Below are 72,089 nucleotides of genomic sequence, written 5' to 3' on the forward strand. Positions count from 1 at the left end.
GTCCAAAAAAATGAGGTGGGCTTCATAGATAATTGGCAAACCTTCTGGGGAAAACCTGGTCTTGTTAGGAGAGACGGCATCCATCCCACTTTAGATGGAGCAACTCTCATTTCTAGAAATCTGGCCAATTTTCTTAAATCCTCCAAACCGTGACTATCCAGGGTTGGGAGCAGGAAGCAGAGTTGTAGTCTTACACACCTCTCTGCAGCTTCTCTCCCCCTGCCATCCCCTCATTACCCCATCCCCGTAGAGACGGTGCCTGCTCCCAGACCACCAATAACCAGCAAAAATCTATTTAAGCATAAAAATTCAAAAAGAAAAAATAATATAGCACCTTCAACTGCACCACAGACTAAAACAGTTAAATGTGGTCTATTAAACATTAGGTCTCTCTCTTCTAAGTCCCTGTTAGTAAATGATATAATAATTGATCAACATATTGATTTATTCTGCCTTACAGAAACCTGGTTACAGCAGGATGAATATGTTAGTTTAAATGAGTTAACACCCCCGAGTCACACTAACTGCCAGAACGCTCATAGCACGGGCCGAGGCGGAGGATTAGCAGCAATCTTCCGTTCCAGCTTATTAATTAATCAAAAACCCAGACAGAGCTTTAATTCATTTGAAAGCTTGACTCTTAGTCTTGTCCATCCAAATTGGAAGTCCCAAAAACCAGTTTTATTTGTTGTTATCTATCGTCCTCCTGGTCGTTACTGTGAGTTTCTCTGTGAATTTTCAGACCTTTTGTCTGACTTAGTGCTTAGCTCAGATAAGATAATTATAGTGGGCGATTTTAACATCCACACAGATGCTGAGAATGACAGCCTCAACACTGCATTTAATCTATTATTAGACTCAATTGGCTTTGCTCAAAATGTAAATGAGTCCACCCACCACTTTAATCATATCTTAGATCTTGTTCTGACTTATGGTATGGAAATTGAAGACTTAACAGTATTCCCTGAAAACTCCCTTCTGTGTGATCATTTCTTAATAACATTTACATTTACTCTGATGGACTACCCAGCAGTGGGGAATAAGTAAGTTTCATTACACTAGAATTCTTTCAGAAAGCACTGTAACTAGGTTTAAGGATATGATTCCTTTATGTTCTCTAATGCCATATACCAACACAGTGCAGAGTAGCTACCTAAACTCTGTAAGTGAGATTGAGATAGAGTATCTCGTCAATAGTTTTACATCCTCATTGAAGACAACTTTAGATGCTGTAGCTCCTCTGAAAAAGAGAGCTTTAAATCAGAAGTGCCTGACTCCGTGGTATAGCTCACAAACTCGCATCTTAAAGCAGATAACCCATAAGTTGGAGAGGAAATGGCGTCTCACTAATTTAGAAGATCTTCACTTAGCCTGGAAAAAGAGTCTGTTGCTCTATAAAAAAGCCCTCCGTAAAGCTAGGACATCTTACTACTCATCACTAATTGAAGAAAATAAGAACAACCCCAGGTTTCTTTTCAGCACTGTAGCCAGGCTGACAGAGTCAGAGCTCTATTGAGCCGAGTATTCCTTTAACTTTAACTAGTAATGACTTCATGACTTTCTTTGCTAATAAAATTCTAACTATTAAAGAAAAAAATTACTCATAACCATCCCAAAGACACATCGTTATCTTTGGCTGCTTTCAGTGATGCCGGTATTTGGTTAGACTCTTTCTCTCTGAGTTATTTTCATTAGTTACTTCCTCCAAACCATCAACATGTCTATTAGACCCCATTCCTACCAGGCTGCTCAAGGAAGCCCTACCATTAGTTAATGCTTCGATCTTAAATATGATCAATCTATCTTTATTAGTTGGCTATGTACCACAGGCTTTTAAGGTGGCAGTAATTAAACCATTACTTAAAAAGCCATCACTTGACCCAGCTATCTTAGCTAATTATAACCTTCCTTTTCTCTCAAAAATTCTTGAAAGGGTAGTTGTAAAACAGCTAACTGATCATCTGCAGAAGAATGGTCTATTTGAAGAGTTTCAGTCAGGTTTTAGAATCCATCATAGTACAGAAACAGCATTAGTGAAGGTTACAAATGATCTTCTTATGGCCTCAGACAGTGGACTCATCTCTGTGCTTGTTCTGTTAGACCTCAGTGCTGCTTTTGATACTGTTGACCATAAAATTTTATTACAGAGATTAGAGCATGCCATAGGTATTAAAGGCACTGCGCTGCAGTTGTTTGAATCATATTTATCTAATAGATTACAATTTGTTCATGTAAATGGGGAATCTTCTTCACAGACTAAGGTTAATTATGGAGTTCCACAAGGTTCTGTGCTAGGACCAATTTTATTTACTTTATACATGTTTCCCTTAGGCAGTATTATTAGTCAGCATTGCTTAAATTTTCATTGTTACGCAGATGATACCCAGCTTTATCTATCCATGAAGCCAGAGGACACACACCAATTAGCTAAACTGCAGGATTGTCTTACAGACATAAAGACATGGATGACCTCTAATTTCCTGCTTTAAACTCAGATAAAACTGAAGTTATTGTACTCGGCCCCACAAATCTTAGAAACATGGTGTCTAACCAGATCCTTACTCTGGATGGCATTACCCTGACCTCTAGTAATACTGTGAGAAATCTTGGAGTCATTTTTGATCAGGATATGTCATTCAATGCGCATATTAAACAAATATGTAGGACTGCTTTTTTGCATTTGCACAATATCTCTAAAATTAGAAAGGCCTCGTCTCAGAGTGATGCTGAAAAACTAATTCATGCATTTATTTCCTCTAAGCTGGACTATTGTAATTCATTATTATCAGGTTGTCCTAAAAGTTCCCTGAAAAGCCTTCAGTTAATTCAAAATGCTGCAGCTAGAGTACTGACAGGGACTAGAAGGAGAGAGCATATCTCACCCATACTGGCCTCTCTTCATTGGCTTCCTGTTAATTCTAGAATAGAATTTAAAATTCTTCTTCTTATTTATAAGGTTTTGAATAATCAGGTCCCATCTTATCTTAGGGACCTCATAGTACCATATCACCCCAATAGAGCGCTTCGCTCTCAGACTGCAGGCTTACTTGTAGTTCCTAGGGTTTGTAAGAGTAGAATGGGAGGCAGAGCCTTCAGCTTTCAGGCTCCTCTCCTCTGGAACCAGCTCCCAATTCAGATCAGGGAGACAGACACCCTCTCTATTTTTAAGATTTGGCTTAAAACTTTCCTTTTTGCTAAAGCTTATAGTTAGGGCTGGATCAGGTGACCCTGAACCATCCCTTAGTTATGCTGCTATAGACTTGATTTGATTTGATTTAGTCTTCGAGTCAGTGAAGGGAAGCCAGAGTGTCTGTGATCAAACCTCCTGGATTTCATCAAAACTCGAGCAACAGTAATTCTGTACCATCTGTAGACATCCAACACTATTTTCTAGAAAATAAAACACTGCAATAGTCAGTTGTGGAAGACAATGATGTGAATTATAATTTGTGAAATTTAAAACATGCTGATGTACATTTCCACTTTATCAGTTCCATCACTGCAATAACTTACTGTCATCATGTCAAACTCACCACTGCTACTTTATTTTAACGAGTGTTGTTCTAACATTTATTGTTAATTTGTTTCTTTTCAGACATGCAGCCGTCGTTGGTGGTTAAAGAAGAAATTCTCCCTGAATACCAGGAATGGAATCTGAGTGTTGACCAGGAGGACATTAAAGAAGAAGAGAAGCTGTGGATAACTCAGCAGGGAGAGCAGTTTCAGCAGATGGAGGAGGCAGATCTCACCAGGTTTGGTTTCACTGCCGTCCCTGTGAAGAGTGAAAATGATGATGAAAAACTAGAGTTATCACAGCTTCATCAAAGCCAAAGTGATGAGAGCACAGAGGCTGAGCCTGTAGCCAGCAGCTCATCTGTACACAGAACACTGACAACAGAAGCTGATGCAGAGGATGATGGAGGACCACAACCAGCCAGCAACTCAGGTCCAAACAGTCATTTACAACCGGATACCAGTGGCGGGAGTTCAGACAGTTCTGGAAGTGAGACTGATGACAGTTATGACTGGAAACAGACCAGAGAACTTCAGTCAAGTTTTAACTGTCGGAAAAATACCAATATTGTTCGTTCGGACAACAATGATGAAAAACAATTTAAAGGCTCTAAATATGGAAAAGCATCTGGTCACATGAACAACTTAGAGCAACAAAAGGAGAGGCAAGCAAGCGGAAAACCATTTATCTGTTCTGATGGGAGTAAAGTACAGAAAAAGAACACTCTGAACAAACACATTAGAATTCAGACAGGACAAAAAACATTTGTCTGTTCTGAGTGTGGTCGAAGATTTGGACGAAAGGGCCACCTGAAAACACACATGATAATTCATAAAGGACAAAAAGCATTTGTCTGTTCTGAGTGTGGTCAAAGGTTTGGACTAAAGGGCCACCTGAAAACACACATGATAATTCATACAGGACAAAAAGCATTTGTCTGTTCTGAGTGTGGTCAAAGATTTGGACTAAAGAGCAACCTGAACAGACATATGATAATTCATACAGGGCAAAAAGCATTTGTCTGTTCTGAGTGTGGTCAAAGGTTTGGACAAAATGGCACACTGAAAACACACATGATAATTCATACAGGACAAAAAGCATTTGTCTGTTCTGAGTGTGGTCAAAGATTTGGAGAAAAGGGCACCCTGAACAGACACATGATAATTCATACAGGGCAAAAAGCATTTGTCTGTTCTGAGTGTGGTCAAAGGTTTGGACGAAAGGGCACCCTGACAACACACATGGTAATTCATACAGGACAAAAACCATTTGTCTGTTCTGAGTGTGGTCAAAGGTTTGGACTAAAGGGCACCCTGAACAGACACATGATAATTCATACCAGACACACCATTTAGCTGTTCTGATCAGAGTAAAAGACAGAAACAGAAGGGCACTACGAACAAACACATTATAATTCATATTCACATAGTCATAATTCACTGCCCCCCCCCCCCCCCCCCCCCCAAAAAAAAAAGAGCCATTCACCAGCTCATATACAAAACAATATACAGGTGCACCCAGATGCAGAACAGCAGGAACTAGAAGAGGAATTGGCAAATAAGATTGAAGAAACAAGAAAACTGTACATGAAACTGACTGATGTCCAAAACTGACTAAATTAAAGGAGAATAAAAAATTAAAAACTATCCTACAAAAAGTTAACCTGGGACTGGCTAAACTGGTCCCAGAAGGAACCACATTGACAGATTTAAACTGTAAATTATGGAGGGGCATGGTACATACAAAGTAAATTAGCCTCACAAGATTTGGAGAGAAAAGGAACCAGAATTAAGAAAAAGAATACCGTGCCACAATGGAAAAAGAAATTACAACAAAAGATCGGCCGCCGAAGAGCAGAAATCTCCCAAATAACATTTTTGGGAAGCCAAAACCATAAAAGGAATCTCCTTAAAACAGTAAATTGCATTAAAAGAAAATACAGTGTTGAAGATAAACAGCTGGGTGGGAGGCTGGCTGAACATCAAGCCTTAGTGAAAGCTTTTGCAGCATAGATTAGGAACAAAGACAAAGTACAAGCAAAACAGATAAGCAATTTGCTAAAAACCCAGGATAGTGTACAGGAAGTTGGAAAACAACACAATAGAAGTACAACAGCCACCTGAGAGAGAAGAAATTGAAAAAATTCTGGAGACCACTCTTTGAAGACCCAAAACAACACCAGGATGCCGAGTGGATTGAAAAAATAAAACAGAAAAACAAAGAAACAGCAAATGCCAGCAATTGTAATCACTGAAGAGATCGGAAAGAAAATGAGTGAATACAGTAACTTCAAGGCACCTGGCATCAACAAAATCCCAAATTTTGGGTTGAAAAGACTGACAGCATTACACCACCATTATGTTGTGGCTTTCACTAAAATATTGAATGGAGAAGAGGACACACCAGACTGGCTAATGACTGAGAACACAAGCCTACTTCCAAAGACCAAGGAGAAACAGCTTCCCAATAGGTACAGATCCATCTGCTGCCTAACAACAACGTACAAATGGCTGACAGGAATCATAGCTGATGCCATTTATGAACATCTTGACACTGGTGGCTACCTGGACAATGAACAGAAAGGTTGTTCCAGAAAAAGATTAGGTGTGAAAGACCAATTTTTGATAAATACTGGAAGCTCCCTGAACAGGACTCTTGGAAAACCAGATGGATCTCATCTTCTTCAGAGTTTTGTCCTCATGGTCTCGTCTCCGCGGGTCATCTCGCTCGTCCATGTTGATGTCCACATTCTGGTTGTTCAGGTCAGCATGTGATGAGCCTTTTGGACACCAGGCCTCACAGGATTGGCCACTTGCAGAGGCTCCTCCCACTGCAGAATGTTCACAGCTAAAGAAACAGAGGAGACAATATGCATTTAGGACACAGAAATAAAACGGCTCGTCTTTGGCAGATCTGAAGAAGTATATTTGTCTACATTTGTGGAATAATAAAACTGATGTGTTTGAGGGCGGGGCTTCCAGCAGGTCATGTGACAAGTTGACATCTTCAGATGGATCAATTTGTTCATTGAAGCCTGAAACCAAAGTCTTGCTGTCTTTCTTGGGCATGGATGATTCGTCGTCTTCTCCCCCCATCCTGCAGAAGGTGCATCAAAATGTGCCTGTGGGGGAACAGGATGGGAGGGGGACTTCAAATTAGAGTGCCTTGATTGGAGAGTGGCATCAACTCAGAACATGGTGCCATTTTGGGTCTAACTGCACTGAACTACTGAATGAACCTTTTATGTTTTCAACATTTTTTTTAAAATCATTTAACCACATATAGCAACGCATCCAGGTACAGGTGCTGTCAAAATAAATATAAAAATAGTTAATTTACAATTTATGATTTTATTTAACCTTCTGGGGCCGACGCTGTTGTATACGACGGCTGAGACCAAGCTTTACTAAATTATAAATAACTTTTTAATAATATGAGATAGCAACTTTTTTTCGTTTTTTGCTGAAACGTTAACTCCGCGGACTTTGGCGCCACCGTCCACCATCTTTCTACTCCTCGTAGAAGCTGTGTGATGATGTGAGCAATGTGAGTGTCCAGTCGGAATTGGTTCATGTCACATGGTTTTTCCAAAATCCAATCGTAGGGCAGATTCACCTCACATGACACACCAAAGATTGTTTTTAGGATTGATGTGTTACTAGTTTTTTATAGTTTGCTGTGTGTTTTGAATAAATGTGTGTGAAAAATTATTTCCGCTTTACTTTTTCTTTTATTTCTGATTTGTAAACCTTTATTACACTTATAAAACACAACTATAGCATATATATTTTGAAAGTACAGGTTGTCCTGGAAAAAAAAAAGACATAAAACTTGATTGTGGGATGCAGGGAGAGCTGTTAACAGCAATAATAAAACATTTATGCCAGGTGAGTGAACTGTCCAAAAAATGCGCTCGGACCCCAGAGGGTTAAAGCCTGATTTATGCAGCTGCTGCTCTGTAACTCTGTCATGCAATGACGTGCGTGACAGTTTAAAGTTCTTTTCTGGATTCTGCTTTATTCTGGACTAATTTGACCCTCAACAAGCTTTTCTTTCTACAATCAACTCCAAATCAAAGGTAAGCTGTACATTTTCCTCCTTTATCGACTTTGTGCTGTAAATGTGCAGACTTTTCTGATCCATTTATCAGCGTGTGCTATAAAAACTGTTATAATATGATGGGAGACAAAGGATTGTGAAAGTAAAATAATTGTCTTCATGTGATGCCATGATTATTTCATATTGTATTCATCACTGTGGGAATGCACTGTGAAATGTCCTTGCTTAACCCAGAGACTGTTAATGCAGCTTGCGCAAAACAACTGATGTTTCTATCTGACTCAAAGGGACACAGAGTCTGTTCTGATTCCCTGTTGTGATCGTGCCTAACTGCAGCCTTGAGGCAAAAACATCTTGTTCAGATGAAGTCATTTTCAGCTACCAGTATCAGTTTGGGGAGATGAGCTCATGAGAACTTGCGCACGAACACCGTCCTGACGTGTACATAAGGGTGCATTCTAAGTGCTGATTTACACACACGCACAGACGCTTGCTGTATGCTGTTCGTTGGTGTGTCCAAAGCACTTTGTATAATAAACCTGTTAATTTTGACCAACCTCCTGACTCTTCCTTCCACGACAGTCAGAGTCCAAAGTTTGAAATTTTGCCTCCACAGAATTAAAAGCAGAAAAGTGTCAAATCACAGCTTTTTGTCTTTGATTTAACAGGTGCACGTCAGGTTTCAGGTCCCAGTCTGAACACGGTTTGAAAAAACTAAACGGTCAAACTTTTAATCACAGAAATGACTCTGTCCCACTTTCTTCAACTCAGCGAGTGTCAAAGCCGAACTTTAATTTGTACCTCTGCATGTCCCGACTGCTCGGGGTTTTTAATGGAAATTCATTGCGATTTATTCGATGTGAGCCATATGTATGGAACGGATGAGTTAAATCAGGAGGCGCCGAACATCTACGGGAATCCTGAATCGGGACATGTGCCTCATTTAATGACTGGGTCAAAATTTTCTTTTTTTTTTTTTTTTTTTTTGCCAAATGTATTTGATCCATTATTAAAATATAATCTGCATGCACACTGTAAAAACTAAGATATGATGAGAAATGAAGGTTTGAAGGCAGCAAAGCGTGAAATCACAGCCTTTTGCACTGTGAATTAACAGGCCCACGTCAGGCTGCAGCTCCGAGTCTGTGCACAGTGTGAAAAAAAATAAACGGTTGGGCTTTTTTAAACGATGGGGCATTTATTCACAATAAAAATCTGACGAGAGGGGTGGAACACTGCTCACACAAAGCCTGCTCACAGGCAAATGACGCAACCGACAGGCGTGAAAAAACTCACGCAAAAAATAAAAAGGTCCGATACTTTTTGGACAGACCTCGTAGTTACTTTACTGATTACTCAATTGTAAAAGTAACTTTGTTAGATTACTAGTTACTTTCCCCAGCTGCCCACAACAACCCTTTGCCACCTCAACATGACAGTGATACTTGTTTTGCCAAAACTCACTTTATAGTCACCCTTTCTTGACTTCAATGAAAATATATACTTGTTTTATAAAAAGTAAAATAAAGACGTCTTTCTTGACCTCATATTTAAGGGTGATTCTTTAACTATGGGCACTATTGGCCTTGTAAATGTAATTTCCACCACACCATTGCCTTACAATATAAAGCGCCTTGGGGCAACTGTTTGTTGTGATTTGGCGCTATATACATGTGCTCTGATGTCACTGTTTATCTCCATAGAAACTACCCAAACAATCTTTCATACAAACTGTTTAAAGGGACATTACAGTGTTGTGGTGGAAATTACGGCAATAGTGTGGGACAACTACATTTTGTTTAAAAAAAAATCACAACAGTTGTATGACATTGAATACCCCAATTATGTTTTGATTATTTTACTGATATTTTATTCAGAGATATTTTAAAACATTAGAAAAAATGTTTCTTTACCATTCATTTTTATCATTGAAGATCAAAAGTCTGTGTGTGGGACAAGCACAAAACGGCAATATTTGCATATAATGATGCTGAAAAAGGTGAAAAAGTCATCATAGACTACTAGAACAAATTTCTTAAAACACTTTCATTGTAAAGATAACTATAAAAGTGTGAAATATCCCCTTTTTTCTGTTTTCACCCATTTATCCTCTTCAACCTATATTCAATTGAATACACCACAAAGTCAAGATATTTAATGTTCAATCTGATAAACTTTGCTGTTTTTGTGCAAATATTTGCTCATTTTTAAATGGATGCCTGCAACACATTTCAAAACAAGCTGGGACAGTGTTATGGTTACCACTGTGTTACATCACCTTTCCTTCTAACAACACTCAAAAGCATTTGGAACTGTGGACACTAACTGCTGAAGCTTTGTAGAAGAAATTCCCATTCTTGCTTGATGTACATCTTCACTTGTTCAATCAAAACCACTTAGTCTCCGTTGTCGTATTATGCGCTTCATAATGCACCACACATTTTCAATGGGTGACAGTTCTGGACTGCAGGCAGGCCAGTCTAGTACCCGCACTCTTACTACAAAGCCACGCTGTTGTAACACGTGCAGAATGTGGCTTGGCATTGTCTTGCTGAAATAAGCAGGGACGTCCCTGAAAAAGACGTTGCTTGGATGGCAGCATGTGTTGCTCCAAAACCTGTATGTACCTTTCAGCATTGATGGTGCCATCACAGATGTGTAAGTTGCCCATGCCATGGGCACTAACACACCTCCATACCGTCACAGATGCTGGCTTCTGAACTTTACACTGGTAACAATTTGGATGGTCTTTTTCCTCTTTTGTCCGGAGAACACAACGTCGATGACTTCCAAAAATAATTTGATATGTGGACTCATCAGACCACAGCACACTTTGCGTCTGTCCATTTCAAATGAGCTCGGGCCCAGAGAAGGCAGCGGCATTTCTGGATGATGTTGATTTATGGCTTTCGCTTTGCATGGTAGAGTTTTAACTTCCCCATGTAGATGTAGCGACGAACTGTGTTAGCTGACAATGGTTTTCTGAAGTGTTCCTGAGCCCACATGGTAAGATCCTTTACACAATGATGTTGGTTTTTAATGCAGTGCCACCTGAGGGATCGAAGGTCATGGGTGTTCAATGTTGGTTTTCAGCCTTGTCGTTTGTGTAGAAGGTTCTCCAGATTCTCTGAATCTTCTGATTATATTATGGACTGTAGATGATGGAATCCCTAAATCCTTTGCAATTAAACGTTGAGAAACATTGTTCTTAAACTGCTGGATTATTTTTTTCATGTAGTTGTTCGCAAAGTGGTGATCCTCGCCCCATCTTTGCTTGTGAACAGCTGAGCCTTTTAGGGATGCTCCTTTTATACCCAGTCATGACACTCACCTTTTTCCAATCAGGTGTTCTTTGAGCATTCATCAACTTTCCCAGTCTTTTGTTGCCATGTCCCAACTTTTTTGAAATGTGTTGTAGGCATCCATTTCAAAATGAGCAAATATTTGCACAAAAACAAAGTTTATCAGTTTGAACATTAAATATCTTGTCTTTGTGGTGTATTCAAATGAATATAGGTTGAAGAGGATTTGCAAATCATTGTATTCTGTTTTAATTTACATTTCACACAACGCCCCAACTACATCGTTATTGGGGTTGTATCTTGTTAGAATTGCAACTAGGGCTGGAGAGTTAAAACCCTTGAAAAAGAACTATTTTGCACAGCTTCTTGCGTGTGCTGGCACTCTGTAACTCCAGTGGAGTTAATTTTGCAATGTGGTGCAGCCTTTGTGAAATACAAACACATCAAATGACAGAAGCATGAAATGATGGTTCTTAATTCCAAATTGGGAATTGTGAAACAAAAGTGCATAAGTGGATGGAAATGCGCACAAATGTACTCTTTCTTTTGCCGCATAAACGAAAATTCGCTTAAGAGTCGTGACACTAGTTGGATGGAAACACAGCTAATGAATTTGGAGAGAGAGAAAAAATAAATGAACAATCCAAGCTTATTTCTTTACTGAATTACAAAATTAATGAATTTATACATTTATCTATATGCCGTAGCATCTTTTTTTTTTTCCAATGTATTTTGTTTTATATAGCACCAAATCCCAACAAAGTTGCCTCAACCTGCTTCGCACAAGTCTATGTCTTTGTTAAAGAGCATAAGACAGTCTTTTAGCATTTAAAACGTACGCATCCTGGATCGTAACTGAATTTCTGCTGTTTCTAACAAAGCAAACCGTGGGAAAATCGGGTAAAAATTCGGGGAGTTACGGATTCTTGCATTTGGGGAAACACCTTCCTCAGTACAAACAAATGTGCTGGGGGCGCAACAGGGACCCATCCAAGATGGCGGCCGGCTGGCAGTCCCACCCTGCTCAGAGTGCCGCTCTCATAATCTAGTGGCGCTCGTGAGTGTATGGCAGTCCATGAGGCGTCTCCGTAATGTCAATGATTAAAGGTATCGACACTTTCGGTTTTACACAAAAAGTGACAATTGACTTCGGCCTAAAAGCGGGATTGCAGGGAAATTATAGTGGGTTTGTTCTGTGAGATCTTGGGGACAACATGAAGGTGGACGCATAAACACAAGGTTCAAAGTTCATGCTGCATTCAATGGAAAGCTGGAACTCGGGATTTCTGACTGCCCGCTTGAAAATCTACATATTTTAACAAGAGTTGGACATTGGACCAGAACAGAACCGGGTGTTTAGTGTGTGTTGAATCAGGTGCATTTAGTTTTGGGTTTTGACACACAGACACAGATTTTGTTAAGATTCATGAACTAATATTGCATTTAATAATTTTTCCATCACTTTCATGAGGATGAGAAGTTTTGCATTTGGAACATTAATACTGAATAACGTTTTTAAACAAATTTATGATTTTGACCCCATCGCCTTTTCAAAAATATTTGTTTTTAATTACTTTGTCTGATTTTAATTAATTTTGATCAAGTTTTAGATTTTTAACATTCAAATTTTGTGATTTTGAAATATGATTGTTTTGCTGTTTTCTAATTTCAGTCATTTTCATGATTTAAAACTATATTTTCTTTGTCATTTTTTTCAGATTTTAGGTAATTTTCTTAATGCTGTATTAAACTTTTTTCTGCTTTGTGCTGATTTTTATTTTAATCATTTAAGATGACACCATGTAGTTAAAGAAAAGTTTCCTGAAATTATTTGAACCCATTTTGAAGGCTTTGTTTTCATGTGTTCACAGCCCCCCCCCCCCTCCATTATTTCAAATGAACAGATTTTGGTGTGAAAAGGCGGGTCTACAAGTTGAAGGTTCTGATTGGTTAAATTCAAATTTGATGTTTAATATTAACAGTAACAACTGTCACTGTTGAGAAGAAGCTGTTGTTAATCTGAGGGATTTTTGATATAAATGCAGTTATGTTCCGGTACATTTATGGACCAAATGGTAAACAGGGACGTCTCAGAGACAGAGACAGACAGTTTGCTAGACTGAATTCTTCCTCACACACACAGCTTCATATTTATCAGAATCTTGTTCTATTAAAAGTACGTCAGCTGTGTAATAAAAACCACTTTGACCTGAGAACTGTAATATCATGGAGGACAAAAACTGGACATTTGTCTCTAAAGGGTTTCCATGGTAATATTTGACAACATTTTTCAACCATTTAACTTCAATCTTTGTCATTTCATATGTGTTGAAACAATTTGCTTCTCTTTTACTTCAAACTGAAACGTGACTCTGGCAATACAATTTACAGATCATTAATTGAATGATCATGAATTATGAAGTTTAAATCATTTTGTTGATGTTCATGAATGAATTTGTAAAATGTAACAAACTTTAAATGTATCATGGATCAAGTGTCAAAGAAGAGGAAAAGTGAATTTTATTGTTTTCCCAATAAACATTTGCTTACAACAAAATTAAATATCTTGTGAGGAAGAATTGTGAACAGTGTTTAAATGAATCAAACAAACCAATCTGAATCAAAAGCCATCAAAAATGAAAGAAAAAACATTTTGGGTGAATTTTACCCCAACGATGTCCCTAATTTTTTTTTTTGGGGGGGGCTAAAATTCGTAACAGTGAGGAAGCAGTGAAAGATCTTACAACTACTGGTGTAGTTTCCTTTGTTTCTTTTGGCCAATTTATGCGGTTGTTACTTGAGTCCAGGATCAAAACTATGCTATCTGGTGGATTATCCAGCTTAGTGCTGCTACAGGAGCGACGTCTCCCCACTGCACTAGGAGAAGATGCACCATTGCTCTTCTCACACACCCTGGTGCCTAGGCGCTTTGTTGAGTTTTTAGCTGGGGTTCATTTTCTTTTAAACATCCTCAGACCGAGATCTCTCTGAGCAAACCCCTTCACCATGGGACCAAGGACACTCGAGACTGCTGCCCAGTCTTTTTTTCATTCCTCTTGGATTTTTTTTTACAGAATGCCATGGGTCCCAGACCTGGTGTCGTTGAAATGTTGTGAGATTGTCATGTGTATTCAGGTTGCTCTTTTGTCCAAATGTTTGACCACACTCAGAACAGCCAAATGGTTTTTGTCTTTTATTTTATTTCTCTTGGATTATAGGCTGCAATTGGGCCCATTCCATTTTGTCCTCTATGAATAGGGCAGCACAGTCTCGTTTGAACCCCTGTGTGATATTGCAGGATTTGACCACATCTGGGGACAGCCTGCACCAACATGGCAAAAAAAAAAAAAAAAAAAAAAAAAAACCCGGGTGGAGTGTGGGAGTTTCAGCACAATCCAGTCAGCCCAGCTAGGTAAATTTAAAAGCATCCTCGCCGTCACCTCACAGTCATGCCGGTTTAAGACGTGCCAGTTTCAAATGGTTTCTGCTGAAATGTCCATCATCTGAATGGTTTGTGCTGACACTCCCACACCCCGCCTGGGGATTAGTCTCTCCCCACAAAGAGCGTCACTTATAATGGAAAAATGGTGCACCGTTTTGTTTTCGGCTGCAATCTCAGAAGCAGTGCAGTTTTTTTCAGTACCCCGTGGAGAAGGAAGGCGAGGTAAATGGGAGAGGTTGTGTCATTAAGTGTTAGCCTAAACAGCTAACCGGAGTAGCTGTGTTCTCTCACCTGCATAACCGCCTCGAAACGTTTGAGTTCCAGCTCATAAACCGCAACACATGTCCGCTTTCCACCACATTGTCACCTTTTCTTTGCATTTTCACTTATGTTTGCGTGTAATTTGCCCAAAAGCTCAGAGAAAGTGCCATGATTGTATGAAAAATTGCATCATATTTCACCTGCTTTCAAAGGAGACTGCGCTGCCCATATGAACTGTCATATGTCTCTTCAGGTTGCACTTTTGTCGAAATGTTTGACCACATTCAGAACAGGTAAATAGTTTTTGTCCTGTATGAAGTATCATGTGCGTGTTCAAGTTGCTCTTTTGTCTAAATGCTTTACCACATTCAGAACAGCCAAATGGTTTTTGTCCTGAATGAATTCTCATGTGTGTATTCAGGTGGCTCTTTACTCCAAATGTTTGACTACATTCAGAACAGCCAAATGGTTTTTGTCCTGTATGAATTACCATGTGTCTGTTCAGGCTGCTCTTTAGTCCAAATCTTTGACCACATTCAGAACAGCCAAACTGTTTTCGTCCTGTATGAATTATCATGTGTGTGTTTAAGTTGCTCTTTTTTCCAAATGTTTTACCACATTCAGAACAGGCAAATGGTTTTTCTCCTGTATGAATTCTTGTGTGTGTGTACAGGTGGCTCTTTAGTCCAAATCTTTGACCACATTCAGAACAGGAAAATTGTTTCCGTCCTGTATGAATTATCATGTGTGTGTTCAAGTTGCTCTTTTTTCCAAATGTTTTACCACATTCAGAACAGCCAAATGGTTTTTCTCCTGTATGAATTCTCATGTGTGTGTTCAGCTGGCTCTTTACTCCAAATCTTTGACCACATTCATAACAGCCAAAAGGTTTTTGTGCTGTATGCATTTTCATGTGTTTTTCCCAAGTACCTTTCTGTTTCTGTCTTTTACCCCAATCAGAACAGCTAAATGGTTTTATGCTTGCTTGCCTACCTTTGTGTTGCTCTGAGTTGTTTATGTGGCCAGATACTTTTCCATACTTAGAACAATTATACTGTTTCTCACCAATGTTGCAATTGCTTAAACTAACAATGTTTGTATTTTTTCCATAATTAAAATGTGACTGAAGTTCTCTGGTCTGTTTCCAGTCATAACTGTCATCAGTCTCACTTCCAGAACTGTCTGAACTCCTGCCACTGGTATGTGGTTGTAAATGACTGTTTGGACCAATGTTGCTGGCTGGTTGTGGTCCTCCATCGTCCTCTCCATCAGCTTCTGCTGTCAGTGTTCTGTGTACAGATGAGCTGCTGGCTACAGGCTCAGCCTCTGTGCTCTCATCACTTCGGCTTTGATGACGCTGTGATGACTCTGGTTTTTCATCTTTATTTTCACTCTTCACAGGGACGGCAGTGAAACCAAACTTGGTGAGATCTGCCTCCTCCAGCTGCTGAAGCTGCTCTCCCTGCTGACTTATCCACAGCTTCTCTTCTTCTTTAATGTCCTCCTGGTCAACACTCAGATTCCATTCCTGGTGTTCAGGAAGAAATTCCTCTTTCATCACCAACAACTGCTGCATGTCTGCAAAGAAACAATAAACGTTAGAACAACATACATTAAAATAAAGTATCAGAGTGGTGAGTTTGACCTGATGTCAGTAAGTTATTGGATTGATGGAACTGATAAAGTGGACATGGACATCAGGAGGATTTGTTTTACATTTCACACATTTTAATTTATGCCTTTGTCTTCCAGAATTGTTTTAATTTAGGGATTGTAGGGCTACCACGAATAGTCGACTCGTCACGACTACGTTGACTATTGAAACCGTTGACAACTAATTTAGTAGTCGACAAGTCGTTTATTTTATTTAAAAGACAGTTAGCAGCACAGCATCAAAGTGCTAATGATTGTAAATCTCTCTGTGCACATGTGCTCATAATCAGTGGTTTCTGATGCTTTTCATTCCTCTCTCGAAGCAAAGAAACTGGTGGATTTCCAAAAAATGTCTCACTCTGCAATTCTCTGCATTTCTCTGCGTGTGACGAAGATCAGAGCATAACAAATTCAACCCACACAGAAACAGAGCAAAACAAATCCGGTTCTGTCCGATAACAAAGCTTCTGAGCTTTTCTTTGAAAGCCATGGCTCAGATGTACAGAGGAGATGACACACTTCACCTCAAAACTCTAACCTTTTCATAGACTGTCAGATTTTGGAATTTAAAGTGTGGCACTGCTGTTTGTGTCACAGCTGCTGGGTCCTGCTGCGGACATGCCTGGTTTGATAACCTACATCCCTGGTTCTCAAGACCAGGCACCTAAGTGGCTCTACTCTACTCTTTTCTACTCTCCTATTTAGCTCTTCCTTTTTAGATATTTAGGTATACCTTTATATACTAGCATAGTTCCACCTTAGAATTTGAATATAATATATAAGATATACCCAGTGATGCCGGTAACGCGTTACTTAGTAACGCGTTACTCTAATCTGACCACTTTTTTTTAGTAACGAGTAATCTAACGCGTTAATCTTTCCAAATCAGTAATCAGATTAAAGTTACTTCTCCAAGTTACTGTGCGTTACTATTATTTTTGCATTGTGGGTCGACAGCAGCATTAAACTTGGTCCGTGGGAGGTCGTGGTTTGACTGAACTGCCCACTTTAAGCGAGCTGTGAGCTTTTCATCCACGGTTTTCTGCAACAGCTACGACTTGTCCTCACCTCTTAAAGCACAGTGACAACAGCACACCTGCACTGAGCTTTACAAAGACATTTTTTATGCTTTTTTTTCTCCGAGCCGCTCTGTATCTGCTGCTAAAAACAGCTGATACTCCGCAATGCGTCAACAACTAACACTATTTTCCACTCAAATGCACCTAAACTCTCTTTCTGAGGACCACATGATGTGAAAACTCAATAAAACTTTCTTACCTGTAAACCTGGTCATGTTTTCTGCATAAATAAATGTTATCCATTCTTTGTGCTCAAACGCCAAAGCAGGGGCGAATCCAGAGGGAATGGGGGCGTGGGGCAAGGATGTGCCCCCCTCACAACACCCCTAGATTAAAGATCCCGTTTTGAAGCCGTTTTTTACTACAACTACTAATACTACTTAAAATATTAATAATTTCAACAAGTAAAATGCTTAGAGAGAATTTAAATGTTAGAAAAATGTTAGAATTTAATAGTTACATTTATAAACAATGCAGGTTAGAAATTGCAAGTTTTACTGTTACAGTGGTGTCAACAGTTAAATATGAGGTCAAGAAAGAGGTCTTTATTTTACTTTTTATAAAACAAGTATTTATTTTCATTGAAGTCAAGAATGGGTGACTATAAAGTGAGTTTTGGCAAAACAAGTATCATTGTCATGTTGAGGTGGCAGAGGGTTGTTGTCGGCAGCTGGGAAAAGTAACTAAAAAAGTAACTAGTAATCTAACTTAGTTACTTTTCCAATTGAGTAATCAGTAAAGTAGCTAAGTTACTTTTTCAAGGAGTAATCAGTAATCAGTAATTGGATTACTTTTTAAAAGTAACTGTGGCAACACTGGATATACCTTACAAAATTTTCATGGACACGCCTGGACACGCAGATGTATGTCTTGTATTGGCAAAAACTCAGAATACACTATTTTCAGGAGATAATGGACTATCTAATGTGGCACTAATGGACCAGTGGACCGTTCCATGCCTGACAATCGCATCTGCGATCATACCCACATGACGTGTGCATGAAGGCTTCTTTTTGCTCTGGACTTATTTGGAAATCTTAACACTGGAGTGAGTAGAATGTTACTTTTTCTTCATCTTTTTCTTTGTGTTTTCAATGAAAGTTTTTTTTTCTTCTTTGAAAGAGTCTGTGGATGTGCTGTGTGTGCGTGTGTGTGTACAGCAGCTGTTTTAACCCCCAATTTAGATAGACTTCTGACTGAATTTAAACAATATATAATCATTATTAATGTTGTAGACTCTCTCAAATGTCAAAACTATCAGTCTCTATGAGGAACTTTTTAAAAGAGAATTAAAGTTGAATAATCCCTTAAAAAAACAGCTGACATGCAGGTCAATTGAGGAAAACCGTCCTTAAACCCAGAGAAAAGTCAACGGGCTACATAATGTCTTCGCAAATAAAAACGAACGTGACCAGCCGCTACAAGTCCCAAAAAACAAACTATTTTAAAAATCTGCCTTCACTTCCAGTGAAAAGAACCAATCGTGACAGCCAGTACAAGGCATTGATAAAGGGTAAATGGTTCTTTCCACTGGGACCGAGAGCAGAACTTGGTAATAGTTTTTGTGGCTTGTAGCGGCTATAGATATCTGGTCATTCATATTTGCCAACACATTATGTGTTCGCAAATTACGTATGAGCCGACTAGTCCACTAATTGCAAAAATAATCGTTGACTAGTCAACTATCAAAACAGTCGTTTGTGGCAGCCCTAATGGATTGCCACATGAAAGTAGGATACAGAATACTGCTGCTTGAGTTTTGATGAAAACCAGGTTTGATCATAGCAATGCTGGCTTCCCTTCACTGGCTCCATGTGACTCAAAGAGCAGATTTCAAGGTTTTGTCGCTGACATATAAAATGCTAAATGGTCATGAACCCAACTATCTTGTTGCACCAGTTATGGTTTGTGTGCAACGGTTAAAAAGAAGTCGGCAGGCTTCACAGCCTTTTCCTGCTAAGCTCATACCTTGTGAAAAAGGCTGCCTGTTGACATTTAAAAGGCAACTTTAAGAAGATTTAAAAAACATTTATTTTCTCTTGCATATCATTAGTTTTTATCTTCTCTTCATTATTTTTTCCTCATTGTACTTAATTCTTTTGTGGTTCTAATTAATTATTTTTGCTTTAGGACATGAGGATCTTTAAAGTTCACCTGGAGCTATGTTCAGCACCGTTGATTTTTTTCCCCCCATTGAAAATGCTTTATAAATTTATAATTATTTTTGATAATAATAATAATGGTTATATTATTATTATTATTACTATCATCAATATGTGATTATTATTATTACATCATGTTTGAACTGTATTCAAACAAGATGTGAAAATTCCTGCACCATGCACAAGGACACACCGATGTATTTCTTAGATTTTTCACAGTTGTATCGATAGCAACACTTAGCGTGCACTAAGCTGAGTTTCTAGCAAACTGTTATCAGGCTGTGTTCATCATTAATGGACGTGCACGCACACCAGGTTTTCTCACAGTAGAAAGCGGCTGCTGCTGTTTTTTCCGTGACTGTGTAGCGGCTGCACTCTGAATTGTGTTGTTATAACTCCGCCCATTCGCTCTTCTCACGATGCAAACTCACGATCTCCAGCATGGGAGTCGTACTCTCTAACCAGAAGGCTAAAATCCAGGGCTCTGGCCTTGTGACCAGAAAAAAATTTTTTTTGAGCTGTTGGGAGTGAGGTTTACTAACTACAGATACACAGTGACACCTGCTGGCCTCCGTTACAATTGCATCAAAGTTAACAGGTATCACTTAAAAATGAGTCATTATAATATCACACATCACAATTATGTAAACTTTGTAATTAATCTGCAGCTCCGTTGTTAAAGGCCCCTTCACACATAACACGAAGTTGGGTGAAAGAAGCATAAACCGCCCACAGTACAGCAGCACTAGATGGCAGTATAACAGCACAGACCCATTATTCCACTCTCTGGGGAGAACCCCAAGTTAAGTGTCATGTTTCCATTACCATAGGTGAGCTAATTGTCATGTTGCCGTTGCCATTACCATGAGCAGAACTGTAGTTTGTTTGAGGCCTTCCGCCACAGTCTGTGTTTGTGGGTCTGTAAAAATAGAAACGCTTGCGGCAAAATACAGAAAAGACAAAAAGCTGTGCATGCATATAACATGAATCACGGACAACCTGGGGCCATTTGCTGTTTGGTGTGCTTATATATTTTGGGTCACAGATGAACACCGCCAAATGGAAAGTTGATAGGACAAATTTTTTGGAAAAACTACAGATATTAGCTAACAACACTGAACAATGGATGTTGATAATGACATTCTTGACTCAGTAAATCATCTATATATTAAAAGCATGCGTGCGTACGTGTTTTTATTTAGTAAGTTCAACGAAACTCCATAATATAATGGTAAATACATTAAAAACACATACATGACACAAGAAAGTGAAAACACTTCCATTTAAAAAAAAAAATCAAATGACAAAATAGAAGTAATAATAAAATAAATTAATAATAATAATAATTTAAATTAATTTTTAAAATTAATTTTGTTGATACAGCATTAAATCACAACAAAACTGCCTCAAGGTGCTTCACACAAGTATGGTCTAACCTACCAGGTGACAGTGGTAAGAGGAAACTGATGATACTGAGGAAGAAACCTCAAGCAGACCAGACTGAAAGGGGTGACCTGCTGCTTAGGCCATTCTAACAATTACAAGGTTTTGCAAAGTTTTACAAAGCTGAAGAAACAGAAAACAGGAATTCCAACAACATAATAATATAGTGTTATATAGAAGTCCACGCAGGCATCAGCACCACAGGCAGGGGTCATCCGGCATTCCTCACGCAGTCAGTGGGCCTGTTCCTGTGACAGGTTCCCTTTCAAATGCAGACTGCAGCAGCTGCTTCAGGCCTTGTATCTCATGATCAATCTGGCCCTTTGTGGTAATAGTAATTCTACTAACAGTGTGTGTATATGATAACAATTTATAAATACATTAAGACAGTTATTTCCATAATTAACAAGAAATAAAAGAGAGTTTAAAGGTCTAAGGTTCTAAAAACATTCTGGACTCACACAGCCTTCCAACTCATTATAGAAACTTTGCATAATTTATTACCACACTTGAAAAATCTCATCCACTTATTTTATAAACACTACCCAATCCTATATATCAGGGGTGGCCAAGTTCCGTCCTCGCGAGCCACCTTCCTGACACTCTTGTCTCCCTGCTCCAACACACCTGAATCCAATGAAAAACTCATTAGCAGACTTTTTTTTGTGTTGGAGCAGGGAGACAAGAGTGTCAGGAAAACAAACTTGCAAGAAAACAAACAAAAAAACAAAAAAGTTCTGGCTCTCATGGAAGTTTAAAAAAAACCACATTTTTAAACTTTCAAAAACAAGAAACAAATTAAACTTAAAAAAAAAAAAAAATCAAGAAATTCCCAAATTTGCAAAAACATTCAAAACTTATTCTGAACTCATAATTATGAGATATTTTCTTATAATTATTAGATCTTTTCTCATAATAATGAGATCAGGGACGATTTTTTTTTATTCACTGATAAAACTCAAAACAAAGAATTTCAAAAAGTAAAAAAAAAAACAACCACATTTCAAAAACCTTTTTTCAATTTTCAAAAATCGCAAGTTTAAAAATATTAAAAAAAACCAAACTTTCAAAAATTTGCAAAAAGAAAATTTTTGCAAAAAAAAAAAAAAAAAAAAAAAAAAAATCAAAAAATTTGTACAAAAAAATTTAAATTAAGAAACAAAAATTCAGAGAATATCAAAAATTTGCAAAATAAAAAAAATTTACTTTTTTGCCAAGAATCAAAATAAAAATCTGAAAAATCCAAAATTGTACAAAATCAATAAACTGTGAATTTGTCCAAAAATTGAAGCTGCTGCAAAAAATTAAAAATTTGCGAACATCCAGAAATTATGAATTTTTTATTTTTACAATCAAAAATTTTAAGACCAACAAATATAATTTAAAAAATCACAAAGAATCAAACATTCTCTTTTGGTTTGTTGATTGTAGCAATCAAAAATTCACAAAAAAAATGTGATGTTTGCACATTTCTGATTTTTTGCCAAATTTTATTTATTTTTTATTTTTTTACATTAATTTCAGATTTTTTTTAGGACAAATGTTTTCAATTTTTTGTGCAGGTTTTTGATTTTCAGATTTTTTATTTTGAAAATTTTTGATTTTCTTTTTGAATTTTTCTTTACTTTTTTGCAATTTTTAGAATTTTTGCAAAATGTTCTTTTTTGCAATTATTTTTAAATCTGTTGATTTAAAAACATTTTTTTTATTTTGGGGGAAATCAAAAATTTTCAAAAATAAAAGCCAATTATAAAATATATAATAAATAATAATAAAAATTTGCCAAAAAATGTACGAAATCAAAAATTTGTAAAATGGCAAAACTATGAAAACAAAACAAAAATATTTGCCAAAAAAAAAAAAAAAAAATCAAAAAATTTGCAAACTTCAAAAATTTTCAAAATTAGCAAAAATACAAACAATTGCAACTATAACAGCAAAACTTTCACAATTTGCAAAATTAAAAAAATTTGACTTTGAAAATGATCAAAACCTGGTCAAAAAATATTCAGGAAAATTTTAAAACATTTTAAAAACTTATTTTAATCTAAACTTTTTAAACATTTACAAAAAAGGTGACGTGTACAGTTGGTTTCAATATTAACCACACAGACAATAACTTCACTGAAATATTTGGCACAGAAAAACAGAACATTCTGGCTCTCATGGAAGCTTAAATCATCTTTTTCATGTTTTTGGTGTTAGTTCAGAGTCTCCCCACTGTGGGGAAAACACACAAAGTGCCAGCAAGTTTCAGAACCTCTATTTCAAATATTTCTCCTTTTTTGAATTGCCCCTAGAAAACAGGCCAATCTGTTTTTGAGAGAAAACTTACGTCACTTTTTCACCAATAGCCCCCCCCCCCCCCCCCCCCCCCCCACACACACACACACCCACCCACACCCACCCCCTTTCACACACGCCCCTTCGAAATTAATTATTCATAAGGTTGTGCCCACCCATTCGTAACACTCGAAGAGGAGCAATGGTGAGCTACAGGTGTGCTTTCCAAGGCTGTTTTAGCGGACTATGATCTTCCCACGGAAAGCAATGTACATGATCACTGGCTTTTATTCATTTTTAACCGCATCCCCAGTACATACAACCGCCGACTATTTCTTTGCTCTGCGCATTTCACGGAGGACTGTTTCACAAACCTTGCACAATTTCGAGCTGGCTTCAGTCGGCATTTAATACTCAGTAGAGGGTCAGTTCCGAGTCTGCGACAAAATCAACCCCAGCAATCAGTACAGCCTGTAAGTATCACATTTTCTTTTGTTTTACATTTGTGTTGCGCCATATTCTTGTTGTAAGAATTGCACGTTAGAATGGCACATTAGCTCTGGTTTGTTCCTCTAAAGGGAATGAGCTAACCCCATAGCAGCTAGGGATGCGTATCGAGAACCGGTTCCTTTCGGGTATCGTTAAGAAATGACTCGATCCACCGACATCAATAAGCTTTGTGTTAAACGATTATGTTATCGGCCCTTCAGAGTGGCCGTTGTTTTGGGGGGTGTTTGTCAGGAAAGTGATCATTTCTGTATTGATTACAGACCCTGCAGCGGGTCTGTAAACAACTTTTCTGCAGCACGGCTTTGCTTTGAACCTTGAACCAATCGAAGCAGTGCTTCGCAGACTGAAGCATGCTTCGATTATTCTTTCTTTCGCTTAATTTTCTCCTGCTAAAACCGTAAAGAGCATACGTCTGTGAGTATTATTTACCTTTTCTATGTTAAACTGACCTGTTGTGTTCTTCTGAAACAGTTGATAGATGTATTTTATAACTTAAAAACGGGAGCGATGCTAACGCGTTAGCATGTCTATGGCATTTTCAATGTTAAAAGTTACCATTGCAGCTGTCATCACATTCGGGTGCATTTGTTTTCAAATTGTAATATTTCTTAAATTTATTTTTGTTTATATATTAATAATCTAATGATTATTATATACAATTTTAGAGAAAGAGGCAAAAAAAAACCTGAATAGAAACACAACAGAAAATATAAATGCAATGAAAATAAATAATGCTTTCTTTTCAGAGAGAGCAAGGGCAGCTAATCAAACGGCAACCGATCAGCACCAACACCTACTTGCATTTCATAATGAGGTTGCCAAATAAGCTCCGAAACAACGCCATTAAAGGCAAACGAGGCATTCTAAACCCAGCATAGTAACATAGCTGTTTCAGAGAGCCTTTTAGGAAGGTTCTGAGCCATTACAGACCCAAACAATTTTTGGGGGGCTACATATCACATCACAGAACAAAGATTAATGCCCCATTCAACCTCTTTCTATCACCTTTAAAAAAATCCAACATTTTTAAACTTTCAAAAAAAAAAAAGAAAAAAAAAAAGAAATTCCCAAATTTGCAAAAACATTCAAAACTGATCCTGATCTCATAATTATGAGATCTTTTGTTATAATTATTAGATCTTTTCTCATAATTACAAGATCAGGGATGAAGTTTTTATCCACTGAATGCAATATGCTTCCATACACAACTTTCAAAAAAAATTTCAAAACTCAAAAAGAATCCACGTTTCAAAACCTTCAAACAATTCAAATTTCCAAAAATGGTAATATATATATATATATATATATATATAAAATCCAAACATTTTTAAATTGCCAAACTTTAAAAATTTAGCAAAAAAAAAAAAAAAAAAATCAAAACTTGAAAATAAATAAATAAAAATTGAGAAAAATTCAAAAGAAAATAAAAAATTTGCAAAAATATAAAAAAATTGCAAAAATAACCACTGAAAAATAAAAAATTTGCTAAAAATAAATAAAAATTGAGAAAAATCCAAAAAGAAAATCAAAAATTGGAAAAATATTTTTTCTTGCCAAAAATGAAAATAAAAAATCTAAAAAAAAATCAAAAATTGCACAAAATCAACAAATTGTGAAATTTGCAAGAAAACTGAAGATCCAGCCCCCTACCAAAAAAAACAACAAATTGAAAATTTGTCAAAAAAAAAAAATGGCAAGCATCAAAATTTTCTTTGAATTTTTGATTTTTACAATCAAAAATTTCAAGACAAACAAAATAATGAAAAAATCTGAATCAAAATAAACCAAACCTCTATGTACCACAATACTCAAATCACTGCCACTAGAATCCTTTCAGTTACCTTTGGTCATTTATAAATTCAAAGTTCCTGCTGATCTTTAGTGCAGCAGATCAGTAAATTGATTGAGCATTTATGTGACTAAAGCATGAAATTTGGCATACATGTTCTAAATTAACTATTTAATTTCAGATGTGGCAATGTCCTGGAGCTGACCACTAATGACCTACAAGGCTCAATGAAGAATTACACAGGGGTCAAGATTTAAAAGTGTTCCAATTGCATTAAAAATCACATTATTTGTCTGATGATAATGATTCCAAAAAGGTATAGTTTAGACAATCGTTGCCTAAAAGTTATGGAGTTGTGAGGTAAAAACAGCGAAAAGGATCGCAAAGGTCAATTTCAGTTTATACAGGGGTCAAAAGATAAAGTTGTGCCAATTTTGGTAATAAGGTGACACAAATTGGCTGAGCTAAAAGAATTAATAAATGGAACAGTTTTGACTGTGCTGCATGTTTGGTCTCCAAAGTAAAGGTCAAACAAGGTTGTTGTCCATTGGCTTCCATGACACGTGACATATGTTACCCCGTAATATGATATCTAAGCATGACAGATGCTTAGTTATCATATTAAAAAACTATATCAACTCAACCAATAACTTGCATCATTTTTTACAAAAAATGGCGCAACTTTAACTTTTGACCCCTGTACAAACTGAAATGAACCTTTTGTCATCCTTTTTGCTGTTTTTAACATGATAACTCCACAACATTTAGTCATAGATAATCCAAACTATACCTTTTTTGAATCTTTATGATCAGACAAATAATATGATATACCTTTCAATATGATTGGAACATTTTTATATTTTGACCTGAAAGATTTTTCATTAATCCCTGTAGGTCATTAGAGATCAGCTCCAGGATGTCTCCACATCTGAAAATAAACATTAGTTAATTTAGAATATGTGTGCTAAATTTGGTGCTTTAGTCACAAAATGAATAATTTTATGGAAATTCTTGCTAAGCTGCACCACTACTTGACAAAGGAGTCGAAACACTGAGGGTGGTGATGTCACTTTCCTTTCCAGAGATTTTACAGAAATGTTACAAAAATCTTTCATCAAAATCCTCCTCATCCTGTTGTGAAGTACTCACAGAATCACTGGAGGAATACCCGATGAGGAAAATATTTGACCGTTACAACATGTCATAAAGTATCAGTAACACAAACAAAGCTGAGTGAACAAGCCTGTTCTGCAGAAGAGATCTGGAGGATTAAAAACAGCATCCAGCCCTTTACCTCTTTTGTTCTCTTCTTTTAAATGACTCATTTCTTCTTCCTGGTCTGTGATCATTCCTTCATCAGCAGGTGTTCCCTGCAGTTTCAACATGTCCCTCAGCTGCTGGACTTCAGACATGTTTGTAGAAAGACTTTAAAAGAAAAGAAAGAGAGTCAACAACCAAGAGGAGGAAAGACTAAAAACAGGCTGATTTAATCATCTGCTGCTGCTCTGCTGCCCAGGCCGACCAATCACAAGTGTGAGACAACACCGAAATGTCCCCGTGCTCGGACAGATGTCTTAAAGCAGGAGACACCAACCCTGATGTCAGAGATCACCCGGCGTGCTCATTTTCCTTACGTACCTTCTGCAACCAGCTGATGAGAGAGAGAGATGATGTTAATGTCCATAAAGTAAAACTAAGATGGTGTTAAAATAAAATTACGTGTTCTGAACTTACACGGTCAGTGATCAGGAAAAGAAAAGACAATGAAACACTGTCCCCATTTTGTGGCAAAGTATTGGGACAATGTCATTTACAATGGGACATTTGCTAAATTTTGTGGAAACAGATTTATAACAATTTCTAAACAAAATTTTATGATTAATTTTCATATGTTTAGTTGTCTTGATGGTCAAGTCTGCAGCCTTGATTGAATTTAATGTTCCTGGTTTGCTGAAAAATAGCACAAAACCTCAGTTCGGGCTGGGCCAAATGACAAAAAATATAATCACTATTTTTCCCCCTTTTAATCAAATTTGATCTTTACTATAACACTTAATTTGACTGAAGCCTGAAGAAACCAGGTCAGATTGAAAAAAATCAATGTTAGATTAAAATTATTTGTCATGTTGTAGAAAATACACTCTCAACGCATTTTGTAATTTAACAATCAATCAATCAATCAACTTGTTTCTTATATAGCGCCAAATCACAACAAACAAACAAACAGTTGTACCAACAATGACTTGGTACCAGTGTCAGAGATGAGGAAAAACACTCTGAAGCTCTGATCTTGTGCCAAACATCAGGGAGACTCCCCCCTGATATAGATCTGGCAGAGATAGATGTACATACAGTACAGTACATTGAACAGCACAGTAACATCCAGGAGCAGAAAAACAGCTGAAACTCACAGAAAAATCCTGCAGAAATAAAATGCAGCAGCCAATCACATCTACTGCTCACACCGAGCAACGACAAAGACAACTGATGATGTTGTGTATCCTAGCGGTGGGTGATGTAGCCTCAAAATTATCCATTAGACTCTATAACTCCTCCCTCTGACACTCATTAACATAACAGCTGTCCCCTCCCTGTCTCACTGTGTCTCATCAGTCCTCCTGTTTATGCTCCTCAAATGTACAATAATAACATGTCTGCAGCTGCTCACGTCCAAGAACTCTTCCACTCTCAGAATGTGCAATAAATCATTTGTATGTGTGATATTATCAGCACAATCAGGAGCCATAATTCACTCTCAGTGTTAAAGAGGTTTTTAAAGTCGACTTATCCAGCAAGATCTTCAATTTTATTTTCTTCTGATATGGTTATTTTTATTATAGAGCAGCGTGGGGGTTCGTGTGCTTGGAGTTCAGCAGTTTGGAGTCATGATGTTGATTCATGAGCTTCAGATTTTATGAATTGTGTGCATAGTTCCCTTTTTGCGTATATAAAAATCAATAGTATCGACTGATCGGCTTCATCAGTCCATCACCAAGCTGAACTGTCCTTAAATTTATCATGGTAAAGCACCGGCGTGAAGATAGACAGTAGTTCATTATTCAAACAGTAATTCATGATGAAGCAGTTCTGATTGTATTATGGGCAAAAAATGTTTTTAAAATGGAATAAATATGCCCTGTTGAATTCTACCTTTAAAAAATCCAAAATAAAACAATGATTTGGTTTTGATGCTTATAACAGTAATTTGGTTGTAATGCTTAAACCAAAAATACAACGACAGAATATGGAAAGTGTAAACAGACATATAATCATTTATTAGGCTTGTGCTTTTAAGTAAATCTGTCAACTCCTTACACCTCACTCTAGTCACAACTTTAGTTAAAAAAAAAGTGCTGCAAAAACAATTATGAAAAGAACTGACAGTTACACATCAAAAAACAACTAGAAATAAAAGAATGACAAAAACAATTTAAAAATAAAAAATAGTCAAGATGACAAGTGACTACTGTACAAATAATATTTGGGGCAAGGGCACTTGACATATCTGGGCAAGTGGCGCCAAAATGCACTTGCCCATGTAAAAGCTATTACTGCTCAAGTGTGGACAGTTATTCAGATTCTGGACAGTGATTCAAATTCCAGACAGTAGTTCGTCATATCATTAAATACAGTGAAATTGAGGGGTGGGAGGGGGTGAAATGGACGTTGGTGAGCATGGGGCAAGGGCACTCGACATATCTGGGCAGGTAGTGTCAAAATGTACTTGCCTATGTAAAAGCTATTACTACTAAGTGTGGACAGTTATTCAGCGCAGAAAATCTGAATTTTCGAAATATTATTTGTACAGTAGTCACTTGTCATCTTGACTATTTTTTTTTTTTATTTTTAAATTGTTTTTGTCATTCTTTTATTTCTCTTTTTTGATGTGTAACTGTCAGCTCTTTTCATAATTGTTTTTGCAGCACTTTTTTTCACTAAAGTTGTGACTAGAGTGAGGTGTAAGGAGTTGACAGATTTAATTTTTGGTTTAAGCATTACAACCAAATGTTACAGGCTTAGCCTGTCACTTTAAGAGGTTGGCCTTGTGGGTAATGTATGCATAAATCCGTGTTGCATTATGGGAAATGAAGTGCTCTTAAGCGCCTCCTCCGTTAAGCAGTATGTGTGTGTGTGTGTGGGGTCGGCTTTTCTTTTGATCTGTGTGTTATGAGTGGACCAGAGCGGCAGGTGTTTTTTCGGCGTCGGCGATGCATGTGCATGTCCAGCTTGCAGGGGTCAGTTTTACGAGTGTTTACTTGCCTCGAAAAGTTACAGCTATTTATCAGACTGAAGCTGTGATAAAGTCCAAGTTCAAGTGAGAAGCTGCATCGTGCATGCAAGTCTGTCGGCCCCGTCACATCAGGGTTAACCGGACCGATAAGCCAGTTACCAGCTGCAACGAGCCACGGATTAAGCATATAAACCAGAGGTCTCTCTACCATGGTTCAGAACCAGAGTCTGGAAGAAGGTAACACTGGGGGCTCGTTCCGGGATGAATTCTGCATGACACGGGAGTCTCTAACGGAAAAAAAAAAAAGACGGGTGTTGCAGCATCGACAAAATAAAAATGGCGACACCCGGAGACAGTGTCCCCGCAGAGAACAAGGGACATATGAAAGGACTGTATTCAAACGCTGGCACTAACCCATTCCTCACGATGGAGACTATTAATGTTAAAAGAGACTTTATTAATGAAACCGCTCGTGACAGATACAGCAGTAGCCCCTTTGTGGCTAGCATGGAGCTAGTGTTAGCCGCACGTGAAATGGGAAGCCACACATCCACGCCGCCCCACGCAGCAGCGTGGCAGCTCACCCCTCCACCATCAACACACACCAACCCCTTTATAGCACTAACGGAGAAGAAAAAGGGAGTGTGTGATGAGTTCATGGTCCTTCCTCAGCTCCCGTGTGGTGGCGCCCGACATGTAACCTCCACCCCAGCTTTAGCTGCATTTTGTGGGATGGAGGAAAACCTGATTCAAGCGCCTGCCTGTACTGCTGGTGGCCAGTTTATTATCCCTTCCACTCCAATGAACTGTAACTGTTGCACAAGCACACGATCCACTCCCACACAAATCAAGTGCACTGAACAGTCTATGGCACGTTATGCCATGTATTCTCCAGCATGCTCAGGTCAGTCATGAGGGTTCAACTCACAGTGACCAGCACCATGCAGCCCACAGTGCAGCGGCCCTACAAAACAGAGAATATGACCTGTGTGAATATGTTAAACAGAGCTTGAGGCTAGCTTGCTCTGCACCACACTGCTGTTTTTCACATACAGTGCCGAATGACAATATGGACAGTAGTGATGATGAACATTTTGGACATAAAGAGAGAATCCCCACTCTGCGACCAGGCCACTTCGACAGGTCCGGTTCGTAGAAAGACTTTCTCCACCAGTTTGAGAGCTGTGCAAGAGCTAACCACTGGACAGAGAAAACAAAGACTGTTCAGCTTAAATTCAGCTTGACTGGGGCAGCTGGTGCCATCATCCACAAAAACCCCAAGTCTGCTTACTGGGGTTACCAGCAGAAAGTGGAGGAGATTGGAGCTGCTTATGGTCCATGCTCAGGACACGCTGCAGCCATTGGTATTGAACCGAGACAGTGGGTCAGGAGACTGGGCGAAGCTTTGCATGCACTCAGAGACGATATATGAAAAGGTCTCCATCGTGTATGCTGATCGCACTGAGATGGAACAGGACTGCATCAGTGTAGAGATGTTTATCAACGCTTTAGCAGATGCTGAGCTGGTCCAAAAGCTGCTGGAGGAACAGCCCCGCACACTGGCGAGAGCTTACGGCATTGCACACCTCATTGTATGAGACCACCAGGAGAGCTGCTAGAACAGTCACACAACCCATGCAGCCAAGAAGGCACAGTTTGGCAGTGCAGGGAGCCCAAGCAGCTACTGTACATGAAACTGCCAGTGCACCCGTGTGTGAACAGCCAGTGGAGACAGCCAGTTTCCACCAGCAGCAGCAATCCCAGAAAAGCAAATATAAAAAAATAAATCTTGGTCAAGTTATCTGCCACAACTGCTGGGGTGTAGGACATTTAAAGAGAAACTGCCCTTCCTCTCGAAGACCCCCACTGAGTACTTCAAGTAGCGGCATACCCTCAGTCCCTGACATGAGCATGGTGATGGTCTGTACCAAAAGTCAGGAAGATGAGATGTGTGTGCAGATTATGATGCATGGACTAGAAATCTGTGCTCTGCTGGACTCCAGGGCAGGAATGTCCTGACCATTTAAATTCACTCTCCCCTGAGCTCAGACCCCCGATACAAAACTCTATCGCACAGGTTCTGCAGGGCATCGGTCCTGAGGGTTTGGCTGTCTTAGGGGAAGTTACCCTCCCTGTCCACGTGGGATGCAGTCACCCAAGGGAACTTTATTATGGCTGACACTGCCCAGAGTACTGAAGTTATTCTGGGGCACCCGTTACTGCAACAGGCTCATGCTTGTTTGGACTATGGCCGCAAAGAAATAGCCCTGTTTGGTGAAAAGGTGTCGCAGTTTTGATGTCAGTCAACAAGCCAGGGCACATCTTGTTTGAGTGGCACACACTACAGTGTTGGAGTCAGGATGTGAGTATGTCCTGCCTGGCACCTTCCGCTCTGCTGCCGGTAGAGCCATGATGGTGAGCCCGGTGAAGGGCTTCATTGAAAAGCACCAGGTTTTAGTGGCTCATGCTGTTGTGCAGCCGCAGCGAACCACACGCATACCGATCAGTCTTCAGCCCTTGTGCCACACCAGTCACCTTAAGAAGAGGAGCCATGGCTGGGGTCCTTCAGCCAGCAGGTGTTGAGGGATGGGGAGGCTTGTGCCCCAAAGATCCCAGGAAAGCACGATTCTGTTGGCACAAATTTCACCTCTGTACCTAGCCACCTACAGGCACTGCATGCTTAGAGTTGCTCCAGCCTGTCAGTGGATGCTTGCTATCAACTGGCTCACCTGCTGTCATCCTACAGTGATGTCTTCTCCACAGGCCCCACTGATCTTGGCCGCACCAACATCGTGCAACATGACATTGTTACCACCCCAGGGCCACCAGTAAGACAACCACCATGCCGGATGGCAAAAGACAAGCAGGCCACAGCAGACCAGCAGGTGCAGCAAAGCCTGGAGTCTGGGGTAGTTCAGCCCAGCAACAACAGCTGGGCTGCACCAATTGTCATGGTGAAAAAGAAAGACCAGAGCCCCTGACTATGTGTCGATTACAGGCCTTTAAACGAATGCACTATTAAAGACGCTTATCCGCTACCACACATCCAGGACACCCTGGATACACTGTCCACCACCAACTACTTCAGCATGTTGGACTTGACATCAGGGTACTGGCAGGTAGAGATGACTCCCAGGGCTCGCAAAACTGCTGCATTTTGCACACACAAGGGGCTGTTTGAGTGGAATGTGATGCCCTTTGGACTTTGCAATGCACCAGCCACATTCTAAAGATTAAGGAGATATGCTTGGTGTACCTTGATGACATCATCGTTCTGGGGTGAGACAGCACTCAAATGCAAGTGAAGGAGTGGCCCACACCTCAAAATGTCTCAGATGTGTGGCAGTTTGTTGGCCTGGCTTCTTATTACCGCCGGTTTGTTGAAAATTTTGCCACCATTGCCAGGGGATGTGTGAACTCCTTGGAATTGAAAAGACTCGTACTACTCCGTTTCATTGTGCTACAGAAAACAATGACTTTCGCCCTGTAGCCTTGACCCCAATTATTGCAAAATTTTTGAAAGATTAGTTTTGTCACTGCTTAAAACAGAAGTACAGCCCATGTTAGATGCATGTCAGTTTGCTTATAAGCATGAGCGTAGCACTGAGGATGCCATTCTATGCATGTTGCACCTTGTTTCTAAGCATCTGGAAGGCACAAAAACATATGTTTGCACTTTATTTATTGATTTTAGCTCAGCTTTTAATACTGTGCAACTCCACCTACTTTTTAGGAAATTGAAGGACATGAATGTTAATGTAATTCTTATAAAATGGTTTTATTCTTTTTTAACTAACCGCACACAGCAAGTGAAGCTTAATCAGGCATTATCAGATATCAAACACTGTAATACAGGAGTTCCACAAGGCTGTGTGCTTTCACCAGTACTTTTTACAATTTATACTAATGACTGCAGGAAAGTACACCGCAATAATTTTATTTTAAATTTGCAGATGACACAGCAATCGTGAGCCTCTTGCATAAGGACATGGACCCTTTTGTCTACTACAATGAGATTGACACCTTTATTAAGTGGTGTGACAAAAGCCATCTGATTTTAAATGTGTCAAAAACACAAGAGATGTTTTTTGACCCAAGGCAAGACGACTGAGGCTTTATGGTGTTAGCAATCAGATTATGCTAATTTTTTACAAAGCTATCTTAGAGAGCCTAATTAGATATGGAATCACTGCCTGGTTTGGTAACCTTACAGTTCAACTCAAAAATAGGTTGTCTAATATGCACAACACAGCAATGAAAATAATTGGTATGAAAAACTATGAGACCACTGAGAAGCTGTATAACCAGTCAGTTATGACACAGGCAACAAAAATCTACTCAGACTCCACTCACCCACTGTCCTCAGAGTATGAACTTCTCCCTTCAGGAAGAAGACTTCGTATACCAAAGTGTAAAACAAATCATCTCAAATTATCATTTGTTCCAGTTTCTATCAAACTGCTAAACAATGCAAGTAACTAGTGCAATAGAACAACGTGCAATAAACTTCAGCACTTTAGCATCTGGCACTTTTCTCAGCACTTTAAATAGTTGAATGTCTCTGTGTTGTCATTGTAATGTATTTCCTGATTTTATTCTAAGATTTTAATTCTGTGTTTTATGTGATTTGTGTCCTTTTGTAAATTGTTCTCTGCCCTCTGAAGCGATAATGTAGTGCAACGCCTAAGACAAATTTCCCTAATGGCACAATAAAGTTGACCTTGACCTTGATCCCCAGTCTGATGGGCAGGTAGAGCGTTTTAATGCCACTCTACAGAAAATACTTGCCACCATGTCAGAGATATGTCACTGGGACTGGGATGTAATGATCCCATATGCAGTCATGGCCTATCGTGCGACCAAGCACAGCTCCACAGGCCTGACCTCAAACATGATGCTTTTTGGGTGGGAGATCATGGAGCCTGTTGATCTAGTTGCAGGCCCTCCGCCAGATGACAGCAGCATCAGTACTGCCCTCCAATATGTCCTGCAGCTCAAAGAATGGTTGGAGCTCACCCACCAGATGGCAAAGGAAGGCCTGGGGAAAGCCGTTGAGCATGCAAAGCGACAGTACGACAAAAACATCTGTCAACGGCAGTATGAATTTGGCACTGCAGTATGGCACCTGATCAAAGGCACCAAGAGACTGAAAAACAAAGTGCGGAAGTTCCTGCCTGCCTACGGGAGCCCCTACTTTGTTGTGGCCCTGCTGGACGACTTAGTCTACTGTATTCAGAAGAGTCCAAGGTCCAATGCCAAAGTTGTTCATCATGACAAGCTAAAGCCTTACCACTCCAGGACTCTGCTGGACAACAGCTGGGTCTTCCATGTCCCGGGCATGCCGCCCCCTTCATTTGATGCAGACACGTCAGACGCAGACATAGGTCCCTTCAACCTCTGGGATGATCCAACTGAGCCGGAGGATTCTGTGGTGGATGCTCTCAGTGGTTCCAGTTCTTGGCCGCCAGCTTCACCAAGCAACAGCTGGCCTCACGACCACTCTGTTCAGCCTCGCGTGGACCAGCCTCACAACCCACCTGCTGCCGGGGGCCCTATCGGTGGTTCCCTTCTGAACTCTGTTCCTTCTTCGAGACCTCGGAGGGTATGTAGAGCACCAGACTGGTTGGGCGACTGGGTGAGTCACTAAGTAAAAAAAAAAGGGGGGGTCCATAAAATGTTCTAATGTTGTGAATCTTTGGGGAGTTCAAATGTTTATGAAGGTTTAACCTGAAGTATTTAGAAGCTAAAGGCTTGTTTTGGTTATTATTTTGTTTTTTTTAGTGTTGAAGCTAAATTTTGAGTAATGTCGACACTGAGGAGCTGTATGTTGCTGTTTTCACCTCTTGTGCATAAGTAACTGCTTGATGGAAGAGAAAGAATTTGGTTTGGGCTTTTCCCATTTAAGACTGGGATGCTGGCTAACTATTTCATTTTTGGGGGGGGGGGACACCCTAAATGCATAGAATAACCCCACCACGACATAAAATTAACTGTTGCTTGCCATATTGTCCTCTTGGAATGTGTGCACTTGTTGAGCTATGGACATTGTCACACAGTTGTAAGACTGCAGGATGGGCAGCTTGCTGTTATGAACATTTTGTGGACATTCTCCATTTACCACAAGGTGCCTTCCCCAAAGACTCATCCATTTGAGGGCTGTCAGCAGGGGCAAGGGTCATAATGGGGATTGTTTTGGTATATAATGTTCTATATTTCTTTTTCAGTATCATAAGCATGCTGGAGTGATGTTAAGGGCTTCCTCATCATCCAGAGTGGGGGTAGTGTTATAGGTTTAGCCTGTCACTTTAAGAGGTTGGCTGCATCATACATGCAACTCTGTCGGCCTCCCCACATCAGGGTTAACAGGACCGATAAGCCAGTTACCAGCTGCAACGACCCACGGATTAAGCATATAAACCAGAGGTCTCTCTACCACGGTTCAAAACCAGTCTGGAAGAAGGTAACACAAATTACTGTTTTAAGCATCAAAACCAAATGATTGTTTTATTTTGGATTTGTTAAAGGTAGAATTCAACAGGGCACGTTTATTTCCATTTTAAAAACATTTTTTGCCCATAATACAACCAGAACTGCTTCATTGCGAATTACTGTATGAATAATGAACTATTATGTACTGTCTAATTTCCCGCCAGTTCATAAAGCACAGTTTGTCTTATTTATTTTGGCTGATATTTGGTTTTCAGTCTATAATAAGAACTCCAACACAAACTAACAGCTATCATTTGGATGTGGTGGAGTTGGTCTAAAATAAAGTTTAGTGGACAAACCTGCTCTGGATCAGCGAAGTTCAGGCTTGAAAACAGCATCCAGTATGTTGACTAGTTTCTTCTCTTCTTTAAATCCACTCGTTTCTTCTTGCTGCTCTGCGATGTTTTTTGTTTCTACCAACTCAAATATCGTGACATTAGCAGCAGTTAGCCGCTGTTTCAACAACCTTCTCAGCTTTTCCACCTTTTCGCGCTAACTTCGCCTTTTCTTCTTCTTCTTCCGGTTTACTGTCGACCTTTGTGCTTCTGGAGCTCTTCAAAAACATATTCGAGGATCACAGAGTGAAGTTTGATCTGTTCACAGAAGAGTTTCCAGCGTCTCCAGCTAACTAGCTTTAGCCTCGAACGACAACAGAAACAGTTCTTCTTCGTTGGCTCGTTATGACGGTGAACTTATCGTTGCATTACCGCCACCTACTGGAGTGGAGTATGGACAGAGACTTGCAGAGACGAGACAAAAAGAAAAAAAAAAAACAATATTCTCTCCATCAACCCTGCAGTTTAAAGATGTTGAACTGTTGAGTTCTTGAATGTGCTCTTCACACTGCTGTCATTGTCAGAGTGCAGCAGATAATTCATTATTCATAATTCATAATAATAATTCATAATTCAGATAACATTCTCAAGGACAATACACACCCCAGCTTTCACCTCTTCAACCTGTTACCCTCTGGCAGGTGCTACAGGTCCATACAGGCCAGGACAAACAGACTCAGAGACAGTTTCTTCCCCAAAACCATCACCATGTTGAACAATAATCTGCACTAAAAACGGACTATATTAGGTACTGAGCCGCACCATATCTATCTCATTTGTAGCACAGGACTTTTGCACATTTTTCAATTGTTACATTGTTTACATTGCCTATAGTTGTCATACAGTTTTACATTTCCTTTTGCACTCTCTCAATTGCTACACTGTTTGCACTGTCCATATGTTACACAATTTTATATTTCAGCAAAGGACTTTGCGTGTTTCTTTATGTTATATTGTTGTTTATTTATGTTATATTGTCTGGTATTGCACTGCTTGCACATTTTAAGGAGCAGCCCCCCTAATCTCGTTGTACTATGCAGACTGTGTTTGCTGTGTATAATGACAATAAAGGCTTTCTATTCTATTCTATTCTATTCTATTCTATTCTATTCTATTCTATTTGTATAATCAATAAATGACTGTGATTTTGCTCCTGTGAGCAGTTTTCCTGCCAGTCAAACAAACTGAAGGCTGTGTTTGAGTTTGTTCCTCCATTATGTTCAGACACAGTATTCCAGTCCATTTATGATGCAACATCAACAGGTTATGCACCAGGAAGGAGTTTGGAAGCTGATGGAACTGATTATGTTTCGATGGAGATGAGAAAATCTATCAGTTATGGGAAACTAAGTTTCTCACACAACTGCATCGGCTTAATCAAACGAGAACCAACTGAACTGATTCAAGTGTTGGATGATAAAAGTCTGTCACTTGTGATGAGAGATGCAGCGGACGACGGCAGGAAGGTGCTTCAGATTCTCAGAGACCATGATGCTGGTAAGGTGAAGCCACGTGTGATCAGCCTGAAGCTTACATCCCTTCAAAAAGCTGTTCATGAGAGCGTCACAGATTATATTATTCATGCAGAGACTGTTATCACCACACTGAGGAAGGAAGAAGAGACTTTGAGTGATGTTTATTTAAGAATTTTGACTCAAGTTTCAAGCCGCAAAAGCACATATTGGAGCTGCTGATGGACAGAGGACCAGCGAGTTTGTGTTGAAGAGGGGTGCAGCCAAAGTTCACTTGATTGACAGCAGAGGTCGTGTGGTGGACACGACACTGATGGAGGTGTTGTACGTCCCATCGTTCCCCTGAGACGTCTTCTCCATCAAGACGGCAGTTGTCATCTTGAAAGAGGGACAGAAGGAGCTCGTCCATAAGGACGGTCTGACATTTGACATTCAGGTGTCTGATCGACTGAACTATTTAAACACCGTTCAGCCTCCAGATGAAAGTGATGCTGATCAATGTCATGGATGTTACCATCTTCAAACATGGCACCAAATATTAGATCACAGTAACAATGAGGACGTGTTAAAGTTGGAACGTGTCACAGAGGGGATGAAAATTAAAGGTTAAACTGATGAGGCTGATCTTAAATGTGAAGTGTGAGTCCAGAGCAGGAACAGAGAACCAGATGAAAGAGCAAATGTCTCATTTGGACATCAAGATTTGTCAGGACCTACAGAGCCAACAGCAAAGGATGGATTCAGTTCCACATTAACATTCACTGATCACTATTTGGGAGCTAAGTTTGTGTGTTTTTTGAAAGCTGAAAGTGACAAAGTTAAAACTACAGAGAAGTTCATTGCTGATGGAGCATCTTATGGAAAAATCAAGTGCATCAGATCAGATAACAGCACATTGTTTACATCTCCAGAGTTTCAGTCACTGCTTTGTCTAAACACCATTCAGCATGAGACCTCAGCTCCTTGTTGTCCCCATCAAAATGGGACAGAGAAGAAGTCTGACCTCTCAAGGATGAGAACATTTGGGTCGGTGTGTTGTGTCCACAAACACAAGAAAAAACTGTACTCACAATGTGAAAAAGGGGTTTTGTGAGTTATGACAAAAACACCTCTTCATATCTTGTCTTTTATTCAGACACAGGTTGGTGAAGTTCATCACCAAATGTGTCAATGAGTGTCGGACTCAGACAGATCTGGACATGAGAGAAAAGATTCTGTACAAGGAGACGACTGAAAGCCACCAACCAAAAACTGACATCATCAAACCAATCAGACAGGAGCCTAAAGCAGAGATTAGTGACACGGATACAACTACAGGGGAGGGTGAGAGTCCACACAATCCATGTTATCCAAGAAGGGAGAGGAGAAGTTATATCTGATATACACCGAACTCTGAAGGAGGCATGAAGTCATCAAATTCAGATTTGTGGGTCAGAACTATGAAGGAGGAAATCAGTTCTCTGACAGTGAGTTCAAAGACTTCATCCTGATACCTGATATCAGTCAGGGTGCTGTTATTTAGTCTGTAGATGTCTGTGTGTCCTTCCAGGGAGATGCCTCCACAGACCATCACTGACCCACCAAACCGGTCGTGCTGAGTGATGTTGCAGGCAGCATAACGTTCTCCACGGCTTCTCCAGACTCTTTCACGTCTGTCACATTTGCTCAGGTTGAACCTGCTCTCATCTGTGAAAAGCACAGTGGTGGACCAACCAGTTCAGGTGTTCTATGGTAAATGTCAGTCGAGCTCCACGGTGCCGGTCAGTGAGCACAGGGTCCACTACAGGACGTCAGGCCCTCAGGCCCCCTCAAGAAGTCTGTTTCTGATTGTTTGGTCAGAGACATTCACACCAGTGGCCTGCTGGAGGTCATTTTGTAGGACTCTGACAGTGATCATCCTGTTCCTCCTGCACCAAGGAGCAGATCCCGGTTCTGGTGATGGGTTAAGGACTTTCTGGGGCTCTGTCCAGCTGTCCTACAGTAACTGTCTGTCTCCTGGAATCTCCTCTGTGCTCTTGAAACTGTGCTGGGAGAAACAGCAAACCTTCTGGCAATATCATGTATTGATGTATCATCCTGGAGGAGGTGAACTACTTGTGCAACCTCTGTAGGGTCCAGGTACTGCACCATGGTACCAGTGGTGACACTGACCCGAACCAAATGCTAGTGGAAAAATCACTCAGAAAATGAGGGGAAAATGTCAGCTCCACCTGTAAAACCATTCCTGTTTTAATTAATAAGAAAATGGTTGTTTTGCCACTGAGTTATCATCATCAAGGAAAATTATATATGTATAAGAGAAAATTGTGTTTTAGTTCACTATTGTGTCTACCCGAGGGCAGTGAATCATGATTTCCTTTAAATTTATTATTATTATTATTATTATTATTTTGTGGATGGTAATAGTCTGATAATTTTACATTACATATTTTAATATCTGTTCTAGTTTCTGCATATTCTGATTGAAATTCATGAAAATTCAGTAAGGTATATCTAAATATCTAAAAAGGAAGAGTAAAATAGAAGAGTAGAAAAGAGCAGAGTAGAGCCACTGAGGTGCCTGGTCTTGAGAACCAGGGATGGTGTATGACATTGTAGTAGAGCATTATGTCCACTTGAAAACAAAAGCTCCTCCAATTCTTTTATTATTTGTATGAATGTAATTACAGCATCCCAACAAGGTTGTTGGGATGCTGTTTTAAAGCCTGAGAAGCCCCTGTCTTTTTCTTGAATTAAAAATTCCCCCCAAATTTTAATGGGTTCTAAATATGATGCAGTTTATATATATTAAACTTCAGACTATCTTTTATGTACTGAAGATTGCAGGTACTCTAGCTTTAAAGAGGCCCTAACACAAACTCCAATTTTAGCCTACGCAGACTACACAAAGCCCTTCAGTTTGTACACTGACGTGAGCCATAATGGACTTGGCGCAGTATTGGCACAAATGCAGGATGGCAAAGAACGTGTCATTGCATACGCTAGCTGTAGTTTACACCCCGCTGAGAAAAATGACTCCAATTACAGTTCATTTAAACTGGAGTTACTGGCACTAAAGTGGGCCATTACTGAAAAGTTCAAAGACTATTTAACAGGTGCCAAATTCACTGTGTATACGTACAATAACCCCGTGGCCCACTTACAGACTGCTAAACTTGGGGCTGTAGAGCAGAGGTGGGTTGCCCAAATGGCATCTTTGAAGTGTTGACTTTGAAGTGAAGTATCAAGCAGAACGTGAAAATGTGAATGCCGATGCTTTGTCCAGATTCCCCATAGCTTCTGTCCGGGGGGTTTGGCACCACCAACATTGATGCTGTTACAGCTGCGCAAGACCAGGAGGAAGCTATGGCAGTGGGGCTTGGTTAGGACTGGAAAGCACTACAGGGGAGTGACCAGAATATCCACTGTATACGGAGGTATGTGGAGAGATGCATAGCGCCAACCAAACTTGAAAGAGAAGCTTTGCCAGAGACTGCTAAGCATTTGCTACAACAAAGGAAAAGGCTTTGTTTATACCAGGGAGTCCTTTGTAGGAAAGTGTTTGACTCCCATGTATGTGAGCCTCATTTCCAAATTGTCTGCCCTGAGTCCCGTCGTCAGCACATTTGGCGCAAATGCCACAAAGCCACAGCTCACGCGGGTGTGGAACGGACACTTGCTTACCTGAGGCGCCATTTCTTCTGGCCAAGCATGAAAAAGAGTTACAAGGTTTCCAAACCGGGTGCATAATTTGTAATGTTCAGAAAGACAGGACTGAGCCGAGGGCCCCACTAAAGCCAATGGAGGTATCTTACCCCCTTGAGGTAGTTGCTCTAGATTTCCTCTCACTGCATCACTCTAATGATCTCTATCAGTACATTTTGGTTATGACAGGCATGTTCACGCACTACTCTTGGGCTGTTGCTATGTGTGATCAGACCGCTAAAACCACAGTCCGTGTGATTTGGTCACACATTATTCAACCATTTGGCTGCTTTCGCGATTTCATTCTGATCAAGGACCAAATTTTGAGTCAGAGCTTATGAAACAGTTGTGTAGCATGTACGGAGTTTAAAAAAGCAGCACAACTTTGTACCATCCTTCTGGAAATGGTAGAGTTGAACGAATGAACCAGAATCTGTTAAATATGCTCTGCATGCTTGAAATTGAGAAACAGAGTAAGTGGCCAGAGCACTTCCCAGAGTTGTTACACGCTTATAACAACATTGTCCATAGTGCTACTGGGTTCGCTCCGTCATACCTCATGTTTGGTCGTCATCTTAGGCTTTCAGTCGACCTTAGCCTCGGAGTTTTGGATCATCTTGCGTGCCATGATTTACAAGGGTGGGTTTTGGACCACCACAAAAAATTGTCACATGCTTATGATTTGGCCCACAAGAAAATGACAGACGCAGCTAGGCACGAAAAGCAGTGTTACGATCAAAAAGCACAAGCTAATGCCCTTTTGCCAGGTGAACATGTCTGGGTGCGCGATAGAAACAGGCGTGACCATGGTAAACTCCATAGTTGGTGGGAGTCTGAGCCATTTGTGATTATTGGTCTTGTTGGTGACTCAGGACTAGTCTATTGTGTTAGGCCAGAGAAAGGAGGGAGAGAGAAAACTTTGCACAGAAACGCACTTAAGCCTTGCATTGCTCCGACCAATGATCTGCCTGTTGAACAGCCACCAACCCAGACTAAAACAGAAATGCCCTTAATGTTGTATTACCCTGTAGTTAATGTGGAGCCTGAACAGGTACCCCGTCGTTCTGCTCGTATCACTGGAGGACAATGCCCCGCTCGTTATAGAGACTGAGTTTTTGGTCCAGGGACTGGCACCATTAAAGTGTGGGGGAGCAACATTTTAACCATAATTTTAGTTTTAAAACACATTCTAATCCCCACTTGGCTACAACTGCTCTGTGTTTCACATTGAACAAGAAGTATAAAACCAGCTGCTTCAGGACATTCACTTATTTCAGCAGAGATATTTGCATCTCTGGGTTCTCAGCCTTTGAGATCAAGTGATGCCTGGGAAACAAGAGGTTCCATTAAGGAGTCAGCAGGAGTCTGTCTGGAGTCAGAGGTTCTCAAAAGATTCCGGGAGAGAGGCATTTGGTGATGCTGATACCTTTGCAGGAAAACAAAAGTCCAAGTCTTTAGGGACTTGGTGTTTCTTGTCTTGCTATATGATTGTGAGACTCGGGCATTCATCTGTAAACTCAGGTCAACCTAGTCTCTTTGAAGGATACTTGAGTACCACAGGTATAATTTTGTGTCAAAGGAGCAGTTGCCAAGGCAGAGTCAGATAAGGAGTAGTTGTGAAGGAAGGTCAACTACAACCTTCTGTCCATGATGCTTGTTTCTCATTGTGTGATCAGTTAGTATTGCTTCAGGTTCTCAATGTTGAGGACACCAGAGGTTGTTAAAAGCCAAGAGTACACCCAAGTGTCCCCCACCTATAGCGCATATATAGTAGCCCTTTTTTTGGGGGGGGGGGGGGGGGGCTGTCTGCTTGGGTGGTTGGCATTTAAGACCAAAAATGGTTCTTTTGTCTGATGCGCCAATGCATGATTCCAACGCCTGCTCCCAGAGTCTACCTAAACTGAGAAAACGCATGAAATCACCACATTTGAGTGTTTTGTTTACATGTATTCTTGGTAAAATCGTCTTACTTTGATTAGTATGAAAGCCCTGAAGCTACAAAAGATGTGACCGCAGGACTTTTGTGGCCGGGACAGCAGTGGGATCGAACCCGGACGGCTCGCACTAAAGACCATTCCTCTACCAGGTCAGCCAAAGGGGAATTCCCCGTTAGCCAAGTTAGCGGGAACATCTTTTCAATCAGGACCCGGGACCTTCATCCCGCTACAGATGGAATTTTGTGACAAGTGTATTGGCACCCTTATAAATAATCATTAGTTAAACCATTTTGGGAAATCTTTTAAATATTTTTTAACCACAGGCAAAACTAATATCAAGATTCATCCATTTATTATAAAACAGTGATATTATTATTGTTATTATTACTTTATTTCATCTTATTTGTTGTGTGGGCCGCTGAAGAGGAGGTACTGCTGGCCCACCACCACCAGAGGGCGCCCTGCCTGGAGTGCGGGCTCCAGGCACCAGAGGGCGCTGCCGCCTCACAGGAGCAGCCAGGGTGACAGCTGTCACCCATCACCTGAGACAGCTGACAGCAATCATCAGAGGGGTATATCAGCAGGACGGCATCTCCACCTCATTGCCGAGATATCGTTTCTACCGAGGAGGTAACGTATCCAGCCGATTATATCAACCTTGATTACTTTTTGCCTTTATACAGAGAGAGAGAGAAGAGCAGCAGGAACAGTATTTGGATAAGTACTCACACTCCTGCACTTCAGTGTTTTCTTGACGAGAGGAGGAGGAGGTGGTGTTACCACCGTCCGTGTTGCTGGGTGCAGCGCACCCACCTCTGACTGTTTTTGTTCCTCGCCAGCAGTACCAGATCCGACAAGCGGAGGCAGTGGTCACCTGGGAGTTCGGGACTTGGCGGCTCCAGTATTCCCGGGGTTCGGTGGCGGTGGAAATCGAGTGGTTCCGGTTCGACTTGGACAGACGTCTCCTACCTTCGAGCCTGCCCACACGACACCATTGGAATTCGGCTTATTCACGAAATTGTTATCTGTTGTGTTTGTTGTGCGAGTTTCACAACAGTAAAGGTTTGTTATTTGCCTTACTCCATTGTCCGTTCATTTGCGCCCCCTGTTGTGGGTCCGTGTTCCTACACTTTCACAACATTATTTTTAAGAAGGACTGCCAAAAGATTGTCAGATGACTGTAGACCACAAAGACGATGTTACACCAAATAATAGTTGCAATATACAACGTTTTTCCCAGTCACAGAAGACTATAACAGCTCCAGACTTGTCAGGTCCATATGTATTTGGACAATCTTGCTGGCTTCCCTCCCTCGTCTCCTACTCACATGGCCATTCAATTTTATTATTTTTTTTTTTTATTAAACAACTCCAGAATAATTTGCCATACAGTACTATTGATTGTATTTCTTCATCATTGATGTAAATTAATGTTCATTCATTCATCTCATGACTTGTATAAAAAAAAAAAACTAGCTGTAAAGATGATGATTTTTATTAACGATAATCCATATATTTAGTTTGTCCAGTTGCTCATGGTCTATGAAAATGGATGGACTGTATATAAAAATTGCCATAATTCCTTAAATGGTTAATGCGAGTATTTTTGATCAGCCCTTTACATCAAAGCCAACAGTTTAGACTACAGTCACATCTGGATTGTTTCCTTTCAACTCCATTGTGGTGCTCTACACAAGTAATATTACAAAAACTGTTACTGTCCAAATACTTATGGACCTGACTGTATGTAACTGCACAATTTTATGTTCAGCTTCTCACCAGTTTTTCCCCCCTCCCACAATCCTCTTCTGAATGGTAGTTGTCATTTCATTTGATAAAATCTGAGTTTCTCACAAAAACAATTGGTCTTATTTGACTGCAAGCCAATCACAGGGCAGTGGGCGTGGCTTCACAACTTCTTCATTTGCACCTTCATTTTTGAATCAGGTATCAGGAGATGTGCAGTCAAGCCTTTTTTATAGCAGTTTAGCAAATGCTGCTTTTAAATATATATATATCATTTTTTTTTTTTTTTTTGCTTGTTAATCTCCTCGAGATTAACAATATCAATTAAGAAGTGCTATTTGTAGTGTTTCTTCCAGTAATGCTGGAAAATAATGCAATAATTTTTCTTCTTCTTGCATCATAAAAAGTTTACTACTTTATGACTTCATACAGAGTGCATTATATTCATATACTATATACTGTTTCCAGGAGAGTAATGTCCAGGCTTTGGACATTCTGTTCACGTACCACGGAGCAGAACTTCTCCAACATCATCTAGCTGTCCTTTACAACTTCCCAGAAACCACCTCACGGCACGAATACACCATCCTTCTGCCTGAAGCCTGGTGAGACACACAAACAGTAAAATCAGCATTAGTTGCAATATAATTTCATGACATGAGATTATTAGAATTGAGAAATTATTTTGAATTGCGCTTCAGTGAGATTTGATTAGTGGAGTTTGATTAGTGAGCAGCACAAAAGTCCAGTGGTTGGAGGCTCTGGGTATTTTTAATGGGTCATTCCATGGTAGCAGAATTGCAATCAGCAAATTTTTTAATGGTTAACGAAAATCTGGCCAGATTTTCCTGTGATTGTAATCCCTTTTCCAGGGAATCGCCCTACTGCAACCAAAGAGCAAGTCTTTTTTTTTTTTTTCTTTTTTGTCTTGCTCAAGGTTGCTTCCACACACAGATGTGGGTCCCAACAGACCTCAAGTATCAAACTGGCAAAAAGTTTTGGCAGAGAACTCTCACAAGAGAGGGAAAGCATCAGACACCTGCAACAAAACCCGCAAGACAGACCAGGAGAAAATACAGAAAGAGAGAACAAGAACTTTGAGTGGACAGATGGAAAGAAGAACTCAAAAAGGAATACGTTGACAAAGATGGATCAATGCAGTGGCTGAAAAATGGAAAACTTGGTTTTGATGGAGAAATAATTATAGTTGCAGCATAAGATCACGGACTTCTAACAAATGGCTTCAAACAATGGCAGGAATTTCACAAAATGATAAATGCCGATTCTGTCATACAGCTGTTGAGAGTGTAAACCATCTAACATCAGCATGCCAGATCCTCATGGCAGATGGACATCATACATTCCGACACAATAAAATCCGTAAATATCTCCACTGGAAAGTATGCAAGGAACTGGACATGGAAGTAAAGGAAAACATCTGGGAGCATGCGCCAGCACCAGTCTCGTCCAATGGAAAAGTAACTATCTTCTATGACAAAGAGATCCCAGCAGGAAGACATATTGAAGGAGGTGCAATAAAACCTGATATTGTCATCTGGAACAAGCAAGAGAAAACAGCCAAAATCATTGATATAACAGTCCCCAATGACTATGACCTGAATCGAGCTGAAAGGGGAAAGATCACAAAATACTAAGACTTAAAAATGACCTACGAAAAACATGGTCTTTGAAAGAAATAGATATAATACCAGTTGCTGTGGGGCAGCAGGCCTTATGAACCTGAAGAAATACCTTGAGGCAATCCCTGGTCACCCAAGTGCCCACGAGGTGTAGTTATCAGAAATTAAGGGAACGGCCAGAACATGTCCTGTGAGGCTTCATCACGGCGTTGCTTTGCGCCATGCGGCTCCGCCGCGATGCGCGAAGCTTCCGCTCCTCTTTCCATGACAAAAACTCCTGTAACAGTGGAATGTGCCGTTCATTTCCAAACTGGATGCTGTGTTTTATCCGGGACGTCGTCTGACTAGCACAGGAATTGTGAAAAGACGTGCACATCAGCACTTTTTCGGCACATTGAGACAGACGTGCGGAGGAATTCCGCGCGGTGCCGCATGGCGCAAAGCAACGCCGTGATGAAGCCTCACGGGACATGTTCTGGCACGTCCAGGCACATCCACAATTTCTCGGATAATCACTTGATGGAAAAACCACCGACAGCTGTCTGAACGTCATCTCAAAGCCATCCTGTGAGCCCAAAACGGGGGTGGTTTTGTCTCGCTCCAGTAGCGAATCCATCGTGACGTGCGAAGCCTCCGCTCGGCTTTCCATGACAAAATCGCTTGTTAAAAGTGAAATCTGCCGGAAAATGGTTGATGTCCAGCTCTTGTGATAACCAGAGAAATGGCACACGATGGTCACGGATCCAGACAGCCATCCGTTTAGAAATGAAATGGTCGTTCACCCTGTCGATGGCGGCTTCTGAGCGCGGCGCGCCCCACAGCCGCTGGGGGCCGTCCTTAAAGCGACAGTAACACTCCTTATTCTCTACCAAGCCCGTAACATTTTCACCAAAAGCTAGATAAATTTTTCTAATGGTTTCCAGCTGCCAGTCTCTAACAGTTTCTGAAAAAATTCTGATGGAAAAAAAGCCCAAATCATTCCGCCATTTCCTGGCAATGAAAATCCGACGAGGGGGCTGGACCACCCCTTACTCAAAGCCTGCTCACAGGCGAATGACGCAGCCGACAGGTGTGGAAAAACTCACGCATGCGCACAAGGTTTCAAGCTTGTCTGACGCAATCACACGTGATTCAAATCCATATGGTTTTTGAAAAAAATAAGGTCGGATACTTTTCTAATAGACCTCGTAAACTAGAAGAGAAATCAGTGTGCACAGTCTGGCTGCAGCCAAACTGTGCACACTGACTTCTCTGTGCAGAGTACCTGCAGGCTTCATCCTCACCTCCTCTCTGCCCCCTGCTGTGTGCACCTTACGCAGACATTCCTGCGTTGTCAACAGGAACCAACTTGAAGTGGGCCCGGTATGAAAGGTGCTTAAGAGTTTATTCCACTAAACTGTACTTTCATGGTTGTGGATACTCTGTCTGCTTGTCTGGGGGTATTTTATTACAAACACCTGGAACAATACAGCTTGTTGTTGTGGTGAATCGGATCAAATGTTGTCATTGCAGTATTCATCTTGAGTGAAACTCTCAGTGGATATAAAGTTGTACTTGAATGGTGTCAGCACATTTAGCAGCTATTAGTAGCTTCACCCGTTACCTCCACTTAATGTACGAGGTCTGTTAGAAAAGTATCCAACCTTATTATTTATTTATTTATTTATTTTTTGCGAAAACCTGATGGATCTGAATCAAGTGCACTCGCATGAGCCGACCTTGAACCTTCGTGCGAAAACCTGATGGATCTGAATCAAGCGCACTTGCATGAGCCGACCTTGAACCTTCGTGCGCATGCGTGAATTTTTTCCCGCCTGTCGATAGCGTCAGTTGCTGGCAAGCAGCATTTGCGTGAGGTAGTGTGTAGTGCTCTCTGCGGTTTTCCATTGCAAGGAAAATGACGGAACGACTGGAGCAGCACTACTGCATCAAATTTTGCCAGAAACTGGGCGACAGCCAGGTGGAAACCATTCAGAAGATTCAGACGGCTTTCGGTGACGATGCTATGAGCATCACACAGATTAAGGAGCGGTACAACCGGTTTAAAGACGGCCGCACAATGGTGGAGAGTGACCCACGCTCCGGTCGGCCATCAACATGCCGAAATGACCAGGTCATTGCCAAAGTGAACGCTGTGGTGATGCGGGACCGTTGTGTGACTATCCGAGAAATTGTGGAAGAGGTGGGCATCGGCACTTTTTCGGCACATTCCACTGTGACTGAAGATTTGGCCATGAAGAGAGTGGCGGCGAAATTTGTGCCGAAGCTGCTGATGGCGGAGCAAAAGCACCTTCGTGTTGAAGTCTCACAGGACATGCTGGACTCCACAAGCAGTGACCCCAACTTCATGAACACCATAATCACTGGTGATGAGTCATTGGGTGTACGGGTATGACCCGGAAACCAAATCCCAGTCATCACAGTGGAAGCATTCCACGTCACCAAGACCAAAGAAGGCCCGCCAAGTGCGCAGCAATATCAAAGTGATGCTGACTGTTTTCTTTATGGTGGTACACCATGGGTACGCACCACAGGGTCAAACAATCACCAAAGAGTACTACAGGGATGTCCTCTGTCGTCTACGTGATGCTGTATGGCGCAAGAGACCGGAGTTGTGGTCAACAGGAAACTGGCGCCTCCATCACGACAATGCTCCAGCACATTCCTCGCACTTGATTCAGACTTTTTTTGATGAAAAACCAGACTCCTGTGGTTCAACAGGCTTCTTACTCTCCTGATATGGCCCCTTGCGACTTCTGGCTGTTCCCCAATCTCAAGAGGCCATTGAAAGGAATGCTATTTCAGACGAGAGGACATTATGGCTGCAACGACAGCCGAGCTAAACTCCATTTCGAAAGAGGCTTTCTCGGAATGCTTCCAACAATGGCGGCACCGCTGGGAGAAGTGTGTGGAGTCCCAAGGAGGCTACTTTGAGGGTGATTAGGTTTCCAATGCTCCAGGTATGCCAGTTTTTTTTCCCCCGGCCAAAGGTCTGATACTTTTGTAACAGACCTCGTATGATTACTGAATAAGTACCCGGTTCATAATTGTCAATATCCACAACAAAGTAAAATGTTAGGAGAACCACCGCCCAGTCCACAAAAATTTTATTTCATAAACATTCTAACGTAGTTAAAGTTCCTGTCATATATTATATAAAATGACAAGCCTGTCATTATTTTGTCAGTTTTATTGTTTTATGAGGGGCCTCTCTGGGCCCCTGTTAATCATGGGCCCCTAGAATCCTTCTACTTATTCTCCCATTTTCGGCGCCCCTGGCTGCAGGTAAAAGTTGAAACCTGCTGGTGTCGGCTGTTCCACTCATTGTCTCGCTGCAGCTGAAGTGGAGCAGCATCAGAGTCAAGAGAGAAGAGAAGAACAACATGTTCTTTTCTGCAGCTGCAACATTCTGAAAGTGTTGGTAGTGTCGGCTGTAAGAGATGCAGCGGCTGTTACAAAGCTCTTGGTTTGTGCTCTGATACTGTCCTGTGGAAAACTTTCCATGACCTCATGCAAAGATGGTAAATGTTTGGTGCTGGACTCCATCTGTGACTGGAGTCTTTGGAAAAGTTGCAGCTTCGTTCCAAACATCTTGTTGTGTGCATATAGCTGCTCGCCACAGCGTCTTTACTGTGGAAGCTAATGTTCAGTACATTCAGACACTTTGTTGTGTGTTTGTTTGTCAAACAGTATCTGCCAGTTCTTATATTGTTTGCCCCTTGGGAGCCAAAAATGGTTAAATTTTCCCCCCCGAAAGAGAAAATTTGTTACAGTGTGAACCGCCGACTGAGCCACCTTATGTTGTTGTGATATAATAAATCTCTGTATTCAGCCTGGATGGCGAACAGGAACTACTGAAGTTATTTGTCTTTTCCACTGGTTTAATAACATGATCCAAACTGGGATGTTTGTCACAGTGAAGTTCAAGAACATTTGCTCCTGCTTCTGACTTTTTACAGATCAGTGTGGATAATCCACTTTGTTCACAGCTGTGACAGGTGCATTGTGGGTAATAATCCCACTGACGTTACTCCGTGGTGGTTTTAATGTCATCAACAGCTGAGCAAACAGAAACAAATCAATCTGTTCCTCTTGTTTGGCCTTGAAGTCTTTTGATGTAAAGCAGCTCTTCTGCTACGTTCATGTCACCATCAGAGCTTCAAAAAAAATCAGTAACTGATCGGTGTCAGAGGAATCTGTGCTTTAAATTCACCTTCGCCCCCCACTTGTCTTTTTAATATCAGATGATGTGTCTTCAGTCCTCTGTGCCACAGTGTTATGAGCCAAACAAATATCAGCAATTTGTTGCTTCTTCTCAGGGCAAATGTTCTCCACCAATCTCAAAAAGAATTGGACAGGAAACAGACATCAAAGTTTAGATGTTGTATTGAAAGGTGCCTACACTGATTATAGAGTCATCAAGCAGTGCTGGGGTCTTTGAACAAACCACATGCACCATTTGAACAAAGAGCTACAAATTCTCCCTCTGCTAACTTTTGTTGTGATTGGCTGGAAAGTGAAGTAGGCGGGTATAAGCGGGTGTCATGCTTACGTTGCGTTCAAGGCAGTATGTAGAAATTTTATGGTGTATTTGTATGTCGGTGCACTGGGCAACAAATCAGTGTTCCCATTCTTTTCCAAATAGATGTGAATACTTTGGTTTTATCAATTAGACAGCTATAAAAAGCAGTTAGGTTAAGATCACCAAATACAAGGACATTTTGAATGTGCGTCAGCCATTTTGTGGTATGGGACATTTTGGGTGTGCGTCGGTCATTTTGTGGTATGGGACATTTTGGGTGTGCGTCGGCCATTTTGTGGTATGCATCATGGAACACTATGACAGTAGAAGTCCTTGTTATAGGTTGGTGATACACTGATTAACATCACTTTGAGCAGATGTGATGAGTTCATCAGTGAAATCGCCTGCTGGAGTCGGTGACTACAAAGAAAACCTGCACCCTCTTGGGCCTTTCTCAATTGTCTTTGGACACCACTGATCCAGACTGATCAGATAGCTGCTAACAGCACTTTCTCCCTTTGTCACAATGACAGTGTTTGGTGGCTTCATCTCAGCAACCATATCAGCCAGGAAATGGCAGTTTTGTTGGCATCATTTCTCAAGAAACTCTGCCATCTATCTGGCTATTTGAAGAGTTTCAGTCAGGTTTTAGAATCCATCATAGTACAGAAACAGCATTAGTGAAGGTTACAAATGATCTTCTTATGGCCTCAGACAGTGGACTCATCTCTGTGCTTCTCCTGTTAGACCTCAGTGCTGCTTTTGATACTGTTGACCATAAAATTTTATTACAGAGATTAGAGCATGCCATAGGTATTAAAGGCACTGCGCTGCAGTGGTTTGAATCATATTTATCTAATAGATTACAATTTGTTCATGTAAATGGGGAATCTTCTTCACAGACTAAGGTTAATTATGGAGTTCCACAAGGTTCTGTGCTAGGACCAACTTTATTCACTTTATACATGTTTCCCTTAGGCAGTATTATTAGACAGCATTGCTTAAATTTTCATTGTTACGCAGATGATACCCAGCTTTATCTATCCATGAAGCCAGAGGACACACACCAATTAGCTAAACTGCAGGATTGTCTTACAGACATAAAGACATGGATGACCTCTAATTTCCTGCTTTTAAACTCAGATAAAACTGAAGTTATTGTACTTGGCCCCACAAATCTTAGAAACATGGTGTCTAACCAGATCCTTACTCTGGATGGTATTACCCTGACCTCTAGTAATACTATGAGAAATCTTGGAGTCAATTTTGATCAGGATATGTCATTCAATGCGCATATTAAACAAATATGTAGGACTGCTTTTTTGCATTTGCGCAAAATCTTTAAGATTAGAAAGGTCTTGTCTCAGAGTGATGCTGGAAAAACTAATTCATGCATTTATTTCCTCTAGGCTGGACTATTGTAATTCATTATTATCAGGTTGTCCTAAAAGTTCCCTGAAAAGCCTTCAGTTAATTCAAAATGCTGCAGCTAGAGTACTGACAGGGACTAGAAGGAGAGAGCATATTTCACCCATATTGGCCTCTCTTCATTGGCTTTCTGTTAATTCTAGAATAGAATTTAAAATTCTTCTTCTTACTTATAAGGTTTTGAATAATCAGGTCCCATCTTATCTTAGGGACCTCATAGTACCATATCACCCCAATAGAGCGCTTCGCTCTCAGACTGCAGGCTTACTTGTAGTTCCTAGGGTTTGTAAGAGTAGAATGGGAGGCAGAGCCTTCAGCTTTCAGGCTCCTCTCCTCTGGAACCAGTTCCCAATTCAGATCAGGGAGACAGACACCCTCTCTGCTTTTAAGATTAGGCTTAAAACTTTCCTTTTTGCTAAAGCTTATAGTTAGGGCTGGATCAGGTGACCCTGAACCATCCCTTAGTTATGCTGCTATAGACTTAGACTGCTGGGGGGTTCCCATGATGCACTGAGTGTTTCTTTCTCTTTTTGCTCTGTATGCACCACTCTGCATTTAATCATTAGTGATTCCACAGCATGTCTTTTTCCTGGTTCTCTCCCTCAGCCCCAACCAGTCCCAGCAGAAGACTGCCCCTCCCTGAGCCTGGTTCTGCTGGAGGTTTCTTCCTGTTAAAAGGGAGTTTTTCCTTCCCACTGTCGCCAAGTGCTTGCTCACAGGGGGTCGTTTTGACCGTTGGGGTTTTTCCGTAATTATTGTATGGCCTTGCCTTACAATATAAAGCGCCTTGGGGCAGCTGTTTGTTGTGATTTGGCGCTATATAAATAAAGTTGATTTGATTTGATCTTAGAGGCAGTTTTCATTTACCTGTTACTCTCCGCCTCACTCCCTGTCCTCTCTTGGACCTTGTTTCTGCCTTCTAGCTGCCTGGTCAGTAGATTTTGAAGACAATGTCTGTTCTCTTGTACTTTGAGGAATAGGTCTCTACTGTGGGAAGGACATTCAACAAAGCATAGTCCTCAAATATCTTTGATTTCCTTTGTGGCAAAGCATTGACCAAAGTACATCCATCTGTGGTAATGATGTTCATCTCTGGCTCAGTATCTGGTAATGATGATAAATCAGCTTTGAGAAGGCAGCAAGCTGGACTTCCTGCAGGAGTGCAACTTTCCACTATCACTCAGTGTAGCAGGAAAAGTCTGTTTCTCATGGAGAAAGAAATCCTGCAAGTCAAACTGTCTGCTCTAGGATGAAATGAAGAGCTGAGAAAAGAAATGACATTCCTCCTCAGTACGTTTTGCTTTGTGCCACTGGGTAGTGGCCTTTGCTGATAGAAGTCTATCTTGTTCTTCGCGATTGGTTCACAGAATGTGTACACATCCTTGTTATCTACCTCTTTCATTAATTCCTGGAATTGAGTCCAGTCTCTCTTGAGATGTGTGGCAATCATTTCAGCAGCACCAGAATGGGTAATGTCCTTGGTGTCTTCTTTGTGCAGATCTCTGGTCTCTTCTTGAGAAGGGTTGCCCATTTCCTTCACGAATGCATACAGTTTGCCTTGTTTTTTCAAGAATATGTTTTGACCCTGCTCTGTTTGCTCATGGTTGCTGCTACATCTGCTTCCAGTAGCAGCCTTGGATTCTGACACTCTCATACTGGGCAACCAAGTGATTAACGTCCGAGCCCAGTGACCATCCATTGCCCCAGAGCTGATCAGTCTTCTATGACCTTATATCGCAACTAATTGACTTCAATTGTTGTGTGTCGGGGGGTGTGGCTGGAGGTTTTGGTGTTGTTTTCTTTTCTTTGCTCCTCAGGTGGCATGGAAGCTGATTTGTCTGTGGAAAAGAAGGTGCTGGCTGAAGAATCCTCACCCTCGTCAATATCATGTGAGGCACCTGGGACTGGTGCTCACATGCAGCCCTAAAGACTTTCAGCTGTAGCAGATAATTGGATGGCGTTCTGCTTTTAAGGCAGGTGTGAGCCAAGCAGAACTGCCGGGAACTCGACCTTGTGATGTTCGTTTGTGAGACGCTGAGGACCGCACCTGGGTTTGACACAATAAGCCTGTGAAGCAAGGAAGGGTGAGGACACGTGCTGTCAGCACACAGTAAAGGTAATTAACTGTTGGATTAATTGTAGATAATAACTTGATGTTTTGCTACATAGTATACGTGAAATTGTGATGAGAATGGTGTGGCTTGCTTCTCACTGTTGTGGCGTGCAGGATAAGTGATCCTCCACTTATTGTGAGAAGCTGCTCATGTGCATAAAGATAAAAAGTATAAACCTTGATGTGTTGCTGATAGCATGTGTTCTGTGAAAGAAATTGCTATAATAGCTAACGTGCCTCACATCTTCTGTGCTTCAACAGAGAATCAGTTTGTCGTGTCCACCTGGGGGGTGTCTGTTTGTTGGTAGTGAGTCCAGGAGCATCGGACTTCTCTCCCCGTGAACACTGGAGAGCGTGCCAGCAGTCACTCCTCCTGAAGGACATTGGGTTGGGGTTTTTTTTTGTATGATTTATTTAGGCACAGGTGAAAAATAAATTGTTTTTTGTTGATGGAACCGCTTCTTGGTTATTTTTAGTGCTGGGTCCTGTCTGACGCAGGTTCGCTCCTCAATCTGCGTCGACACATAACATACATGATGGCAAGGGCTTGCTCACGTGCTTGATCAATCTCCATTGACGAGAAACTGCCAGCTGTTGTTACCACTATTAATTAGGTACATTATTTCCCACTGACCCAACTAAAATTGGCAGATGCAAGTTTCTGAGTACTTTAGGATTAGTAAATTCAGCTTCTACAACCTCAACAACATATAAATTGGCACTAAGATCATTAAAATCTGACTAGCCTCTCAAATTTTATGTGGTCATGTCATAATTTCACCCTGATAAGATAACTTTATTGATCCCACAACAAGGAAATTCACTTGTTGCAGCAGCACAAAGTTGTACAGTACTAAAGAAAAAAGAGAAAAAAAATAATGGTGACCATTTTGAATTTTCAAATTGCTAAATTGCTTTTCCAAATAAGTGATCCAGGAGGTATATTCATGCCAATTTTGGTGCTTGTATCACATTCTTGATGGTCCCCCTCAAATATTCACTTACCCGCTGCACTGAATTTGTTGCTTTCAGTTTTGTTCCTCCCTGCTTGTTATCACAAATCATAGGTCACCCCTGTCTAGCACAGACTACCCCCAATTTTCAGCATTGGAACCACAGCTTAATGGCAAAGATTGTATGGGTGTAATTTTGTGTGCCACTGTGACTTGTTTTTAATGTGATAACTGCATCAATTTTGATAGAATCACAGTAAAATCAGAGGGGAGGCTAAAGCAGCTGTGTGTGCATGACATGCACTCATGGATGCAGTCTGTTAAAAACAGCTTCATGCTGCGCTTGCTGCATGCTCACTGCACTTCTGAAGCCATAAAAAACCCCACAATCTCTCAAAAAGTAAAGGCATTTAGGACCCACTGTCCATTGTCTCTTCCGTTTGCAGTGATGAACCCATTGTATCAAGCATTGCACTCAAAACACTTGCAAAGCCGAGGTGGCAAAGTCCAGAGCTCCAGAAAATAACAAGTATTTTCTAGTAATATTAATCATTTTAAATATCAATATAAAGAAATGACATTCTCTAGATATGTCTGAAGAAGTAAGATGAGTTTGTGCTGCTATACGTATTGTGTATGTAAATTGGTGTTATTATTGCTATTGTTATATTATTGTGGCTGATATTATCGTTACTATTGTTATTAGTATTACTATTATTATTAGTTGAAAATTTGTTTGACAGAGTATTTTGAAATCAACTGATATATATGTGTATATAGCAAATGTTAAAAGGCGTGGGTGTTTATAAGCTTTTGCTTCAGCCTACACCCCTTCGACCGCACAAAACTGGAAAATGGCTGAGTTTTTTGTTTTATTTTGTTTTGTTTAATGAGAGATTTCTTCTTTGGCATATGATATGCCTTGTTGACATATGAAGATAGATTTTGTCCAGCTTGTAAAGAGTTGGATAAACGGCAGTTTAGCAGTTTGACTTCCCTTAGGGTCTATGTAACCTGTACTGAAATAGTTTTTATAATATATATATATATAATATATATCACCCATCCCTACCAGGAACCTTCCGCACTGAAAACAAGCACACATAATCACTTGGCCACCACCCCTGCTTCCCAAAAAAATGTAACATTCCAAGAGACACCATTGGAAACATTATAGGGAATTTTAAAACTTATGGAACATCTGCAAACCTGCCTGACGTGCATAATTTCATCAAGGGCCCTTAGGAACTCAGTCAGGACAACTAAGAGAAACCCCCGTGTGACAGCAGTGATGACCGAATGAAGGTTGGCACCCGCTTCATGAGTGTGAAGGGGTGGATGTGAGACATCACTGTAAAGCTCTTGGAACATGTGTATCAGGTGGTAAAAAGTGCTGAAGGAATGTAGTCCATCAGCATTAATATAAATGAAATTATTTCAAATAATGAAATTAGTGGACACTTTTATTTTTCAGTGAGTTTAATGTCACTGTAGATGTTTGTCATTTTTAATGAATTTTAATATTTTGTTCAAGTGCAGTTTAGTAATAATGATTTCAAAAGATTTGAACGCACTTTGAATGAAGGGGGGGGGGGGGGGGGGTGGACAAGTGCTGAACATAGCTCCAGAACAACATGAAACAAAGATCCCATATCACAAAATTAAAAACAATTAAAGCCCCAAAACAGTTAGCTACAACAATAGGCCAGTCAATCTAGTTCATTCACGGGGTGAACATTGAAAAAAAATTTATTTTGGTGGGATATGGACCAGAAAAATCTGCTCTATAACATATCAAATGTTTAACAAAATAGTTATTTAGTTTTGTCTGATAATTCTTCAACATGAAGCAAGATACCCAGATAAAACCAACTTTATTCTGATAAAATGAACATAGGCTACATTGTAATATCCTTCTTTTTTCAGTTTTTTTTTTTTTTTGTGGATGACGTATATTGCATATTACACCTATGAATTGTTTTTTTGTTTGTTTGTTTTTTTTTCTCAATGCGCTTCACAACTATCCTGTGATTAAAAATTCTAAATATTTTTGGTAATTATCAGTTGTGGCCCACCTGGAATAACATTTAAACTTCCTAAATGAAGTAAAATGCAAGTTCGAAAGTGAAAAATCTCCTTCTGTACGGAATTTTAAAAATTTTAAAAAAAGGTTTTGAGTATATTTCTTATTGTTACATGGGAAACAAGGTACCAGTAGATTCTCACAAATCCAACAAGACCAAGCATTCATGATATGCACACTCTTAAGGCTATGAAATTGGGCTGTTAGTAAAAAAAAAAAAAAGTAGAAAAGGGGGTGTTCACAATAATAGTAGTGTGGCATTCATTCAGTGAGTTAGTCAATTTTTAGTGTTCGATTCCACACAAGTGGAATGCCTTATTTATCAGACGGTTTAGAGAAAGGGTTGCTAAGAACTCAAAATATGTAGAAGCCAAGTCCTTTTTCCAAGTCCTTCCTTCTTTTCCAAGTGCATTTGATTTGTACACTTTCAGATTTGGTTTACACATTGCATTTCGATCCTGTCCAAGGTACAGAAGGTATATAATATATGTAATAATGGGTATTTTCCATACTTATTTATCTTCAATAGAGCTAAGTCCATCTTGCTCTGTATGCCTTTTCAAGGAAAATTAATGACTAGAACTGTATTGGCACAAGCAGTCATAACTGGGTTCAATTTACACCACAACCTTCCCCATCTAGAAACTGGGTCATGCTGCATTTTGTAGACATGTATGTGAAAACTGTCTCTAAAATACTTATTCTTATGGGATTCAAATCCAAAGGTCTTACACAGCAAACATTGGTATTAAACTGGATAAAGCACTTCAAGTAATAAAGAAAAGAGCATTTGTCTTGTTAAAGAATGAAAGCATTGTATGAAAATCAGCTATATTATGTTTCAGTTAAAACACGATATGCTTGAATAAAACAAAAAAAAACATAAGAATTTTGTAACCATAGTAAATACTGAAATAAAGTTGGTTTAAGATTTGTTAGGTAGCGCGATACGGACAGCCATCTTTAAAGATGGCCGCCATTGATCCACTTCCACCAACTTGATTTTGGTAAACTTTTAATATATCATTGAAGAGGTACCCCTGAACATTATCCAAGTGGGGGAAAAAATTGCAACTTTTTCTGTGTTAAACCCCTAGATTGACTGGCCTACAAGCAGCAACAATGAAAAGAAGATAAAAACCATAAAGTTAATTATAGACAGTAGAAAATAAATATGTTTTTCACATTTCAAATGCCAACAGGCAGCCTGTTCTGCAAGGTATGACCACAGCACGAAAAGGCTCTGAAGCCCGCTGACTTCTTTTTCACCCTTGAGATACAGAGCAAGTCTGTGTCCAAGGACATGAGGAGGCACTTAAGGCTGAACAAGTTCAGCAAGATAGTTGGGGTCATGACCATTCAGAGACTCATGTCAGCAACAAAACCTTGAAATCTGCTCTTCAAGTCACATGGAGCCAGTGAAGCCAGAATGGATGTGATCAGAACTCCTGCTTTTGATCAAAACTGTAGTAGCAGTATTCTCTGCCATCTGTAGGCATCTCATACTCTTATGTGGCAATCCAGAAAATAAAGGGAAAAAAAGGCTGAATTAAAATGTGTGAAAAGTAACAAACCCACCCAATTTCCACTTTATCAGTTACATCAGTGCAATAGCTTACTGTCTATGGGCCAAACTCACCACTCTACTACTTTATTTTAATGAGTGTTGTTTTAACAGTTACTGTTAATTTAATTGCTTCTTTGCAGACATGCAGCCGTTGTTGGTGATTAAAGAAGAATTTCTCCCTGAACACCAGGAATGGAATCTGAGTGTTGACCAGGAGGATATTAAAAAAGAAGAGAAGCTGTGGATACGTCAGCAGGGAGATCAGCTGGAGGAGGCAGATCTCGCCAAGTTTGGTTTCACTGTTGTCACTGTGGAGAGTGAAGAAGATGATGATGATGATGAAAAACCAGAGTCATCACAGCTTCATCAAAGCCAAAGTGATGAGAGTACAGAGGCTGAACCTGTAGTCAGCAGCTCATCTATACACAGAACACTGACAGCAGAAGCTGATGGAGAGAATGATGGAGGACCACAACCATCCAGCAACTCAGGTCCAAACAGTCATTTACAACCAGATACCAGTGGCAGGAGTTCAGACAGTTCTGGAACTGAACAGAAGAACACTCAGCTGGATAATCCACCAGATCAGCATAGTTCTGATCCTGGACTCCAGCAACAACAGCATCAATGGGCCAAAAGAAACAAGCAAAACTACACCACAGTTAATTGGACCATTGAAGAGAAAAAAAAGATCTTTCACTGCTTCACTTACTCAAGGCATGAGAAGTGGGGCAGAAAGAAAAAAGCAGTATTTGAGGAACGCATAAAAGAAGCGGATTTACCTACACAAAAGAAAGAAGCCACAACTACCGCAAAACTGGAATCGATTGCCTCACAGATTGCAAAATATCTGACGACTGAGGAAATAAAAAAAATAAAGGAAGAAGCCCAAAAGGAAGTGATAAAAGACTATCAGTTGCTGGATAAAGGGAAGCAATTACAGTTTAAAAAGAGTCAGTGGAAGAGGGAGGAAGAATGGATACTGTTGTGGGCAAAAGAATATGCCAAAATAAAATACCCCAAAAATCAGACAAAGACATCCAAAGAATGGCAAAAAATATTCCACCACCACTGCCCAAGTAAGAAAGACATCACTTGTAAGAATCTCACAACCCAAAAATCAAACTTTATCAAACAAAAACATTTCTCAGATAATGAAATAAAAACAATGCAACAGGAGGTTGAGAAAATGATAAGAGAAGGCATCTGCCCTCTGACGCAACCCATTACACCACCAAAAAATGATTGCCCTCAAAAAAAGTTTATCCCCGAAAAAACAAACCATCCACTGCCTCCCGAAAAACCGAACCATTTATTGCCTCCCGAAAAAATGAACAAGTCATTGCCCCCCAAAAAAACGAGCAACTCACTACCCCCCGAAAAAACGAACCGTTCACTGCCTCCCGAAAAACCAAACCATTTACTACCTCCCAAAAAACCGAACAACTCAATGCCTCCCGAAAAACCGAACAACTCAATGCCTCCCGAAAAACCGAACAACTCAGTGCCTCCCGAAAAAACGAACAACTCAATGCCTCCTGAAAAAACGAACTCAATGCCTCCCGAAAAACCGAACCATTTATTGCCTCCCGAAAAAATGAACAAGTCATTGCCCCCCAAAAAAACGAGCAACTCACTACCCCCCGAAAAAACGAACCATTCACTGCCTCCCAAAAAACCAAACCATTTACTACCTCCCAAAAAACCGAACAACTCAATGCCTCCCGAAAAACCGAACAACTCAATGCCTCCCGAAAAAACGAACAACTCAATGCCTCCCGAAAAACCGAACCACTCACTGCCTCACGAAAAACCGAACCATTTACTGCCTCACGAAAAAATGAACAACTCACTGCCCCCTGAAAAAACGAGCAACTCATTGCCCACCGAAAAAACGAACAACTCACCAGCTCATCTACAAAATAATTCACAGGTGCACACAGACCCAGAACAGCAGGAACTAGAAGAGGAATTGGCAAATAAGATTGAAGAAACAAGAAAAATGGACATGAAAGAGCGCCCAAAGCAGACTAAACTAAAAGAGAATAAAAAATTCAAAAATATCCTTCAAAAAGTTAACATAGGACTGACCAAACTGGTCCCAAGAGGAGCCACATTGACAGAGTTAAACTCTGTAAATTATGGAGCGGCATGGTACATACAAAGTAAATTAGCCCCACAAGATTTGGAGAGAAACAGTACCACAAATAAGAAAAAGAATATCATGCCACGATGGAAAAAGAAATTACAACAAAAAATCAGCTGCCTAAGAGCAGAGATCTCCCAAATGGCCACATTTTTGGGAAACAAGAACCACAAAAAGAATCTTCTAAAAAAAATAAATCGCATTAAAAGAAAATACAATGTTGAAGACAAACTTCTAGGTGGAAGGCTGGCTGAACATCAAGCCTTAGTAAAAGCTTTCGCAGCACAAATTAGGAATAAAGACAAGAAAATACAAGCAAAACAGATAAACAAACTATTTGCAACAAACCCCAGACTAGTGTACAGAAAGCTGGCAAATGACACAATAGAAGTACAACAACCACCTGAGAGAAAGGAAATTGAAAAATTTTGGAGACCACTCTTTGAAGACCCAAAACAACACCAAGAGGCTGAGTGGATTGAAAAAATACAACAGAAAAACAAAGACAAACAACAAATGCCAGCAATTGTAATCAGTGAAGAAGAGATCAGAAAGAAAATGAGTGAATACAGTAACTTCAAGGCACCTGGCATCGACAAAATCCCAAATTTTTGGCTGAAAAGACTGACAGCATTACACCAACATTATGCTGTGGCTTTCACAAAAATATTGAACGGAGAAGAGGACACACCAGACTGGCTAACGACAGGGAACACAAGCCTAATTCCAAAGACCAAGGAAACACAGCTTCCCAACAAGTACAGACCCATCTGCTGCCTAACAACAACATACAAATGGCTGACAGGAATCATAGCTGATGCCATTTATGAACATCTTGACAATGGTGGCTACCTGGAAAATGAACAGAAAGGATGTTCCAAAAGAAGATTAGGAGCTAAAGACCAGTTACTGACAGACAAAGCTATCCTGGAGGACTGCAAAACAAGGCAGAGGAACCTCAGCATGGCTTGGATTGATTACAAAAAGGCATTTGACAGTGTACCACACTCCTGGATCTTGAGGTGCTTAGAACTATACAACATCAATGAGAAAATAAGAACCTTCCTGAAAGCACAAATGAACAAGTGGAACACCACCATCACCCTCAATCACACAGAGGGACAAATAACAATCCCAGACGTACGAGTTCAGAGAGGGATACTTCAAGGAGACAGCCTTTCACCTCTCTTATTCTGCTTAATCATGGACCCGCTCAGCAAGATCCTGAAGGAGCAAGACATTGGATATGACTTAAGTAAAGACAAAGGAAAGGAAAACCAAAAACTTGTGAACCATCTGTTGTTCATGGATGATTTGAAAAGCTATGCCAACACAAAAAACGGACTCACTCAACTCGTGGAAACTGCCCATAAGTTCTCAAAAGACATTGGCATGGAATTTGGACTGGATAAATGCTCAAAATGCACAATGACAAAAGGAAAAAAGACAAAAACCGAAAACATACAATTGGATGAAGGGAGCTACATTGCAGACCTGGCTGTAGACTCCACATACAAATACTTGGGAATTGAACAAAGTAATTCAATTGAACACAAGAAAATGAGAACAAAAACAACAAAAGAATACCTAAACCGCTTAAAAAAGATCTGCAAAACACAGCTGACACCAAAAAATAAAATCACAGCCATAAACCAGTTTGCAATACCAGTGGTGACCTATGGATTTGGCATAGTGAACTGGCCACAATGCAAACTTAACAAATTGGACACAAAAACCAGAAAAATGCTCACCCTCCACAAAATCACATACAGAAATCAGTGCATGGACAGAATATATCTCCCTCGCAGAGAAGGCGGTATGGGTCTTACTGAAATCAACCAGGCCTACAGAGCATCGATAATAAATATTGTCCAGTACTTAAAGAGCTCTGAAGAAGAAATCATAAAAACGGTCACACAACACCACGAGGCCATAAGTGAACGGACCTCAATCACTAAACTGGCAAAAAACTTTGGCGGAGAACTTCTACAAGAGAGAAAAAGCAACAGTCTCACGCCTGCAACAAAACTTGCAAGACAGACCAGAGAACAATACTGCAAAAAAGAAGGAAAACATCGAGTGGAAAGATGGAAACAACACAAAAGAGCCGGACGTTTCCAAGAAGAACTCGAAAAGGAATACATCGACAAAGTTGGATCAATGCAGTGGCTAAAAAATGGAAAACTTGGTTTTGATGGAGAAAGAATTCTGATTGAGTACAAGATCAGGGACTTCTAACTAATGGCTTCAAAAAAATGGCAGGGATCTCACAGAATGATAAATGCCGATTCTGTCATACAGCTGTTGAGAGTGTAAACCATCTAACATCAGCATGCCAGATCCTCATGGCAGATGGGCATTATACATCCAGACATAACAAGATCTGTCAATATCTCCACTGGAAGATCTGCAAGGAACTGGAGTTGGAAGTCAAAGAACATGTCTGGGAGCACGAGCCAACACCAGTCTCATCCAATAGAAAAATAACGATCTTCTACGACAAAGAGATCCCAGCAGGAAGACACATAGAAGGAGGTGCAATCAAACCTGATATTGTCATCTGGAACAAGCAAGAGAAAACAGCCAAAATCATTGATGTGACAGTCCCCAATGATTACGGCCTGAATCGAGCTGAAAGGGGAAAGATCTCAAAATACCAAGACCTAAAAAATGACCTAAGAACAACATGGTCATTGAAAGACATCGATATCATTCCAGTTGTGGTAGGAGCAACAGGCCTGATGAAGAAGAACCTGAAGAAATACCTTGAGGCAATCCCCGGTCACCCAAGTGCACATGAGGTGCAGTTGTCTGCGATTAAGGGAACGATCACCATCTTGAAGAGAACCCTCGGATACAATGCCAGATCTGGTTAAGATAACTATAGAACCTAGGATGCAACTTTAGACCCCAGGTTTGGGGCCCATTGCATTCTACTAAAAAGACATCAAAGATAAATGAAAAAACAAAAGACAAAAAGCATTTGTCTGTTCTGAATGTGGTCGGAAATTTGGACATAAGAACCACCTGAACAGACACATGATAATTCATTCAGGTCAAAAAGAATTTGGCTGTTCTGAATGTGGTCGAAAATTTGGACAACAGAGCATTCTGGACAGACACATGATCACTCATACAGGACAAAAACAATTTGGCTGTTCTGAATGTGGTCGAAGATTTGCACTAAAGGGCAACCTAAAAAAAACACATGATGATTCATACAGGAGAAAAACCATTTGTCTGTTCTGAATGTGGTCAGAGATTTGGACGAAAGAGCAACCTGAAGACACACATGATAACTCATACAGGACATTTAGACCCCGGGTCTGGGGACCACTGCATTCTATTAAAAAGAAATCCAAGATAAATGAAAAAAAATAAAGACAAACTATAGACCCCAGGTCTGGGGCTCATTGCAGTCTGTTAAAAAATTAATAATAATAAAAGACAAATTTTGGCCACAGGGTGAGCTTAATAAGTTGGATATGAAAACCGGTAAGATGCTCACCAATCACAAAGTTACATAAATCATTGCATGGACAGAATATATCTCCCTTGTAGAGAAGACAGTCTAAGTCTCACTGAAATCAACCAGGCCTACAGAGCATCTAGATTCTAGAATAAGTATTGGACAGCATTTAAAGTGTAGGTGACAGGATATATAGTGGGTTTTTTGTTTGTTTGTTTTGGAGTATTTAAGACTAAAATTAAACAACAGTTTGAAATGAATGCTTTCCTGGTGTGTGGTTACTGAAGAGATAAATATTCAGATTTTGAATTGTCCGCCACAAAAACCGTGAACTTCCATGTGAGTCATAAAATTGGAGAAGGAGGAAGTGACATCAGCAGGACAACCACTGTTTTAGCAGTCCTATTTGTTTGGTTTGCGATTGAACATATCTCTGTGTGTAAGTGATTCATTTTTGGTGTTTTGCCAGCTTGATGTGTTTGCTGCAGTTTGGTGATGATCGGATCTGGATTCCGGATATGGTGATCCAGAATTGGGCATAGGCAGAAATCATAAAACGGGTGGGCCCAGAAAAAATCAGATGGGCCCAACCTTTGGGGTTGTAGGTAAGGTGTAGGTGTTATAATACATTGTTTGAAAAAGTATGCCTTGTTTGGACATCGCAAGCAACGTTATCACTTAGCCTACAGCACTGGCAAAGTGAGCACACGTCAGACACAAGTACTCTTCATGGATAATGCAAGCTGCAGTGCAGCGCCACACATGCACGCGCACACACATACACATACACACATTGGGCCTCATGTATCAACGTTGCGTACGGCGATATTTGAGCGTATATGGGGTGTACACCAAAACGGCTGCGCTACTTGACATTTATCAATGTGGTCGTTGGCGTACGCTGCGCTGAAAATATACACCAGGTCGAGAGGTGGCGTAAATTATACACCAAAATGAACTAGCGCTGGAATCCACATAAAAATGAAGATGATCAACATGATAAACAGTGCCATTATACAAATCAATGCATATGTTACATAAATAACACTTTCCTGATTATACTACATAATAATCAATACAAATCCCGCTGTTGCGGGATTGTTATGGAGCACGATCCGTGGCTACAGCACTGACTGCAAAGACAGCGCTGCTCGCCCTTTTCTCCAGACTTCGAGCCTGGAGCCAGAGCAGCGCTGAGCTTAACTTTATGTGGTGTGATCGTTGTAGACTATGAAATTGATAACTGTAGTTTCGTCATTCCCTTAATTCGCCCGTGCTGCAACCAGGTTTTGTCGTCTCCATTCGGTTGTCACAATAAAATAAATACAGAAATACATTTAAAAAATAAAGAAATCTGACAGATTAGGCATGTCTTATTAATTGAGCGAGCAAATATCCACATGTCAAGAATTATTGACATGTGAAAAGAGAATACAGTGGTCCCTCGCTATAACGCCGTTCACCTGTCATGGCCTTGGAGTGTCGCGGAGTATTTAGTCCAATTTTGCATGCCTTTTTTTTTTACAGTGTTCTGCATATCTGTTTATAAGAATCTTGTTGCCCAGAAGAAAAAAGAGCGCAACAACTACTCATAACTGTGTTTGTCACATGGAAACAAACACCTGCTGCAGCGAGATGTGAGTGGCAAAAAGGCGCAGTGCCAGGACGCAGAGGCCCGATCTGTGAAATACTGGTCAGTCACTATTAATAATTTATGTGTCCGACCTCGTTCGTTGATCGTTAAAATTCATTCGTTAGTTCTAAATGCCATCATAATTATTTATAGGAAAACGTTTTATTTTTATTTCTCAAACAAATGTTTGAGAAATAAACACAGTGAACACAATTTGGTCTTATTTTCCTACTAAGTTTTGAACTTTGAGAGTGTTTACACACGAGAGAAAAGTGAGAAAATGTTCATGCCTGGATCAGGGAGACAGACACCCTCTCTACTTTTAAGATTAGGCTTAAAACTTTCCTTTTTGCTAAAGCTTATAGTTAGGGCTGGATCAGGTGACCCTGAACCATCCCTTAGTTATGCTGCTATAGACTTAGACTGCTGGGGGGTTCCCATGATGCACTGAGTGTTTCTTTCTCTTTTTGCTCTGTATGCACCACTCTGCATTTAATCATTAGTGATTGATCTCTGCTCCCCTCCACAGCATGTCTTTTTCCTGGTTCTCTCCCTCAGCCCCAACCAGTCCCAGCAGAAGACTGCCCTTCCCTGAGCCTGGTTCTGCTGGAGGTTTCTTCCTGTTAAAAGGGAGTTTTTCCTTCCCACTGTCGCCAAGTGCTTGCTCACAGGGGGTCGTTTTGACCATTGGGGTTTTTACGTAATTATTGTATGGCCTTGCCTTACAATATAAAGCGCCTTGGGGCAACTGTTTGTTGTGATTTGGCGCTATATAAATAAAATTGATTGATTGATTGATTGAGAAAAGTGTATAAACTGTGTAGTGAGGGGTTTTACAGCCTTAAAACTTCTATAATAATTGTAAAAAATAATGCTGACTACGTCGCGGTTTCGGTATTACGGGCTATTTTTTAGGACGTAACTCCAGCGATTAATGAGGGACCACTGTAACACTTTATTGATTATATACTACAAAACAATTGATACGACGGCTGCTTTTGACGCTCTATTGGCACGCGTCGTGATTGGTGGAGTTCTTTTTCATTGCCGTCTTCCCGACTTCCATGTCGTAAAATGAGGGTGTGTCTGAAGCAGAGTCTGAATATTTATGGGCGTGTTAATTACAATTACGATCGTTTCTACCCGCCGCATTTATCAAGATCACGTCAGGCGTACTCCAGAAATGGGCAGGTGCGCACTGCTTGATACATGTCACGGCGACTTTGGTGTATTTCAAGTTTACGCCGTAAATTTACGCCACAAGTGCGCAACATTGATACATGAAGCCCATTCTGGTAGCCTACGTGGCTGGGCCTAAACCCAAAATGTCAATAGGTATTTAAATACGGCATTGTTTCAAAAATGAATTCCAAGTTTAATGATGAACACATCTCAGCCAACTGCACAGACGCTGTGTGCACAGTTACACAGAAGCAAAGTGTCAGACACAAGCACCCCATGGACAATGCAAGCGGCAGTGCAACGCTTAGTCATGTAAAGTCCTTTAAAATAAGAATTCAAAATATATCCGCAACATAAAAACAGGTTGGCTCGGCGGCCAAATTATGCAATTGATAAACAATGGAAACCAAAACCATCAGAACAGACACCAACATGATTCGTGGCAGTTGCAATATAATATTAACAATTAGGCCTATTTAGAAGAAAAAAGTAATTAATGGTCTCACACTTACATTTGACGAATCCTTTTAATGCTACAGCAGGAGACAACGGGGTTTTTTGTTGAACTCTTATCACGTCATCATAGTCCAAGGTGTTGGGAAAGTGTAGGAGCACGGACCCACAACAGGGGGCGCAAATGAACGGACAATGGAGTAAGTCAAAATAACAACGCTTTACTGTTGTGAATGTGCACAACGAATACAACCAATTACAGAAATGGACAACAGTCAATACACAAAAGTGTCGTGTGGGCAGGCTCGAAGATAGGAGACGCCTCTCCAAGGTAAGACCGGAACCACACGGCTTCCTCCGCCACAGGACCCCGGGAATACTGGAGCCGCCAAGTCCCGAACTCCCAGGTGGCCACTGCCTCCGCGTGTCGGACCTGGTACTGCTGGCGAGGGAAAAAGAACAGTTAGATGGGGGCGCGTTTGCACCCAGAACTCCGAACGGCAGGAAAGGTACCTCCACCTCTCGTTGGAACAGTAATCCAATAAACTAGCTCAGTCAAAAAATATGTACTCTGTATGCTTCGATATGTTACCTCTCCGGTAGAAACGATATCTCGGCGATGAGGTGGAGATGCCGTCCTGCTGATATACCCCAGTGATAATTGCCGTCAGCTGTCTCAGGTGATGGGTGACAGCTGTTACCGAGGCTGCTCCTGTGGGGCGGCGGCGCCCTCTGGTGCCTGGAGCCCGCACTCCAGGCAGGGCGCCCTCTGGTGGTGGTGGGCCAGCAGTACCTCCTCTTCAGCGGCCCACACAACAGGACCCCCCCCCTCAACGGGCGCCTCCTGGCGCCCGACCGGGCTTGTCCTGGGTGGCGACGGTAGAAGTCGGCCAGGAGGGCCGGGTCCAGGATGAAGCTCCTCTTCACCCAGGAGCGTTCTTCGGGACCATACCCCTCCCAGTCCACCAGATATTGAAAGCCCCGGCCCATCCGACGGACGTCCAACAACCGGCGCACTGTCCAAGCCGGCTCGCCATCGATGATCCGGGCAGGAGGTGGTGCCGGACCGGGTGTACAGAGGGGCGAGGTGTGATGGGGCTTGAGCTTCGACACATGAAATACAGGATGGATCCGCAGTGAGGCTGGAAGCTGAAGCCTCACTGCGGCGGGATTGATGACCTTGAGGATTTTAAACGGTCCTATGTACCTGTCCTGTAGTTTAGGGGAGGCCACTTGTAGTGGGATGTCCTTTGTGGACAACCACACTTCCTGCCCGGGGCGATACGTAGGGGCCGGGGTCCGCCGCCGGTCTGCATGGGTCTTCGCCCTCATCCGGGCCTTCAACAAAGCAGAACGGGCGGCACGCCACACCCGACGGCACTTCCGCAGGTGGGCCTGGACCGAGGGCACACCGACCTCTCCCTCAACCACCGGGAACAATGGGGGCTGATACCCCAAACACACCTCAAAGGGGGAGAGGCCGGTGGCTGATGACACTTGACTGTTGTGGGCGTACTCGATCCAGGCCAGATGAGTACTCCAGGCCGCCGGGTGCGCGGCTGTCACACAACGCAGTGTTTGCTCCATTTCTTGATTGGCCCGCTCTGCTTGCCCGTTGGTCTGGGGGTGATACCCGGACGAGAGACTGACCGTGGCCCCCAGTTCCCGGCAAAAGCTCCTCCAGACATGCGAGGAGAACTGGGGACCGCGATCGGAGGCGATGTCTGATGGTATCCCATGCAGGCGGACAACGTGGTGGACCAGGAGGTCCGCTGTCTCCTGGCTGTTGGGAGCTTTGGGAGGGCCACGAAGTGGACCGCCTTGGAGAATCGGTCCACTATCGTGAGGATCACGGTGTTTCCCTGGGACGGCGGGAGGCCCGTGACAAAATCCAGGCCGATGTGGGACCAGGGGCGATGAGGCACGGGCAGCGGCTGTAGCAGTCCCGGAGCCTTGCGATGGTCGGCCTTGCCCCTGGCACAGGTGGTACAGGCCTGGATATAGTCCCGGACGTCAGCCTCCAGGGACACCCACCAGAAGCGCTGCCGGACAACTGCCACGGTTCTTCGCACCCCTGGATGACAGGAGAGCTTAGAGCCGTGACAGAAGTCCAGGACTGCAGCCCTTGCCTCTGGTGGGACGTAAAGTCTGTTCTTTGGTCCAGTCCCGGGGTCCGGGCTTCGTGCCAGGGCCTCCCGGACGGTTCTCTCAACGTCCCAGGTGAGGGTGGCCACGATAGTGGACTCCGGGATGATGGGTTCCGGTGGATCCGACAACTCCGCTTTGACCTCGTCTTCGTGTACCCGGGACAAGGCATCCGACTTCTGGTTCTTGGTCCCGGGCCGGTAGGTGATGCGGAAGTCAAAACGGCCGAAGAACAGTGACCAGCGGGCTTGCCTGGGATTCAGCCGCTTGGCGGTCCTGATATATTCCAGGTTCCGGTGGTCAGTGAAAACCGTGAATGGCACGGACGTTCCCTCCAACAAGTGTCTCCACTCTTCAAGAGCCTCTTTCACCGCAAGGAGTTCTCGGTTGCCGACGTCATAGTTCCGTTCAGCCGGGGTCAACCTGCGGGAAAAATAGGCACACGGATGAAGGACCTTATCGGTCTTCCCACTCTGGGACAATACAGCTCCTATCCCTGAGTCCGAGGCGTCCACTTCAACCACTAACTGGCGACTAGGATCGGGCTGCACCAGAACGGGTGCAGACGAGAAGCGCCGTTTCAACTCCTTGAACGCGGCCTCGCAACGATCCGACCAGGTGAAGGGGACTTTTGGTGAGGTCAGGGCTGTCAGGGGGCTAACAACCTGGCTGTAGCCTTTAATGAACCTCCTGTAGAAATTCGCAAAGCCGAGGAACTGTTGCAGCTTCCTACGGCTTGTGGGTTGGGGCCAGTCTCTCACCGCTGCAACCTTGGCCGGATCAGGAGCGACGGAGTTGGGGGAGATGATGAACCCCAGGAAGGACAAAGAGGTGCGGTGAAACTCACACTTCTCGTCCTTAACAAACAGCCGGTTCTCCAATAACCGCTGCAGGACCTGACGTACATGTCGGACATGGGTCTCAGGATCCGGAGAAAAGATGAGTATGTCGTCTAAATATACGAAGACGAATCGGTGCAGGAAGTCCCGCAAGACATCATTAACCAATGCTTGGAACGTCGCGGGAGCATTTGTAAGACCGAACGGCATGACCAGGTACTCAAAATGACCTAACGGGGTGTTAAATGCCGTCTTCCACTCGTCTCCCTTCCGGATCCGAACCAGGTGATACGCATTCCTAAGATCAAGCTTGGTGAATATCTTGGCTCCATGCAGGGGCGTGAACACCGAATCCAACAAGGGTAAGGGGTATCGGTTACGAACCGTGATTTCGTTCAGCCCCCTGTAATCAATGCATGGACGTAATCCGCCATCCTTTTTCCCCACAAAAAGAAACCCGCACCCATCGGGGAGGTGGAATTCCGGATCAACCCGGCAGCCAAAGAGTCCCGGATGTAGGTCTCC

At 41.2% G+C, this 72,089-nt stretch overlaps 2 long non-coding RNA genes across 2 annotated transcripts; one reads left to right on the forward strand and one right to left on the reverse strand.

Moving 5' to 3' along the window:
• Positions 1-13,394: 13,394 nt before the first annotated feature.
• Positions 13,395-15,031, forward strand: LOC117530316. The gene is made up of 2 exons (XR_004566306.1): positions 13,395-14,057; positions 14,880-15,031. It is a non-coding gene; the product is annotated as an uncharacterized LOC117530316 (long non-coding RNA).
• Positions 15,032-15,314: 283 nt separating this feature from the next.
• On the reverse strand, positions 15,315-40,455 carry LOC117530337. Its single transcript, XR_004566327.1, has 4 exons — positions 40,445-40,455; positions 38,781-38,785; positions 37,033-37,041; positions 15,315-15,617 (listed from the first exon to the last, which is right to left on the reverse strand). It is a non-coding gene; the product is annotated as an uncharacterized LOC117530337 (long non-coding RNA).
• Positions 40,456-72,089: the final 31,634 nt, after the last annotated feature.

The sequence above is a fragment of the Thalassophryne amazonica genome, chromosome 18, assembly GCF_902500255.1.
Source record: "Thalassophryne amazonica chromosome 18, fThaAma1.1, whole genome shotgun sequence".
In the NCBI taxonomy this organism is placed as follows: domain Eukaryota; kingdom Metazoa; phylum Chordata; class Actinopteri; order Batrachoidiformes; family Batrachoididae; genus Thalassophryne; species Thalassophryne amazonica.